We start from the raw sequence: 72,089 nt of genomic DNA, 5'->3' as shown, positions 1-72,089 counted from the left end.
CAAATCCAGTCAACTTGTGCAAATAATTATTAGCCCAAAAGTACCCCGGCCCAGCATATAAACAGTCCACTTAGCAGATACGTAAACAAGTCCAGCTACCCGGCCCAGACAATTGGGCCCGTGACAGTACAAGGCCCAATTCCGTGTGCATGTGTAACTGGTCTCGAGTCGCAACAAGAAGGTCCCGAGTCGCAACGGGACTCGCAACCCTGGTCTCGGCTTGTCATGGTCCGGTTTCGAGTCGCAATGGGACTCGCAACCGTGGTTCCGGCTCGTGCTGCTGTGTGTCGGTGTGAGGTCTCGAGTCGCAACGGGACTCGCAACCATGGTTTCGGTTTATGCTGCTTGTGGTCTCGAGTCGAGATTGTGAGGTCTCGACTCACAATCTATGTCGCAACTAGGTGTGAAACTGGTTTCCATAATTCATGCAACAATCATTCCGTGATTCTAGCAAACATCTTTGGCAGTTTCGAAAATCAGATCAAATCAACTATCATTCCATATTCAAACATGTTCATGATCATCATCAATCAACAATTAAAAGTTTCATAGCATGCTAATACCCGATCAAATAATCAATGATATTACTAACTCGTATGAACCCTAATCCAATCATGTGAACAATTTAACAAGCATGAAACCGATTCGTGAACATTAACAATTACACATAAGAACCGATTACATAACAATTATATCATCATTCATCAAATCACAGCCGATTAACACCTAGTATCATTCAATTCGATTCATAGCATGTTATCATATAACCATAATCGTTTATCATACCATCCCAACCATCATACCGATCATGAGAATTACAATATCATGCAACACACAAAAACGCAACAGAAATCATGAAACAATTAGCAATACACTAACCGATTGAGTGTAGAAAAGGGTGACCCGAACTAGAAGATGATCGCCGATTGCCTTGTGCCTTGTGCCGTCGGGTTTCAAGCAAAACGAGAGAGAGAGAAAGTTGTCTAGGGTTTTGTGTGTGTTAGTGTGTTTTGTAAAAGTGAGAGGATTACAAACACACCTAGTGTTATGCGTGTGAGGAGGGTGGGCCGAACCCAATCATGGGCTGCCCTTTTGGTCCGTGTGCAAACAATGCGGCCCAATGGCCTTGTGCGATTGGTTCGTGTTGTGTGGTTCGAGTTGTGTGTTTATCATACATGCACGTAACACATAAAGCACATAACATTTCATAAAATCATTAAATAGTAAACTTTCACATAAGCACGTAACGTTACAAGATAAGTCTAAAGTACGAGTTGTCACACCCTGTACGGTGATAGAGCCTAAAGGAAAGTTTGGTCTGAAGAGCGTTGAGGGAATCTTTGTGGGTTATTCAAGTCCTTTGCGACGCGTTTTCATTCCAAGCGAGAAGCAGATTATTGAGGCAGCAAATGTTGAATGTCAGGGATACACTATGCCGCCACAGAATCCTGGTGATTCATGGCGTTATCATTATGACAAACTTTGGGATTCGTTTGACATGAGAGAAGAATCAGAGGAAGAAGAAGATTTCTTTAATGAGCTGGATATTTTGCGAGAGTATGAGTCGCAGCTCAGGTTCCCAGCAGAGTATTTTAGAAGACCTCGGGAAACTTCAAATGACGATGAAGTAGGTCCTAGTAATGCTGGTGAACATGATGATGAAGTTGCTCCTGGTAATCAGTCGAAGGTGAATGATGATCAAGAAGCTGAAAATATGCCAGTTTTTGACCATGGTGATTCAGATCTTGAGGGGGAGCAGATCCAGTTGTCAAGTCAAACAAACCAAGTTGGTGAACAAGATGCAGAGCAAAATGTTACTAATCTGGAGGGAAATGTAGAAGTTCCAAGCGAAGTGATGCCGCGAACTCTTTCTTATCATCCAGAGGAGTTAATCATAGGAGAATTGCAATTGGGCGTTCGCACGAGACGTCAAATTGACCAGGGCTTAACATGTTTTTATTCTACAGTAGCACCTTTACAAACTGAATTTTCATTAAGTTGTATTTCGCAGGTCGAACCGAGAACTTACAAAGAGGCGCTTACTGAAGACTCTTGGGTCATAGCGATGCAAGAAGAGTTAAGTCAGTTTGAAAAGTTGGGGGTGTGGAAGTTAGTTGATTTGCCGGATGGTCAAAGGAAAATCAATACAAAATGGGTTTTCAAATGTAAGAGGGATGATAGAGGAGTGGTTGTAAGGAACAAAGCTCGACTCGTTGTTCAGGGCATTAGTCAACAGGAAGGGATTGATTTTACCGAAGTCTATGCTCCTGTAGCTCGACTAGAGGCTATCAGAATTTTCCTAGCATTTGCGTCTTGGAAGAATTTCAAAGTATATCAGTTAGATGTTAATTCAGCGTTTCTTTATGGGAAGGTCAAAGAGGAGGTTTATGTTGGTCAGCCGCCGGGTTTTACTGATCCAATCCACAAGAACAAAGTTTATCTGCTGGACAAAGCGTTGTATGGTTTACATCAGGCGCCGAGAGCCTGGTACGAGACTTTGTCTCAACACCTACTTGCTAACCAGTTTATACATGGAAAAGTGGATGCCACTCTCTTCACTAAAGTCGTTGATGGTCATCTTCTGATAGTACAAATTTATGTGGACGATATAATTTTTGGGTCAACGAATGAGAAATTGTGCAAAGATTTCGAACAGATGATGAAGCAGAAATTCGAAATGTCATCAATGGGGGAGATGAAATTCTTTCTGGGTCTACAAGTTGAACAACTTCCTGAGGAATTTTCATTCATCAAACGAAGTACGTGCATGATATTCTAGAGAAATTTGGAATGTCAAGTTCTACTCCAGCTGCTACCCCACTTGCGACTAATCATGGAATTCACCCAGATCTCACCGGAGACAGGGCTGATGAAACGTTTTACCGTTCCATAATAGGTTCTTTGATGTATCTGACTGCTTCACGTCCTGACATCATGTACCCAACGTGCCTCGCAGCAAGATTTCAGTCTAACCCGAGAGCATCGCACATGATTATTGTCAAAAGGATATTACGTTACCTAAAAGGTACTCCGTCATTGGGGTTATGGTATCCTAGAAAACGCGATTTTACGCTCGAAGGGTATTCCGATTCAGATTTCGGATGCTGCAAAGTCAACGCAAAATCAACAACTGCAGGATGCCAGTTCTTTGGTCCGAGAATGGTTACCTGGCAGTGTAAGAAACAAACATCTGTGGCGCTATCTACATGTGAAGCGGAGTATTTTTTGCTAGCAGTTGCTGCTCTCAGATCCTGTGGATACAGCAACAGATGCGCGACTACGGTTTGCAGTTTCTTAACACACCTCTGTTTGTTGATAATGAGGCTGCAATTAATATAACTAAAAATCCAGTACATCACGCTAAAACTAAACATATCGAGATTCGTCATCACTTTATTCGCGATTGCTTCGAGAAAAAGTTGATACGAATTGAGAAAATCCACACTGACGAACAAAAAGCTGATTTGCATACCAAAGCTTTTGATAAAAATCGGTTTCAATATTTGTTAAAACTTAATGGTATGAAATTGCTTTCGGTGTCGGATGGGGTTGTGAGCGTTGATGAGAGTACTGTTGCGGATGAAGATGAGAAACAATCTGCGATGGTTTGTCGGTTTTTTACGTGTTTTGGTATTTAGGGGGAGATGGATAGTTGTACATAGTTTATTTTCAGAAAAATTCAAAAACAGTAAAAAATGCAAAAATCCAAAAACATGATAAAATTGAAAAAGAGCTTGTGTATATAGGGAAAATGATTGTACATCGGCTAGACAATTACAGTATGCTAAAGATTTGGAAAGACAAAATGAGTTAAATAGTCTCACTAACGATGTGTCGATAGGTTTTCGTACATTTAGTAGATTTATTCGGGATATAAACCTAAAATTTCAAACTTGTGAAATTCGTGGGGAACACTACTTGGATATATAGGTAACCCCTGAAATCTCGTTTGAAAGGTCTCATATTCTGATATACTAGGTGTTTATACTCTATGATGTCTGGGGTATTATTCCGGGATTTCTACTGAACGGTGGTTCTGACCTAGTCCCTGGCTAATACTTTCACCAAAATGCTTGAAACATAGCATAAAGCCCTCAGCTGATTAGACAATAAAATTGATAATCATCTGTTGTAGCTGAAAAGATCCTCTAAAGGGGACACACTGCTAAGTCGAAGCTGATATCTCTCTGCTGAACGGAAGTTCTGACCTGAGATCCCTCAGTTCTCGCATTTAACCCCTAATTTATGTACAGACATCATTGTAGTGTGGATACCTGTAAGACTGAATATTGGGATTCTGGATACGGGAGTATATTCAAGAGGTGGGACACATGAATTGATCTAAGTTCTGAAAACACTTAAACGGTATCCTGAATAGATTGAAGTTTGTATGAGAATTTAAGATGGATTAGTATATCGACTATCGAGGTGAATTGTTTAAATCTGTGTATGTAATGTAGCTTAACGGTACTTGTAATCTGTCTGAAAAGCTGATATGATTCCCTGACACGCTCGCCAAAAATAAAACTTGTAAATAGTTTACTTTCTGCATTTTAATTTTTCTGTATTTCATTTCTTAGTTTAGATCACATTAAAAATCCAAAAAGATTTTACATTTCTGCTTTATTTTAGACAAACCAGAGTGGAAAGTTGATTGTCGGATTCTAGAAAGATGAAGTAGATGCAGGAGATTCTGAGCTGAAGAATGAGGAGAGCTTACATTGTTGGAAGTTTGATTGTTTTTTTGTGTCAAAGACAAGTTCATTAACTTGATACTTGTTATTTTCAGAAAAAAATTGAAAATGATTTTACTAAATCAGTTTGATACGTCAAAAAGATCAACCAGGGTCATTAAATTGAACTTGGTAGATTAATCAAGTGATCAGGGTCATTAATTTGAACTTGAATACTTGAGTGGATGTTTATAACTGATTGAGTGTGAGTGTTATTGTTAGAAAAGATAGATTGTAACGATTATTGGTTGAGTAACAGGTTTGGAGACTTCATTATTCCCACGGAGGCAAACTGTCAAAGTTTGAGCCAGATACCTCAGATCCCAGCATACTGAGAGGGGGAGTCTGTGAAAGGGGGAGTCTGGATCAACAACTACTGGGAAGTTGAAGTTAGAGCCAGGTGTTAATTCTGAAACCTGTAAGGAATGCTTGTGAAAAGAAGACAGAGTTGGAGAAAAGACCAAGACTGAAGACTACGGATCTAAAGACTGATAAAGACTACGTCAACATCCAAGGGGGAGTCTATTGATGCACGGAATGTCTGTTGACTACGTCTACAAAAAGTCTGAAGTCATGATTGGTCAACAGAGGGTCAAACTGTAAATATTATGTAAAATATGAGTAGGTTCGCTTTTATGTCATTGTATATAGTGGTCCGCTCATAGGTACTTAATGTGGTCCGCTTATAGTGCAGTGATGTAGGTCCGCTCATATGGCATGTCATATGAGCGAACCCACATGTCTATATATAGGAGAGTCGTCTGAGCGGACCAGATATGCGTGTTTGTATGCTGGAGCGAAACTCTGTCAAAATTTCAGTAGAAAAGCAATAAAAGCAAAGGAAATTAATAGGACAAGCTGTTGTAACCTTGCATATTCTGATTCCGCCTTTATATGTGAGGATGAGCTACTCTGACTGACTTTTCGGGTCAAAGAACGGTCCAACAGTTTTGTGTAAGGCTTGTGATTAGAACTTGCAAAAAATTCAAGGTTTTAGCATCCCCCCACACTTATATTACACATTGTCCTCAATGTGTCCCAAAAATAAGTTTTTAGGTTGATTGAATATGTAAAAAGGTGTGAAAAAACATAAATTTATGTTATTGGGCATCTAGACACGGCCCCGTGGTGTCCGGGCACAGCCCCGTGTTCAGATCACCAGTAACAAAAATTAGTAAAAAGAAACAGAAGCCTGGGCACGGTGGCGTGTTCAGTGAGCACCCTCCCTTGTCCAGTTACCTGAACTGGGCATTTCTTGCCGATTGTGCAGCACGGGGCCATGTTGGGTGGGCACGGCCCGTGCTGAACTTGCTATAACAAAGAAAAATTTTCGGGAAGTTCTGTTTTTGTGCATGGGGTGCTGGTGCAAGTTTTCCTTAGTATCCTTCACCATCTTGAGTGTGTTTTATCCATTACATCATCATCCAAACATCAATTTAATTAAAACCATCCTTTATTAAAATAACACATTACATAAAGTTCTAGAAAATTAAAAACAAAGAAGAAAAATAAAAGTTAAAGGTCCTAAATGAGATAGGTCAAGTGATACATAAAATCATCCCAAGGAGTTCTACTTTTTTCATCAAAATTTCGGAAATAGCTTTCCGATTTAGTAGAACTCCAAGCCGAGATGTGTTCCCTAGATGTTGTTTAAAGCCATTCTTCTATTTCTCTAGGGAGGAAGAAGGCGGCTTCATTCTCCTCAACCTCTTGAAGAGGGGGAGTAGCACCAACTAGGACCCCTTGTAGTATGTCGCGAGGAGGCCCCGGGTGTATGGTGTGCCACTCGGCAGGTATGATGACTTCAGGCACCACGTTCCATGCCTTTTGGGTGATGATTGGTACCAAAGGAGGACATGCGAGAATGTTCAACCTTTGGTGCAAAAGGTTGACCTCTCGAAGACATCCTTCTAGTCCCACCGTTAAGTGATTGATACGGTCGACCAATGCTTCTTCCACCCCCGTCATTTCATCAATAGCCTCTCTTAAAGTGTAGACATAGTTTACAAGAGAGTCCTCTACCGTTGATGACCTCCACCCCTGTCGGTTGTTCCTTGATTGCGACGAAGATGTTCCGCTAGCTCTGCTCGCCATTCTGAGAAAACAGACTGAAAAGGTTTCAATTTTTATTTGGACAGTACCTCGGACACGGCCCCGTGTTCAATGAACACGGCCTTGTGTTCAGCTGTCTGCAGGTTTTTCAAGCAAGGAATCTTGGAGTTTTAAATTATTTTTCCAATTTATAAGGTACTTTTAAGCATAAATAATTTAAAACACAGTTGTATAACTTGTTTTAAACAAGATTCCTTGAATAATAACCTTACAAACATTTCAATAAAGCTTGGAATCATGGTGATTTCAAGCTCTAATGGAGGTATTGAGTGCAAATTGAAAAAGAAGGCAATGAACAAAAGTGGAAAAGACAAGATGGTTGTTGAGAACCTTCTTTAGAATATACCTAGGATGGTATGTGTGAAGATCTCACCAGATCTTTGTCTTTGGGTGGTCCAAATGTGCAGGAATCTTGCTGTATTTATAGAAAATGACAGAACGCTGCACACGGCCCCGTGTCGGCTGGACACGGCCCCGTGTGCAGACAAAATCCTGACACATTTTGTCCGTATTCTGACCATAGATCAGATGGGAATCTTTTGGTGGACACGGGGGTGTGCTGACCTGGACACGGCCCCGTGTCTAGAGGCTATCTATAGAGTCTGTCTATTTTTAAGTAATTTACCCAGATCAGGTGGTTCCTTATTAGACGGAACAACACCGAAGTGCCTGAGATACCATAATTGCTCTAAATTTAGACGAGAACGCAAGAGGTTATCGGTGAGGGTGATTCCTATGCTAAATGTAGGTGGACAAGTCCAACCCTTTCCCAGGCTCTCGTTAAAGAAGGTGTATGTCGAATCGCTCGGTTCTATGTATGCATCGAACGAAGTCGATGGGGAGTCCTTCACGGCACAATCGACACAGGGACGACTATCGCTCAAGTCTTTTCTAGAGTTAGAGGTGATGTCGGGAACAACAAAGTTGTTTTTATCCGAATGCGATCTCAATAATTCTAATTGGGTATCGTCTTGAGATTAATTGAAATCTATCTCAAGTTCTTTTAATCAATTAAGAATTAGATCTTCTAATTGAAATAGTTCATCAAGAAGCATTTCTCCTAGAAAGTCTGGTTGAGAGCATTCGAGGGAGAGATATGGATTATTTTTACTTTCGCCCCTCTTAAGGCTACAGGAAAACAATGAGTCTATATAGTGGGGCTTGTAATTTAGAAAATAACATTCTAATTCTTTATGGGGTCACCACATATTTGACACCGCGTACCATAAGAGTGCCGAAAGTAAAAAATATCAGTATCACTCATGTTTGTGTCAGAAATTACCAACCGTCGGGATCTTACAGTTCTGTTTTCAGTAACTGAAACTTGGGCACGGGGCGTGTTGAGTGGGCACAGCCCCATGTTCCGCTACTGTCTGACTTAAAACAGGATTGCCAGTACCAAAGATTGGGCACGGGGCGTGTTCAGCGGGCACGACCCGTGCTAAGTTCTGTAGAAACTGAAAAATTAAGAAAAATCCTAAAAAAGTAGAAAAATAAGAAAAAAAATGATTAGGCCGTTGATTTTAAGCTTTCTTAAAATCCTTGTGTCCCCAGCAACGACGCCAAAAACTTGATGCGTAGTTGGTGTGATATATTTTTATGTATATTTTTAGCCCTTTTTAACCACTTTAGTCAAGTTTTAAATTTATAAAACACGATATTTACTAACACCAAACACACATGTGGGCAAGTGCACCCATCGTGAGCGTAGTATAGTGTTGGTAAGATACCGTGGTCGTCCAAGGACACAAGAGCTTTTAATACCGGTTTATCCTCAACGTCTAATCAAATCAAAAATTTAGGAAAAGGTTTTGAACTAGAAAATAAAAACTAAAATGCTGAAAATAAAAATAAAAATAAAAACAGATAGACAAGATGAATGACTTGGATCTGACTCGCCTTTAGTGTAACCTTTGATTATTTCCGCACTTTTGCACTTTTTAAGAGATTATCTTAGTTATTGTAGCAGGCCCCTCTTTTGAAGGTGACGTTACCCTCAACCCAGTAGTTTGAGTCAGCAAGGATACAATCCTAAAGGGTCGGATTATTGATAGATAATTAATTAAGTTATTAATGCATAATGTGGTAGGCCCCTCTTTTGAAGGTGACGTTACCCTCGGCTAAGTAGTCTGAGTCAGCAGGGATACAGTCCTAAGTAGCCGGGTTAAAGTTTTTGTAGGATCGTTTTCATACCCAAACGAGTCATTTAGAAGAGAACTTTGTTGGACCCAGTATGGCCTTAACAACTTCTTTTTACGTAATATGGCAAGTGATTTCAGTATATGTGAAAAAGATGTGCGGAAATGAGTCGTTTAGAAGAGAACTTTGTTGGACCCAGTATGGCCTTAACAACTTCTTTTTACGTAATATGGCAAGTGATTTCAGTATATGTGAAAAAGATGTGCGGAAATTGAAATCAGACTTTCAAGAAACTAGACCTACAGAATTATCAAGTTTATATCACTTTGAAACAAATTAGTTTAACAAGGTGATTGTAAGATTATTATCTAATACAAATGAATCTTGAATTATGTGGGTGAGAAGAGCAGTGGAGTTTGGGTGTTTGTATATGAATGCTAAGCTTCAAACTCAAGTATCTTCTGCCTCTCGAGCCTTCTATTTATAGTCGGCTGTATACATGAATAAACAATTGTTTATTCATGCAATAAGTCCTGCGTAAAGTAGCAATTTGACATATTCATTAAATCCATCGTTCAAGTTGCATTTGTAATCATGATAACCAATAATGTCATGCTTCGGTCATTGGTGGCAGGATAGAGTTGTGATTTTTAGACAAGTGGGGCTTTCATCAGAATTTCTGATAAACCACTTCATCAGAAATTCTGGTGAACAAATCATCAGAAAGTCTGATGATCAGAATCGTCAGAAACTGATGATATTTCATCAGAAATATCATCAGATCCATCAGAAATGACCTTCTCTGATAATCCAAATCAACTCTTGATCAACTTGTGATTCTTTGAAGTAGATACTTTGCATTTCAGTTGTCCTATCTGATCTTCTTCTTCTTGCTGTGATCTTCAGGACTGTTATCTCTTCAGAGATCCAGTTGATTGAGATTTTCTTCAATACTTACAAATAAAGTTTCCTAACAGTTTCCCCCTAAGTATTGTAAGAAAATGAACTATCTCTATATCCAAATGTAAACAACTTTTAACTAATTTTTGAAGATAAAAATCAAGCAACTAAGTTTCAAAGACATAAAAATAAACCGACCATTGTTCAAAGACAGAAAAAAAAAACTTTAAATTTTGTTCACAAACAGCAATATCTCATAAATTCATTAGTTGATCTTCACTCCACCTCTGTATTTGTCTCCTGGTTTCAGCTTTTTCTTGTGATCAACCGCCTTTTGAGTTGACTTGTGCATTGTCTTGTACCACTCTCTTGATTACATCCAGTTTTCAATACAATCTTCAATTGTTTTTCTCAGCTGTTCATTGTTCTTTCCCTTTCTCTTGAGCTGCTCTTGTTTCTCATTTATGCAGTTTCTTATATATTTTAAAGTTTGGTTTGAATACCTGCAAATTTCACTGAGTTTGAATAGAGCTTTCTCTTCATTAGCATCTTTGAAGACTGCACATATTTCTGGTGTGTCAAAGATTGCTCCATTTCTTGCCAATTTCAAAGGAATTTCAGATGGAATTGATGTGTTGGGACGAGGTATTAACACTTTGGTACTATATTCAAAATTGATACATAGATCAAAGTCTGCCAGTGCTGCTCTTTTGTATAATTTTGCTCCTACACTCTTAAGACTGTTAAGGGCTCTTCTGATCACTACTGAACTACCTTTCCATTCATCAATGATGTTCTTCATCTTGACTATATCCATTGGGTGAACATCATCTGCCAGATCTGCATCAGTAACCTTTTGAACATCTATGTCTTTTCTGATCAGGGTATACTTGTTTTGACTTTCATTCCCTAATATGCCTCCTCCAGTGGTCAAAGTATCAATTCTTTCAATAGATACTATTGGATTGGTCAAGTGTTTGTGCAATGTTACCCAGCTGCCATTGTTTCTTTCTTCAATAATACCTTTACTCATTGGTGAGAGTGGCCTTGTTGGGTTGTCTTCTGGACTTTTCCAATAGTAGTGCTTTAGATGTTCTTCTGGATACATGATTGTGTGTAGATCACCTTCAAGCACCATTGATTCTTTGATATTGCCTTCTGAATCTTCTCTCATTATTTTTGTATCCATCCTTATGCTTAATTCTGTTTCTCCAGTGATGGTTGTAGAAGATGGTTGAACAGGAACACGTTCTTTCTGTTGGATCTTTGAAGTGTCTGGCTTTGGTATATTTGGTGGAGACCCATGGGTAACTTTTGTTTATCTGGAGGTGGACCCATGGTCTGCTTCTGTTTTTGAGCTGTTGAAGTTTCTATTTGCTTGGTTTGTTCTTGTTGAATGGTTTCTGGTTCATGTTGAGGTGTTTCTATGTTGCTTGTCTTTCTTGTGGAATTGGAGCTTTTAGTTTATGAAGATCAATTTTTGCCAGTGTGGCAACATTATACTGCAATCTTTTTACTAACAAGTGGATGTTAGTAATAGCTTGAGTATTCGTTTCTTCTTGCTTGTTTATCTTCTGAAACTTCTCACTTTCCTTATTTCTTTGTGCGGTCAATTCCATTAACAATTTCTCAAAAGCCTCAGTCATGCTGCTACTGTTGGCTCTGAGAAGTTGTATTTCTTAAAGAATTTTTCCTGAACTTGAACTTTCTCCTACAGTTGCAACCTCAGTCATCTTTTTCTTGATATCACGTAGTTCTTTAAGAGCTTTCTCCATTTCTGATGAACTTTCTTTGTTTTCTGACGACTTTTGTATTTCTTTGAGAGCTGCATTATTTTCTTCTGTTTGTTCCTGCACAATTTTGACAGTTTCTAATAAAACTTTGATTTATGATTTCTTTCAGTATCAGATCAAGTTTTTCCTCCGTGGCTGTTTTCACAGTAGCAGCTTTGTCTTCAAGTTCTTTGTGAAGTTGTTTAGGGGACATAGATTGATGTTCTTGGGAAATAGGAGAAACAACAGATGTTTCTCTTCTAACACCAGCAGAAAACACATTTTCTTATGTTCTGAGGTTAAGAGGATTGGAAGTATCCAATTTCTCTGTTCCCTCACCAGAAAATTGAAACAAATTCAAGTCCTGGATTTCCTCATATCCTTGAACCCTTTCAGGTTCTCCATGAGTTGTTGAGAAACTTTTATTTTTCTCATCCAGGTTTCCTTGATCAGTAGACTGATCTCCACCTGTTGTCACCACATTTTCCTCCTCAGAATCTGATTCAGAAAATGGGTCTTTTGTTTCACTCACATTTTTTTTGTAAAAACAGTGCTTCTTTGTAAAATTTCATATTTTCCTTGAATTGATTCTTCAGAATCACTCTCAGAATTATAAAATATATTGAGTTTAGATTGTGCTGCACCTGTTTCTCCCATATGTGAGCCTTCAGCATGATGTTCTTCTAATACAGGAGTCATATGCACATCTTCATCAGCTGGATGAGGATCAGATTCATCCTGCTGCTCTATTCTTGGTGTGCTTGATTCTTCTGCATCGTGTTTCATGGGTGACACATTTTCAACTCCTTCTTTCGTTTCTGCCTGTTTCCTTAACATCCTCAGATATTGTGTTCTGTATGATGAATCTTCTGGTATCAGACACATCATACTTTCTGACAAAACAGGTAAATCAAAATCTGACTTCCATGACCCTGCAGCACTCTAAGGTCTCATAATTTCTGTTTTTCACATATTTTTTGATTTTGGAGTTTGTAGATTCCTTTCAGAAAAAGTATCAGAAATTATGATGGACAGAAATCTGGGGAATGGTAGATGTGAATCTATCTTTCGAGTTTTGATCAGAATTGATCTTTTGATCAGATTAAATATTTCTGTTCCAAAATCAATATTCAACCCAGTTATGAGGCTGAACATGATTGTTAGGATATTCATATTTATCTGATCTGTACCTGCGATCTTTGATGATAAACACTTATTCAGTATCTCCATTAACACTTGCTAGAAGGCAGGTAGCTTGTTCCTCTTGAATTCATTGATTTTTGAAATCTTTGCCTTGCAGCCCATTACAGCATCAAGTTGTTCAAACATGTCTTCTTTTTGTGGTGCTTCTTCATAGTCTTGATTTAGGGGTAGTTCCAAACATTCTTTTATTTTCTCCAGTGAGATTGTGATGAAGATATTTTCCCATACATGTGCTGTTAGCTCCATGCTTGTGCTGTGAGGTTCGAGAGTTTTTACAACTTGTTGTAGCAGTCTTTCTGGTACCTCTCTGGTTTTTGTAAGAGCATGAGCTATTGGGCTTCTGATCAGAAATTCAATGAGAATTTGACACTTCACATCATATTGTTCAGTGTTAGTATTCATTGCTTCATTGTTGATATTCAATGGAAGATATTCAGCTTCAGTGATTAAAGGAACAGAGTGTTCAATTTGAGGTGAACTGGTGTTGGTAGCAGCCATTTAGGATTTGATTTTTTTGCTTTGAAAAGGGTTTTTAGGGTTTGAGAATGAAGGTTGAAGATGGACGTCTCTGTTTTTTAATGGGATATTTATAGTGAGTTGAGACAGAGATTTTTGAGTGTTTTTTGTGGGTTGTTTGAATTCAAGGTGTTTTATGACACCTTAATGATGTTTTAATCTCTTAAAGAAGCAACCGTTTTTGAAAAACCTTTGGTTTATCTCTAATTTAATATATATCTCATTTAAGGATAATTAGAGATTCCAACGATTTTAAAAGGATAAACACTAGTATCCAACTTGCACCTTTTCTTCATGTGGGACCCGTTTTGATTTCAGACATGGTCCAATCAAAACCTTTTCTTCGATTATGTGCTTTCCCATGTTGTCCTTTTAATGATATATATTAGAAAGTCTCTAAATAATTTCTTTTGGAGAGTTGAATTTTTCATATATATCATCAGAAAACATTTGAATTTTTTTTTTGAGATGAGAGGGAATGAGTAGAGTTTGAAGAAATTTTTTTTACTTACATTGATTTTGTGAACTCCACTCCTTTTTTCTGAGGTATCAGGAAGTCTTTGTCATATAGCTTGTTCCAATCCTCAGAAAAAAATAAATATGAAAGAAACTTATCTAAAAATAATCTAGATGTTTTGTAAGTTCCTTTGTATTTGAGCAAAGTCATGTTTCTTTTCTGTTTAAACAATCGAACCTTCCCGTTTGTCAAGAAAAATTTTCTTTTGATGTTTTCATCAACTTTTCGGTTTTATCTGGTGATTTGAATCAGATTCTGATGGTTTAATGAGGTTTCTGATAGATTTTATCCGATTCTGGTAATTTACTAAATCCTATCAGATTTCATTTGATTTTTTTTCAGGAGTAAATTACAAGTTTTGTCCTTTATGTATGTCCCAAATTACAGGCGCTGTCCTTTGTCTTTAAAATTGATGAGTTTTGTCCTTAATGTTTGCAAATCTTGCAAGTTATGTCCTTTAGACCAAACCCAGTTAGATTTTTGGTTAATTCTGGTCATGTGCAATGCACATCAGGGTATTCTTGTCATTTCAACTATACAGGGGTTATTTTGTAAAAAACTTGTATTCAGGGGCCATTTTGTACAAACTTACAAGTAAAACACTATATATACAAACTCTCTCTCCCCTCTCTCTGATAAACATTCTCTCTCTCTCTTCTCTCTCTCTCTAACATCTGATAAACTCTCTCTCTCCTCTCTCTCTCTCTCTCTTCTCTCTCTAACAACAGATTGAAGTGGTGTGTGGCGGTGGTGAGTCAACAGATTAAATATGGGTTTCTTGAAATCTTGAATTTTAATGTCTTTGATTTTACAGAAATCAATGTGCAGGTGTTTTGTGAATAAATATTTGTGTGCTCAATTGGGTATTTTGTAGGTTACTTGAAATCTTGAATTTTGTATTGGGTGTTGTGTGGGTTACTTGAAATCTTGAATTTTGTATTGAAATCTTGAATTTTGGTGTGTTTTTAATCTTTTCTAAAGTCGATGTGCAAGTGTTGTGGATAAAGATTTGTGTGCTCAGCTGGGTATTTTGTGGGTTTCTTGAAATCTTGAATTTTGTATTGGGTATTTTGTGGGTTTCTTGAAATCTTGAATTTTGGTGTTTTTAACCTTTCTGAAATCAATGTGCAAGTGTTGTGTGGATAAAGATTTGTGGTCAGTTGGGTATTTTGGGGGTTTCTTGAAATTTTGATGAAATCTATTTGCAGGTGGTGTTTGGATAAAGGTTTGGTGATGACGATCATAGGGAAACATGGTGGGGATTTTTTTGGTTGCCGGATTTGGTGGTCAGCGGTGGTCTTTTGGTGGTGGTGGTGTTGGTGGTGGGTGGTGGGGGTTGAATGAATCTACTGAATTGGTGTTTGGATATATTGTATATAAAACTATAAATATATATTAAGTTTTTTATTTTGTTTTGTTTTATTTAATAAATATTTTTAAATAAATTTATAAAAAGACTAAAATACCCTTATGTAATCTGATTTAACCAAAAAAATCTAACTGGGTTTGGTCTAAAGGACATAACTTGCAAGATTTGCAAACATTAAGGACAAAACTCATCAATTTTAAAGACAAAGGACAGCGCCTGCAATTTGGGACATACATAAAGGACAAAACTTGTAATTTACTCTTTTTTCAGATTTTCTTTGTTTTTATCAGACAAGATTTCTTAGTTCCCCCTAGACCTATTGACATATATAACTATCATGTATTTAGGACAAACTTAATATATTACTAAACAAAAGATAGTTAAACACACAACAAAAACAAAAACAAGTAAACCTAACTACTCATCCTCCTCATCCAATACGTTTTACATGCACTTCACATATAACCAGAGACTGGTTATCCTTCCTGTGTGATTGGTTGATGGAACCAGGGAAGCAACTCTTAAGTTTTCTTGAAGTGCCAGCTCAGTTCTTGTATAACAACTTCTCACACCTCCAAAGTCCAGTTGACTTGTGATTACTTTGGTTACAAAACGAGGGTAGATCAGAAAAGGATTACGGTCATGGACATTTGCTTCTAAGTCTCTCATGAGAAACTTAGCATAGTTGTAAGGTTTTTCCTGTACAATAGCGTGAACCACTTCCATCATCCTATGAGACAGCTCATTAAAGTGTCCATTCTTTTTAGAAAAGCAAACACTTAGCTGTGTTACCAGATACTAGAAAGGTGGTATAAACCCAGATTTGCAAACTTGCCTTTACACGTTGTTTGAATGGTAACCCATTTCTATCAAGGTTCGTTGCACCTCTTCCTTATCCAGTATGGTGACTTTTTGATCATCACCCAATTGGAGGACATCTCTGAGTGTTTCCTCTTTTAGGGTGATTTTTACCCCTATAACCTCACTATTTATCCACATGGAAGTGCCACTCATAACGACTTAAGCATTCCACCAGAACTCTTGAAGAAGTTCTGGATATATAGTGACATGTGTTGATATAGCAAAGCCCAAAGGACTACACATGATCATATTGTATACAAACCTGCAGTCCTCCAATGCAGGTCCTTCCAAGTTAGATCTTAGCCTGAGATTATGATTTTCGTAAAGGTTGAGAGGGAATTGGTTGGATTCCATTGATTTTGGGTGACCCATTTGAAATAAGAAGTTTTCTGATGATAGGATTTTGAAGAGAGATTTTGTTGTGAAGAATGTCTTTTTCAGATTGTTAATATTTATAGATGAAAGTGATAGTTCCATATTAACATTAAAAAGTTTTTTTTTTCATCTCTTCATTTAAGACGATATCTATTGCAGTGAATATGACAGTCTACTAAGCCCTTTATGTGAGTAAGCATTCAATAGCTGGGCGGCTACTTTCATAGCTCCTAATGATATTGGTGCTTACGTGTTTCTCTTAAACACCTTATAACAGAATGACGTTGCATGAGTAAAAATGATTTTCTTTAGAAACAAAAATTGTGACGATTGAATTTCCTGGATTTAATTTTATCTTCATGCATGTCATGTTTCCCCCTTTTTGTTTTTTTTTAATAAAAAAAAACAACAAAAATTAAACTAAGTAAAACTCTGAATTTGTAAAATGGAATATGTATGAAGATATGGACCCTTGATGATTAATGATCGTTCTGCAGTTTAAACAAAATTTCTGATGAGTTATCAGAATTTCTGATGTTTTCATCAAATTTTCTGATATTTCTTCAGAATTTCTGATAAATCATCACATTTATTGATGATCTATTAGACCTTCTGATGTTCCACCAGTTAGATGGTTTTCTCCATCAGAATTTTGTTTAACTGTTCTTTCATTATCAGTCTTTTGGTGATCATCAATTTGGTTTTCATTTTGCGTTGCTTTTATTTCTGAAACATTCTCATCTTTTAAGTTAACCATGCCTAGTTTGCTGATCAAAAAGTTATGTCTCTTTTCATCAAGAGGTTTTGTAAAGATATCAACAATTTGGTTTTCAGTTGGAACAAAATACATTTCAATGTTACCTTTCTCCACATGATCTTTTATGAAGTGATATCTGACATCTATGTGTTTGGTTCTTGAGTGATGAACAGGATTTTCTGTTATTCAATTGCACTCTTTGAATCACATAAAATTGGTATTTTTGTCAGATTTACTCCATAATCCTTCAGTTGAGTTTGCATCCACAACACTTGTGAGCAGCAGCTTGCTGCTGCAACATATTCTGACTCTGTTGTTGATGTGGCAACATAGTTTTGCTTCTTGCTTGCCCAACATACCAATTTTCCCCCCAAGATTTGACAAGCACCAGATGTGCTTTTTCTGTCAATCTTACACCCTGCATAATCTGCATCTGTGTATGCAATTAATTCAAGGTTTGTACCCTTTGGATACTAGAGACCAAGTTCTGAAGTGCCTTTTAGATATTTGAAAACCCTTTTTAAAGCTTTTAAGTGGGATTCTTTAGGATCACATTGATATCTGGCCAGAAAGCATGTAGCAAACATGATATCTGGTCTACTTGCAGTCAAATATAGCAATGACCCTATCATCCCTCTATAGGTTTTAATATCTACACTTATTCCATCTTTATCAGAATCTAATTTGTTCCCTGTTGCCATGGGAGTTTTTGAAACAGAGCAGTTTTCAAGTGAATATTTTTGTAGAATTGTTTTCACATATTTTGATTGACTCAAAAATATTCCATCAATTCTTTGTTTGACTTGTAACCCTAAGAAAAAGGTTAATTCACCCATCATACTCATTTCAAAGTGGCTGGTCATTAACTTTTGAAAATTTTTGCAAAATTTTTCATTTGTTGATCCAAATATAATGTCATCAACATATATCTGAACCAACAAGGTATGACCTTTGTGTGTTTTGAGAAAAGTGTGGTGTCAATAGTACCTTTGGTAAACCCAGAATTGATTAAGAAGTTTGATAATGTTTCATACCAGGCTCTAGGAGCTTGCTTCAACCCATATAAGGCTTTGTTTAATCTATAAACATGATTTTGAAATTTTGGATCAACAAAGCCTTCTGGTTGTTGCACATAAACTTCCTCTTCAATTTTACCATTTAGGAAAGCTGATTTTACATCCATTTGATAAACTTTGAAATCCTTGGATGCAGCATAAGCAAGAAAAATTCTTACAGCTTCCAATCTAGCTACTGGTGCAAAAGTTTCATCATAATCAATACCTTCTTGTTGACAGTAACCTTTGACCACTAACCTTGCTTTGTTCCTTGTGATTATGCCATTCTCATCAGATTTATTCCTATATACCCATTTTGAGCCTATGACAGATTTGTCTTTAGGCTTAGGTACCAGATCCCATACCTTGCTCTTTTCGAATTGATCCAGCTCTTCTTGCATAGCTTGTATCCAGTCTGGGTCATTCAGAGCTTCTTTGGCAGATTTGGGTTCTATTTTGCTTAAGAACCTAACATATGCACATTCATGTGCAGTTGTAGATCTTGTTCTCACACCATCAGTTGGATTGCCAATGATATCAGAATGAGCATGCCCTTTGATCCATCTTAACCTGTTGTGGACAACTGTTGGTTCTGATGGATTTGAAGTTTCCCCCTGTTCAGTTGCCTCTGTTTGGTGTAAAGCACCAGAATTTTGATTTTCTGATGTGCTATTTACTTGTTCTTCAGGGTTAGTACATGATATTTCTGATAATTTAAATGTATAAGATTTATCATGTTCTAGAAAATCTTCTGATATCATTTCAAAGAGATGCTCATAATTTTCTTGTTTGTCAGAAAAATTTATTTCTTTCATGTATTCATCAGAAACTTCAGTTTCTGATGAGTCATCAAATGAGATATATAAACTTTCTCTGATTGTCCTTGTGTTAAGAATAAAGATTCTATAAGCTTTTGAGGACAAAGAATATCTAAGAAAAATACTTTTTTCTGCTTTTCTGTCAAATTTTTCAAGGCTTTCAAAATCATTGAAAACAAAACATCTGTAGGATCGTGTACGGACCCGAACGAGTCTATCAGAGGAGTTTTAATCAGTTTCAGGTGCGGAAAACAAGAAACTGACTTTGAAACAACAATCACTTCACTTTAAACACCTTTTGTATTAATATAATAGCTTGTACAATCAACAGGAAAACCGGCAGCACCTCGGTATCCAAAATCCGAATCGTTACAAATGATCTCGCTTCAAACCTATTTATACTAGCTTTGATTCCGCTTGAAGTGGACCGAAACAATTGGAGCGGAATAACAAAGATGTGATTCCGCTTGAAAATGACAAGTGTCATTTCAAGCGGAATAAGGTCCTTCAAGCGAAATCAGCACTAACACAACCTTAAAGTTCCTATTTTCTTGATCTACGAGCCCTGATCTATTCTATCTATTGTAAGACACGATACAAGACGAAGTCGATAGATGCATGCACTAACAGACTCCCCCTCAGATGTTGACGAGTCTCACGTGTTGAGTCTTTGCAACTTCGGTCTTGATCCGTCTCTGGGCTTCACTCTTTCGATCTTCACCAACAGACTTCCCCTAACGATGAGCTGGCATTCCTTCAGTTCATCAGCATCATCTACTTCAGGATCGTAGTCTGGCACACACTTGTATTCACAAAATCCTCAGGTATCGTAACCTGGCTCAAACTTCCCAGGATCGATCAACCTGGCTCTTCAAAAAATTGTTCCAAGATCGTGACCTGTCTCTCATCCAGCTCAGGTTATCTGCACAATCTCTACCTCAAAGTAAATTTCATGACAATTTAATATCAAAAGATATGCACCAACACAACTCTCCCTCAAATCAACCAGAAAGATTTATCAATTAAAATCCTGATGAACCACTTGAAGATTTGATTAAACCACATTTGTTTAAGAACAAACTCCCCCTTACAAAATGGTCATCATGTTTAGCATTCGGAATTTTGAAAATCAGCTCTCCAACACCAGTTGTCGAAAACCTTTTTGTATTTTTCAAAATTTATGCTAAAACACACAAAAAATCTTTCTGGTTTTTGGAATAAGAGACGCAGTAAAGAAATATTTACAGACAATATTTTTGTGAGTTTGTGTAAGAGGATCATATCAGTTTATGAGACATATCACCAACACCGTTAAGCTTCATTTCATTTTAAGTTCTAAGCAATTCACCTAGATTGTCAGTATACTGGTTCATTTAAATTTTCACACAAAGTTTAACTGTTTCTAGATACGATATAAATATCTTAAGAACTTAAACTTATTCGCGTGTCCCACTACTTGAATATACTCCCGTATCCAGATCCCAATATTCAGCCTTACAGGTGAGTATACCACAGATGATATCTGTAAAGGGGTTAATTGCGAGGGTCGTGAGAGCTCAGGTCGATACTTCCGTATACGCAGAGAGATGACGACTTCGACTTTTGGTATGTCCCCTTTAGAGGATCTTTTCTTCAACAGCAATGATTATCAATTTTATTGTTTAATCATTTTTGCTGAGGGCGAGCTTATTTTTCAAAGCATTTGCAGAAAGTATTATACGGGGACTAGGTCAGAATTTCCATTCAGCAAAAGTCCCGGGATAATACCCCAGATATCACTAAGTATAAAGACCTAGTATCTTAGAAAGAGGGACCTTTCAAACAAGATTTCGGGGGTTACCCATATATCCAAGAAATGTTCCCCACAAAATAAGCAAGTTTGAATTTTTTGGTTTATATCTCGTCACAATTTACTAAATGTGTAAAAACCTACTAACATATCCACAGTGAGATTGTTTATCACATATATACTTTCCATTTCTTTAGCATGTTGTGACGGTCCACTGATGTACTATCATTTCCTCTTTTTACAACAAAACCCATTTTTGATTTTATCATCTTTTTGGCTTTTTCAAATTTTCTAATGTTTTTGGATTTTCTGAAATTTTTCTTACTCCCCCTAAAATGCAAACACATTTAAAGAGAATTTGAAAAACAAACTAAGCTCTTAATCCACTTAAAAATTTTGAAAAACAAACTATACAAAAAAATGACAACAGATATCGAATTACTTCAATTCGCCATCCACTTGGCATAAACAATCAGAACTCCCCCTTTCAACAAAGTATTTTCTCATTATGATTTCAAAACACTTAAATTTGTTTTAATCAAAATGATTTTTCCGGAAAATAAGTTTGTTTGATTTTATCACTTATAGGGATTGGTTCATCATCTTGTTCAATTTTAGCCACTTGTAGGAAATCGAGTACAACTTAATGTCCCTGATTTAGCACTTTGCAAAATATGCATCACCAAACCTCTGTATCACTTGTAAAACTTATCATCTTTACCATATGTAGGAATAACACATCTACACAAATCATTTTACCAATCAAGATGCCGATTCCTGCTTCACACATACCAACCTGGAAGCTCCGGCAATTCCTGCATAACCTGTAAAATATAAAAATTTTAAATTCTTTCATACAAACAGATTTTAAGAAAGATGCCGATTCCTGATCCACGATTACAAACTTGGGATCTCCGGCAAGTCAGGTTTTTCAAGCAAAGAAAATGTCCACCCAAGCCTGACCAGCCTTGGGTGTTTTCAATTCTTCTGCAGTTGGGGTGTATGTTGATTTCTTTGTAGCGTAAAAATCTTGTACCCCTTTCACCTTCCCATCAATCATTTTCCCAAAAATCTTCTTAACATTTCCATTAAATGCTTTCTCAACATCAAATTCATCTTTTCCAGAATAAAATTGATTCGAGATCTCAACTTTTTCAGTTTTCTTTTTAAAATTCTCAGTTCTCAACGGTGGAAAATTCTCATCATCCATTGAAGATACTGAGTTTTCACTCTTTTTAACAACATGTGGCTCCTCTGATTTTGTGGAATCAGATTCATCACCAGATTTTGCATCAGATTTCTTAACAACCCACTTTTGGTTGTCAAGCTTCACACTTCTTCTGTAAAACCTTTTTGAACATTCACCAACTTCATATGTAGAATTTTTAAACACTTTAAATTTCTCAGTTGTTGGTTCGGTTTTATCAATAACTACTTCTTTCAGTTTTTCTGAGAATCCCTGTTTTGTCTTAGTAGCTCTGGGACAGTTCCATGCAATGTGACCAACTTCATTGCATCTAAAACAGGTTCTAGTCTCTCTTCTTTGATGAGCTTCAATCTTCTTTTCAGCAAAAAATTCTTGATTTGATTGTCTCCAAAATGAGCTCTTCTTCTCTTCTTCAACAGACGGTCCTGAAACAACTTTTGTATTTTTAGAAATTTTTTCATTTTTATAATTTTCAGGTGGGATAAAACCAAGACCTTTCTTTTTGTAGTTACCATTTTGGTTTGATTTCTTTTGAAATCCAGAACCAAAATTGCAACCCTTTTTCTTGTTTAAACGCTGTTAAACTCTTGAAGTGCATTTTTTAGGTTTTGCACTAAGATTTAAATCTTTTATTTCAGAAATATTAATTTCTGTCATTTTGAAAACCTTTTTGATCATGTCAAAACGAACACTTCTTATTGGAAACTCTTTATTAAAATATAATTTTTCAGAATCATTTAAAGTATAAGCAACCTCGAATGTTTCATCATTCAAATTAGATTTTGACAACAAAAATTCTTTACTATACACCCGTTTTCCCGATGATTTTGAACTTTTTCCAGACGAACTCAAACTCCCGACTGATAAACACGAACTTTCGGACTCGGACTTTGACTCTGACTCCTCATCCTTATCCAACACCTGATCGACCATTCTTTTAATTAATTCGGACTCATGATCTGTGTCGGACGCTGTGAATGTGATGTCGATGTTGTCTGGTAATACATCAGTTAACTCGGACTCTAACTGTATATTGACTGCCTTTTTTAAATGTTCCTCATTCGGTTTTCTAGGCGAGTACCCTTCCCAAATTGGAGGCGGACACCTATTATAACAGACACTCTGTTTCTTACCAGCATACTTCTTCTCCTTTGGCTTCTTTTCTTCATCTTTAAACGCCTCAAAACCTGCAACAGTAGGATAAATTCTGGCAATTAAGTAATCAGAACTTGTGTAACTTCTAAGTAAACGTCTGATTCTTTCATTTTCAACTTTTTCACCATCTAACTCTTGCTTCCATTTCGCACATTCTTAAATGTTAAAATTTATCTCTTTCTGCTTCGACATCATTGTTGCGTTCATCATCTTCATAGCAGCTTCTCTTTCTGAGTTTGTCTTTTGCAAACTATTCACTGTTCTATTCAACACATCATATGATCCTTCAAATTCTTGACATCGAACAGCAACTTTTCTTTCAGCTTTTCTGATTCACTAAATCTCTCGTCTTTTTCTTCACATTGTTTGCAAGATTCTGAACATGTAAGACAAGGTTTTGTGACTTCAACTATCTTTTCGACCTCCACAATCTTCTCAATCACCTTTTCTACTTCAACTATCTTCTCAACAATCTTGATTTCTTTCCGTTCTTTTGCAGCTTTTCTCTCTTTGAGTTTCTTTAGTTTATCTGCAAAATAAAATTCAAAACTGTCAGAAGATAGATGAGTTTTTCCAACATTTATCTGTTCAATATCTTCATCATCATCACTTGTCTCTGATGAACTATTTTCAGATGAAACAGATCTTTCATCTTCATTTTTCTCTTCGTTCGATAACACTGCCATCCATTCCTTTATCAACTCTGGCTTTTAAACAATCTGAGCAATAAAAGCTTTAACATTTGGATCAGCTGGAATGTACTTGTCCCAGTTAAATCCTGCAGCCACTTTCTCATCATCTTGATCAATAATGCCATAATAAGCTTTCTTATTTGCATCTTCGATCATTTTTCCATGAGCAGTTTGAGAATCCTTCTGTTGATGTGGTTGATGAGTGATTTGCTGATATATTGCCTTCCGATAGTAATCATCTTTTCCAAAGGGACTCTTTGTTCCACTAGGCTCCTGATTTTTGCACTCTCTTTTGAAATGGCCTCTTTCCCTACATTTAAAACAAGTAACTTTAGATTTATCAAAACCTAAAGCTCAAAGGTGAGCATCCAAAAAATCATTTCGTCCTGTAATCATTTTGAACTTTTCAGCTCTTCTTAGAACACTCGCTAAAGCCCACTTTATATCCATAAGCTCTAATTCTTCTGCATCAACCTGGTCGTAATCTTCCTTTGTTAGCATCGGATTGCCAATTTTCCCAGCAATCAAACCTTCATAAGATTCCAACGCAGTAACCAGTAATCCCATATGACTCTTTACAACTTCTTAAGAAAAATTCTATCCATTTTGAAGATGTAAAGCCACATTGCATTGAATCATATGCCCATTACCAACATTCGCACTTTGAACACTTGGAGGATTCACATTTGAAAATCCACTAGTGTTAATTGAACTTTGACTGCTTGTTCCGGATGAGTTTCCTGCACTAAACGATGTTTGGATCTTTGGACTCGCTTCAACTGTTTGAACATTTCCTTTATAATACAGTTTAATGTCTTGTTGATGACTTGAACTGTTCGTTCTTGCAATTTTCTGCTGTTCAAGATCTTGTGCCTCCAGATTTTCAATAAACTGACCAATCGACAATCTGCTAAACTGTCCCGAATTTTTCAGAATCATGAGATATGTACCCCATTCCTTTTGTGGTAACGCGTCAGCAAGTTTTTCAACCCATTCTGCTGGAGTTTTAGTAATCTTTAACTGAGACATGGTGCGCACAAGATGACAGTATCTCTCAATGAGAGTCTTTGTAGTCTCACCAGGCATGTTCGTAAACAATTCAAACTCCTTTTTCAGTAATGCTGCTTTACTCTATAGCATCTCTGTACTTCCTTCAAATTTCTTCTCAAGAGCTTTCCAAATCGAAAACGCATTTCCGTCATGCTGAAGCAAAACAAATATATCCTCTTTAATAGCTTGCTGCAACAGACTTATCATCATTTTCTCTCCTTTATAACTTTCTCTCTCTAAGTCTGAAAACTCCGAGATAATTTTATCAACATTCATAGCAGTCTGTGGTCTAATGTATGCTATTTCAATGCTCTCCCAAGCTCTTAGATGGTTTGGCTGAACCCAATTCTCAAAACGATTCTTCCATACATGGTATTCTTCCATTCCCGTAAGTTTCGGGGGTTTTTGCAAAGTTCCGGTTTCGTTTTCCATGTTCATATTTTTAGCAATGTCAGCTGGAGTAGTCGGGGTTATAGCAAATGCATTGTAAAATTGAGAATCCATGTTTCGGTAACAAGTTTTTCAAACACAACACTTTTCAAGCGGAATAATCAATTCGAGCGGAATCACCAAACAACAGATTCAAGCGAAATCCCTGAAGTAATCTTTTCAAGCAGAATCTCAAATTACTGTTTCAAGCGAAATCTCCAGTTAACTTTCAAGCGGAATACCCAGATGTCAGTTTGGAGCGGAATCCCAACCATATTTCAAGCGGTATAACGAAATAAACAATTTGAAGCGGAATAAGTAGAATTTTGAAGTGGAATCAGGGGTTTTTCAAGCGGACCCTCAGATTTCAAGCGGAATAGACAAACTTGAAGCGGAATCAGTGCAACAATATTTCAGATTCGAGCGAAATCAAACAAAGTCCGTTCAAGCGGAATCTGATCAGAGGTCCATTTCTGTTACTTTTAAGCCGAATTTTAATGTGAAACTTTCCAGGGTTTGTTAACTTGTAGTTTTGTACAATCTGTGAAAAATTGAACCGATTTTGACCGTGAAATTTTGTAAATCCTGAAAAGAAGGTGTAGAAACAGAAAATTTCAAGCTAAATCACAAAGAACTCCTCCTCCTGAGCTCTGATACCACTTGTAGGATCGTGTATGGACCTGAACGAGTCTATCAGAGGAGTTTTAATCAGTTTCAGGTGCGGAAAACAAGAAACTGACTTTGAAACAACAATCACTTCACTTTAAACACCTTTTGTATTAATATAACAGCTTGTACAATCAACAGGAAAATCGGCAGCACCTCGGTATCCAAAATCCGAATCGTTACAAATGATCTCACTTCAAACCTATTTATACTAGTTTTGATTCCGCTTGAAGAGGACAAAAACAATTGGAGCGGAATAAGGTCCTTCAAGCGAAATCAGCATTAACACAACCTTAAACTTCCTATTTTCTTGATCTACGAGCCCTGATCTATTCTATCTAGTGTAAGACTCGATACAAGACAAAGTCGACAGATGCATGCACTAACAACATCTACAACCAAATGTGTGTAAAAATTTTACACTTGGAATCCTATCATTTATCATGTTGTATGGTGTTTTGTTTAGCCTTTTGTTGATAAGGGTTCTGTTTTGAGTAAAACATGCATTTGCAATTGCTTCTGCCCAAAAGTGAGTGGGTATTTTGGCATAGGCAAGCATTGTTCTGGCAGCTTCAACTAAGGTTCTATTTTTTCTTTCAACAACCCCATTTTGTTGAGGGGTTCTGGGAGCTGAAAAATCATGAGAGATTCCTTTGCTCACTAGAAAACTCTCAATTTTTGAATTTTTGAATTCTGTGCCATTATCTGATCTGATCCTTTTTACTGTTAGTTTTAACAGATTTTCAATTTTCTTGATAAAATTAATGATCAGATCAGATGTTTCACTTTTCTTTCTCAAAAATTCAACCCATGTATATCTGGAAAAATCATCAACTATTACTAGTATATATTTCTTTCCAGAAAAACTTTCTGTACCTATGGGTCCACACAAATCCATGTGTAAAAGTTCCAAATTTTGTGTAATGGAAGATTCAGAAATTGACTTGTGAGAGCTTCTTTTTGATTTTCCCATCTCACAGGCATCACAAATTTTATCCTTTTTAGAGGATATGAAAGGTAATCCTTTTACCAGACCTTTACTTGCTAATTTGCTTAGGTTTTTGAAATTTAAGTGAGCTAATCTTTTATGCCACAACCAGCTACTTCCTTTGTCGATTTTTGAAAATAAACATAGTTTAGGATGTTTATTTTCTTCCTTGAAGTCAAAGTAGTATATTGATTGTCTTATTCTTTTCCCACTTAAATATATTTTATTATCATCCATACCTATTAGCAAGCATTTTTCTGGTAAAAATGTTACCTGAAAACCTTTGTCAAAAAATTGACCACAGCTCAGCAAATTATACTTTAAGCCTTCAACATAGGCTACTCTTTCAATGGTCAAACATCCATATCTGATACATCCGTATCCCATTATCCTTCCTTTCACTCCATTTCCAAAGTTCACCATTTTACCCAGCTTTGAGACAAAGTTGCTGAGTAAGCTCCTATCCCCAGTCATGTGCTTGGAGCTTCCTGAGTCGTAGTACCAGATCTGCTGCACATGATGGTCCTAAAATGAAATGGCTAGAGGGTTTTAGGTACCCAGGCATGCTTGGGTACTCTTTCTGATGATATTGGTTTTATTATTATTTCTAAATGACCTTTCATCGGAATTTTTGTTAAATGCTGAGCCATTATCAGAATTTTTCTTTTTCTTTTGGAGATGGTGTTGAACAAGCTTCAGTATTTCAACACACATACAAGAATCATCAGAAATTTCTGATGTTCCTTCTTGTGATGGAATGAAGGGATAATTTTGAAAAAATGAGTGAACTGCTTCTGGAGTTTTTACAAACTCTTGATTGCATTCACTTCTTTTTGGTTCCATGTTTGGCTTATTAAAGGAGTATTCAGAACATGTTGATTTGCAAGTTTCAGAATCAGATTCTGATATAAATTTATCAGAAATCTGTTGAGTTGTTTTTACAAAGACAGTGGGTTTGTTATTATTTGTTCTTACATAACCTAAACCCTCTCCTTTGTTCTTTGGAGTGGACTCTATGAAATTTATGAATTCTTTTGCTTCTTGAAAACCTCTTACATTAATTTCTTTATCATTGATTTTCTTGTAAAGATCTCTTCTTTCATTTTCATAGAACTCAATTTTAGCTCTTTGATCTAAACTTTGTTCTATAAGTAATTAATTTTCAAGAATAATTTTATTCAAGGTCCTCTGCAACTCATCAGATTTTTTACCATCTGATTGATGTTTAACTTGCAAGTTTAAAAAATCTGACATGAGCTAATTTAGCTTGTGTTCAAGATCAAGATTGTCTAAACTTACCTGTTGTCCTGAAGTCTCTGGTATGTCATCAGAAAGTGCCATGAGACAGAAGTTGGCCATTTCTTCTTCTTCTTCATCAGAAGAGTCATCATATAGCCATGTATCTGTCCCAGCAATTAAGCTGACTTGTTGTTGTTGCTTCTTAGCTTCCTCAAGCTTCTTTTCATAGTAAGCAACATCTTTCAGCTTCTTGGTCTTGTACTCAGATGCATAATGACCTTTTTGCTTGCACTTGTAACACACCACCTCAGCCTTTCCTTTATCCTTAGATCTAACTTCTTCTTTAGATCTACCATCCATCCTCCATCTATCACTCCTCTGGTATCTCTGGCCTCCTCCCCTCATCCTCTTCTCAAATGTTTTGGTGAGCAGTGCTATTGCTTCAGCAAAAGCTGAAAAATTTGATGATGTATCAGAAGTTTCATGACTCTAGCTGTTTGATGGTTGTGGATCATTAGAAATTGTTTGTCTTTGTGGGTTTGAGATAAGAGCTAAAGATCCCCCTCTTTGAGTGTTTTCTTCAAATATTTCTTCCTCTCTAGGGATCAAGATACTGTATAAGTCATGAAGACTCATTTTTCCTAGTTCTAAGGTTGAGGACAAAGTCATTGTGAGACTCCTCCATTCTCTAGGCAAAGCATCAAGAAATTTTATGTTTCTTTCATCATTTGATTTAGTTATTCCAAATTTCTTTAGCTCGTTTAAAAGTTTTGTGAACCTTTGAAATGTGTCATTTAATTTTTCATTAGGTAAACTTTTAAACCTTTCATAAGATGAGATGTTGTTTGTTCTCCTGTTTCCCTTCATCCTTTCTCCTCCTTCACAAAGATTTTCCAACTGATCCCATATTTCCTTGGCTGATGCACAAGCATCAACTTGTGAAAATATGTCATTGGGGATGGCCATAATTAAGAGTGATTTTACTCTTTCATCCCCAGCTACCAGTTCCTTGTCTTCCTCACTCCAAAGTATTTCACTTTTGGGAGCTCGGGAGGCAGGGATAGCAGGTAGTTGGTCAGTTGTTAGAATTGCTGGTATTTCAGTCACTGGTATATGTGGACCCCTTCAATGGATTGAAATAGAGCTCGGTCATGACCATTAAGGAAATTGACCATCCTGATTTTCCATTGGGGGTATTCCTCTCTGACCAGAGTCGGAGGTTTGGACATAGAACAAATATTGAAAGCATTATTCCAGGATTGAAAGCTGGCCATATTTAGAAAAAAGAAGAAGAACGATTGATCGTTTGAAAATAACTTTATTCAATCTGCTCTGATACCAATTGTTAGACCTAGTATGGCCTTAACAACTTCTTTTTACGTAATATGGCAAGTGATTTCAGTATATGTGAAAAAGATGTGCGGAAATGGAAATCAGACTTTCAAGAAACAAGACCTACAGAATTATCAAGTTTATATCACTTTGAAACAAATTAGTTTAACAAGGTGATTGTAAGATTATTATCTAATACAAATGAATCTTGAATTCTGTGGGTGAGATGAGCAGTGGAGTTTGGGTGTTTGTATACGAATGCTAAGCTTCAAACTCAAGTATCTTCTGCCTCTCGAGCCTTCTATTTATAGACGGTTGTGTACATGAATAAACAATTGTTTATTCATGCAATAAGTCCTGCATAAAGTAGCAATTTGACATATTTATTGAATCCATCGTTCAAGTCGCATTTGTAATCATGATAACCAATAATGTAATGCTTCGGTCATTGGTGGCAGGATAGAGTTGTGATTTTTAGACAAGTGGGGCTTTCATCAGAATTTCTGATAAACCACTTCATCAGAAATTCTGGTGAACAAATCATCAGAAAGTCTGATGATTAGAATCGTCAGAAACTGATGATATTTCATCAGAAATGTCATCAGATCCATCAGAAATGACCTTCTCTGATAATCCAAATCAACTCTTGATCAACTTGTGATTCTTTGAAGTAGATACTTTGCATTTCAGTTGTCCTATCTGATCTTCTTCTTCTTGCTGTGATCTTCAGGACTGTTATCTCTTCAGAGATCTAGTTGATTGAGATTTTCTTCAATACTCACAAATAAAGTTTCCTAACAAACTTGACCAATACAAAAGGCGGAAACAGATGATTTGGTGTTATTTCAGCTGGATTGCACAAGAAATCACTTTAAACTGTCTCTGTATTGATATCAGATCGTATTACAAAGCTGGAGACACTTCGGCAGAGCTTTGCTACCGGAATCACAATCGTCACAAATGACTTGGCACGATCGAGTATTTATAGGCATGGTGATTTCGCACGAAACATCATAAACGAAATGACTTGCTCATTTCGTATGAAATGACTATGTCATTTCATGCGAAATAGCTCACACCTCATTTCGTGCGAAATGCCCACAACCGTACTTTTCTCGTATTTCATGCCCTGATCTATCTAATCTAATACAAGACTTGATACAAGATGAAGTCGACAGACATATGCACCAACAGACTCCCCCTGGATGTTGACGAAGTCTTCGGTGTCGAGTCTTCGATTGTCAAACCTTCAGTCTTTATCAGTTTTCTTGCTCTCTTCAAAGATTCTCCATTGTAAGCATCCTCAATCAATCTCTTTCTCTTCTTTCCTTCTAATCTCTCCTTGAATGTTGATCTGGCTCTTGAGATTTCTAATTCTCTTGATCAGATCTCTTGATTCTTCTTCCCAGAATCTTAACCCTGACTCTTATCATGTTTCAGCATCAGCAACTTGCATGAACACAGTTCCAGGATTAGACACTGGCTCTAACCACTTCCTCTTGATTGTCTTCAGACTCCCCCTATCGATAAGTTGGGATCGCAGTCTGGAATTCTCGTTAAAAAACGTGACCTGGCTCACACTCTGCTCAGGTTTTCTCAGGAATTAGGACCTAGCTCTTTTCAAATCTTCATTTGCACAACCTCTACCTTATAATGAATTTTACAATTTTAAACTTTTTACAAATTTAGAAATCTCATACAAGTATTGTTCAAAACTGTTTTAAACTTTGATGAACACTTGTAAGAATAACATTCTTTTCAAATTCTCCCAAACCCTTTCATCATGTTCAGCACTTGGAATTTTGAAAATCAGCTCTTCACTATCAGTTGTCGAAAATCTTTTTGTAGTTTCAAAAATTTATGCTAAAACACACTAAAAATCTTTTTGGATTTTTGTTTTAAAATTTGAAAGCATTAAAGAAATATTTACAGACACTATTTTTGTGAGTTTGTGTAAGAGGAACATATCAGTTTATGAGACACATCACCAACACCATTAAGCTTTAAACATTTTAAGTTCTAAAAGATTCACCTAGATTGTCAGTATACTGGTCCACTTAAATTTTCACGCAAAGTTCAACTGTTTCAAGATACGAGATTAGTGTTTTAAGCACTTAAACTTATTCGCGTGTCCCATCTCAGAATATACTCCTGTATCCATATTTCTATATTTAGTCTTACAGGTGAATGTACACTAATGATATCTGTAAACGGGTAAATGCGAAACCATGAGAGCTCAGGTTAGAACTTCCGTTCAGACAAAGAGATGATGGCTCGACTTTAGGTGTGTCCCGTTTGGGGATCTTTTCTTCAACAGCACATGATTAGCATTTTTCAATGTTTCATCCTTTTTTTGTACTGAGGGCTGGCTTTAAGATTAAAGCTTATGCAAAGTATTATACGAGGACTAGGCTATTGCTCCCGCAAAATCAGAAGTCCTGGTATAATACCCCAGATATCACCACGCACAAAGACCTAGTATGTCAGAAATAGAAAGTCTTTCAAACAAGATTTCGGGGGTTACCCATATATCCGAGAGATGTTCCCCACGAGATAAGCAAGTTTGATTTTTAAGTTTATATCTCGAAAACAATCTACTGAATGCATAAAAACCTACTGGCACATCGACAGTGAGATCGTTTATCACATTTGACTTTCTAAATCTTTAGCATGTTGTGATAGTCCACTGATGTACTATCATTTCCTCTTTTTCACACTAAAACTCTTTTTCATTTTTCGATGTTTTTGGTTTTTTGGATTTTTATCATGTTTTTGGATTTTTTCAAATTTTTTCTAAATTTCTAAATTTTTACTCCCCCTAAAATCAAAATATGTTTCAATTTTGATTTTCTGTGAAAATTTGAAAACAAATTGTACAAATAAAGTGACAACTGTTGTGAATTGCTTCAATTCACCATTCTCTTGGCATAAACAATCAGAACTCCCCCTTACAACAAACTATTTTCCCATTATGATTTCAAAACACTTAAGTTTGTTTTAATCAAAATGATTTTTCCGGAAAACAAGTTTTGTTGATTTTCTCAAACCATTTGTAGGTTAGGGGATAAACTCATCACTTTGTTTTTCAAACACTTTTTATGAAAGTTAAATCAAGTTCAATTTAGTGACCTTGATTAACCACTTGTAGGTGACAACCCACTTTTCTACCACTTTTAGGTTTATTCAAACAAACATTCAAGAATGATGCCGATTCATGCTCCATGATTACCAACTTGGGAGCTCCGGCAAGTCAGGATGTTAAGCAAAGAATACAGACACCCAAGCCTGACCAGCTTTGGGTGTGACCTTCTCAACTTCTCCTGGGGTTTGAACATTTCTTTTTGTTTCATAAAATTCTTTTACCCCTTTGGCCTTCCCATCGACCATCTAACCAAAAATATTTTTAACAGTGGGATTAAAAGCCTTTTCAACATCAAATTCTTTCTTTTCGGGAAAGAATTGTTTTGAAATTTCAATTTTGCCAATTTTTTATTTCAAATTCTCAGCCCGCAATGGTGGAAAATTTGCATCATCCAATGGCGGAACTGGTTTCTCTTCTTTCATAACAACTTGTGGCTCCTCTGATTTTGTGGAATCAGATACATCGCCAGAACTATCACTTGAATTCTTAACAACCCACTTTTGGTTGTTAAATTTCTCCTTTCTTTTGCAAACACTTTTCGAACATTCACCAACCTCAAAAGTTGAATTTTCAAAAACTTTAAATCTTTTGGTTGGTAGTTTTTCTCAACCACTTTCTTTTTGAGTTTTTCAGAGACTCCCTGTTTTGATTGAATTGCTTTAGGACAATTCCTGGCAATATGCCCAACTTCATGACAGTTGAAACAAGTTCTCGTCTCCTTTTTCTTTTGATCAAATACATTCTTCAACTCTTCTTGCTTCTTTGCAAGGAATTCTTTGTTTGTCTGCTTCCAGAATGAACTCTTTTCTTCTTCCTTCGAACTTGATCCTGAAACAAAAACAGCTTTTGGTTTATATGTTTTATCATTTTTATGATTTTTCGGTGGAATAAAACCCAATCCTTTCTTTTTGAAATAACCGTTATGGTTTGGTATCTTTCGATAACCTGAACCAGAATTGTAACCTCTTTTCTTGTTTAATCTTTGTTGATCTCTTGAGGTGTAAGATTTAGGTTTTCCAGAAAGATTTACATCTTTTATTTCAGAAATGTTAATTTCTGTTAGTTTGAAAACCTTTTTGATCATTTCTGTTTTAACGCCTCTGATTGGAAATTCTTCATCAGAATATAATTTGTCAGAATCATTCAAAGTATATGCCACTTTGATTGATTCGTTTTTCAAATTAGATTTTGATAACAGAAATTCTTTATTGTAAACTCTTTTGCCCTGTTTGACTTTTTGACTTGGCATGTCGGACTCAGACTTTGACTCTGATTTTGACTCCGACTTTGACTCCTCTGTTTCATCTTTATCCAACACTTGATCGACCACTTTCTTTATTAACTCGGACTCATGATCAATGTCAGATGATGTGAACATGACATCAATGTTTTCTGGCAAATTATCTGAAGACTCAGACTCCCACTGTAAGTTTGTTGCCTTTTTGACTCTTTCTGAATTTGGATTTCGAGGAGAATATCCATTTTCAAGCGGGGGTGGACACTTGTTATAACCAACACTGGGTTTCTTACCAGAATTCTTCACTTCAGTTTCTTCTTTTGTTTCAGACTTCTTTTCTTCAGATGTCTTCTCTTTAAACACCTTCATGCCTTCAACTGTGGGGTAAATCCTGTCAATAACATAAGAAGCACATGAGTAACTTTTCAATAATCTTTCAACCCTTTCAGTCTCTATTCTCTGGGTTTCCAACTTTTGTTCAAGTTCTGCACATTTATTAATGTAATGATTGATGCCTGGTTGCTTCGTCATGAACGCTCCTTGAAGTGTCTTCAAAGCAGTTGCTTGTTTACTACTTGATTCATTATATTGATTCATAGCTTTGTTCAAAACATCATATGATTCTTTCAGCCTGTTCATGTTGTGAATCAGTTCACTGTTTTGCTTCTTTATAGTCTCACAGTTTTCACAATTTTCAGATACTTTTTCTGCAACAGCTTCCTTTTTAACCTCAAACACTAGAATCTCTTTGTCCTGCTTCTTTATCACACAAACCTCTTCTACAACTTCTTCATCTTTCTTAGCTAAACGCTTTCTTATTTTTTCTGCCTAGTAATCATCAGTAGTATATTTTTCACCATTTTCTTTAACAATTTGAGCAACAAAAGTTTTAGCCTTTAAGATTTCTTTATCTGGACAATAATTGTCCCAACTAAAATTTTCCCAGCTAAAACCTTCTGGTAATCTTTAATCATCTTGATCTATCAGACATGCTTTACTATCTGTTGAAATATACTGATCCCAGTTGAATCCTTTTGATGAACTTCCATCATCTTGATTAACGAGACAAGCTTTCTTTGAATCTTCTATGGCCTTTTTAGCATGTGCAGTTTGTGGTTCTTGTTGTTGATACGGCTGTTGAGCAACTTGATGATAAATCGCTTTTCGATAGTAGTCATTGTTTCCAAAGGGATTTTGAGCTCCACTTGCTTCACGATTTGTGCATTCTCTCTTAAAATGCCCTTTTTCCCTGCAACGAAAACAAGTAACTTTAGATTTATCAAATCCTAAAGTAGAAACATTTGCATCACGGAAATCATCTCTTCCCGTAATTTGTTTAAACTTTTCAGCTCTTCTCAACACGCTTGCTAAACACCACTTTATATCCATCAATTCCATCTCCTCCGCATCAACTTGATCGTAATCCTCTTTTGTCAACATTGGATTTCCGATCCTTCCCGCAACCAAACTTCCATACGACTCTAACACAGTCACCAACAGAGACATATGACTTTTTGCAACTTCTTCCGAGTAGTTTTGATCATTTTCAAGATTTAAAGCAATGTTACATTGAAGAACTTTCCCACTCTTTGTTGTTGAGAAATTTGGATCAAACGATGGATATGACGAAAATCCCATTTTGCTACTTGATCCTTGAGATGAACTTTCAGAAGAACTTTTCGCATTGAAAGCAGTTTCAACCTTTGGTGAAAAGTTGTTCTTATCACTAAACACCACTTTTATAATACTAACCAATGTCTTGTTCTCCATCATAGTTCTTCATTCTCGTTATCTTTCTTTGTTCCATCTCTTGTGCTTCAAGTTGTTTAATAAATTCGCTCAGAGTTATCTTGTTAAAATCTGGTTTATTCTTCAACATCATAAGATACGTGCCCCAAACATCATGTGGCAACGCATCAGCCAACTTATCAACCAATTCATCTTTGTCTTTATTGATGCTCAATCTGTTCATATTCTTCACCAAATTGCAATATCTTTCAATAATCTGTTTGGTGTTTTCATTTCTCAATCCACGGAATAAATCAAATTCCTTTTTCAAAAGTGACTTTTTATTCTTGATCATCTCATCACTTCCAAGGAACTTCGATTCTAATTCTTCCCATATTGAATGTGCACTTCCATTATGTTGAAGTAGAATCAAGATGTCTTCTTTAATAGCTTGCTGCAAAAGACTAACCATCATTTTTTCATCTTTGTATTTCTTTTTCTCTTCAGCACCCAGATTTCTAATTTCAATTTTCACTCCATTGTCCCAAACCGGTCTACTATATTGAAATTCAGTATGTTCCCAGGCATCTATGTGATATGCCTGAACCCAGTTTGTAAAACGTTCAGCCCATCCACTGTACTCCTCGATACTCATGAGCTTAGGCGGTTTTTGCGTTGTCCCCGTTTCATTTTCAAGCAAAGTACTCTGAGAAATAGTCATCGGACTAGCAAAGGCATTATAGAACTCGTTTTCCATGATTCGGTTTACAAAGTTTCACAAACTCAGCTTTTCAAACGAAATGAATATGCTTCAGAACGAAATGCTTTTCACACGGAATGAACTTTCACGCGGAATGACCCTCTTCAAACGAAAACAACCTGCGTGCGAAATGAAATGTTGATTTTGTATGAAACGAAAAGTAATTTCGTACGAAATGAAATCTGATATCGTGCGAAATGAAACTTTGTTTCATGCGAAATGAAATGATATTTCGTACGGAATGACAATCTGATGTTCACTCTCAAGCGAAATGACTCCTGGAGCGAAATAAGATCTGATTTCGTACGAAATGACAGCCGAGCTTCGCGCGAAATGATTGCCAAGTTCACACGAAATGATATCAATGTCGTGCGAAATGAACCTTTCGGACAGTTTTTCACAAAATTGATCAGTTTATACTTCGAATTAAGATCTAATTCTTTCTAGGGTTTGTTAAAACAGTTTTTCGCACATTATATTTGAAATCAAGTCATTTTATCCGTAAAAACTTGTTTAATTTTGAAAAGAAGGTGTAGAAATCAGAATTTGCAGATGAAATGGTAAGAACTCTTCCTCCTGAGCTCTGATACCACTTGTAGAATCGTTTTCAGACCCAAACGATTCATTCAGAAGAGAACTCGACCAATACAAAAGGCGGAAACAGATGTATTGGTGTCATTTCAGCTAGATTGCACAAGAAATCACTTTAAACTGTCTCTGTATTGATATCAAATCGTATTACAAAGCTGGAGACACTTCGGCAGAGCTTCGCTACCAGAATCACAATTGTCACAAATGACTTGGCACGATCTAGTATTTATAGGCATGGTGATTTCGCACGAAACAGCATAAACGAAATGACTTGCTCGTTTCGTACAAAATGACTATGTCATTTCGTGCGAAATAGCTCATGAAATGTGAGAGAGGTGGTGTGCCAAGGGATGATTTGCAAATGAGCCAAGCACCCCTATTTGTTGGTGCAGTCATCTGTCGACTACGTCTAATGTCGAGTCTCGTTCTCGTTGCGGATCCAATCAGATATGACATCACGAGTGACATCACCCAAGTGACATCACAAGTGATGTCATGAATCTACAATATGATATTGGCCATTTATAATTTACATCAAGAATTGAAAGTACACAAACGACAAAGATCATATGTTCCTTGGTTGTGATTGGACCTTTGGATGGTCCAATGAAACATCACCTCTCAAAGATTCAATGACAAGAATTCATGTGAAGACAAAAGACAAGATGTTGGATCGCTTTTTCAACATTATGGAGGATTGCTTATTTGAATGGTCAACTGTTGGAATCGCTTTTACGGCTTCACATGGATCGCTTATATGAACATTTTGTCAGGTCGCTTTTATGAACATGTGTGAACCGCCTTTATGGTTATGTCATATGAGCGGTTCTAGTTTACTATAAAAAGGATCATTTGTCATTTCATTGGTAACATAGTTCAGAATTGATACCGAGGTATTGCCGGTTTTTCCTTGTAATCTAAACGTTGTGAAATCAATCTACAAGAGGTTTAAAGTGTGAATCTAGCTGTGTACGCATCCGTTTCTTTGTTTCCGCCTCTGAAACGGAGTTGAGCTCTTCCAAACGACTCGTTTAGGTCAGAAATCGATCCTACAATTGGTATCAGAGCCAAGGAGGAGGAGATCTCGCATATACAGCTCGTTTTTCATCATTTTTCTGCTTCTACATCTTTCTTTTTCGAAAAACGCAACTTTTTACGGTCAAAATCGCTTCAAATTTTCACAGGGTGTGCGTAATCATGAATTAACAAAACCTGGAAGTTTTCAGAACTAAATTCGGCTTAAAATTGATTAAAATTGAAATTTTGTTCAAAAGCGGTTCGTGTTTTGCTGACATCACATTTAGAACCGCTCCAAATTTTCATTTGTGAATCGCTCTTTGTAACATCATGTCAGGACCGCTCAAAATTAAACTCTGATTCGCTTATTTGGTAGAGTCGTGGGTTCGCTCTTTGTGACATTTTAGGCTCGCTTATGAGACATCATATGGACCGCTTATAAGTCAACCATCTGAATCGCTTTTATGACAATAGTGTGCACCGCTTAAAAATAATGCATTGTAAATTGTGCATTGTTTGAAAAAGTTTATCGTGTTGTGTGATACGTTTAATGAGGTGATCTGACTGCATGTGAAACTATAAATGTGTTGATCAGATTAAAAATAGTGTATGTTTGTCAGCTATCGGCCCAATCAAAGGCTTTGTGAATATTCACATCCACCGCCCACTTGCATACATGTGACCCAATCAAACAATCCACCGCACAAACAAAACTTTGATATCAGCCAAATACACTTGATAGTGGCCCAATTCCATGTGTGTTAATCAATTTTTAAAAAAAAAAATATATGTTAGTTAGTGGTTAATTTTTTTATATTGGTTCATTACATATGTTAGTTGTACATTGTGAGAAAGGTTTTAGGATCGTTTGATAGTGTTGATTCAGTTCGCATAGGGTGATTTCGAGGAGGGCACACGAAGTGAATACAGGTCGTGTGAGTTTTCGGTTTGTAGTAAGGTCAAATTCGCTGGAAAGTCAGTTCAAGTTCGTACAGTTTGGAGTTCACAGTTCTCAAAGGCTCAGTTCATGTGAAAGTTCGTCAGCTTGTATTTCAAGATCGTCAGTACCTCGATCAACTCTATTCAAACCACAATGCTAGAAAATGAAACTGGAACGATGCAAAAACCTCCCAAGTTGATGAACATCGAAGAATACAAAGGTTGGGAAGGTCGGTTCGAGAATTGGGTACAAGCAAATTATCTTGATGCTTGGGAATGCGTGGAAACAAAGTATGTTCGACCAATGAACGATGATGAAGAACCTGTTCCGATCAAAGATCTAACTGCTGATGCTAGGAAAAAATACAAAGACGAGAAGATGATGCTTAGTCTTCTTCAACAAGCAGTGAAAGAAGATATAATGGTTCTTCTACAACACAACGGAACATCGTACTCGATTTGGAAAGCTTTACGTTCGAAGTTTAGAGGAAGTGAGGAGATGGTTAAAAGCAAGAAATCACTTCTGAAGTTGGTGGCTGAGAGTGATAGCGAAGATGAAAAAGTCAAGAAAGAGAAGAAAAAGAAGAAGATCAAAACGCCGGTGAGTAGTGATGATGATGAAGAAGTGCCAGTGATGAAAAGGCAAACTGTGAAAGAAGTGCCTAAGTTCAAAGTTGATGGAAGTGTTGATGCGAAAGAGATTCCGGTAAAGTGTGAAAACTGTGAGATTGTGAAAAAGCAAAACAACGAGTTGATGCACAACTTAAACCGTCTGAAGGAGTCATATGATGTGCTGAACAAGACAATGAATCAGTACAATCAAACGAGTGAAGAACAAGCTGTTGCTATGAAGACTCTTCAGGGAGCGTTTATGACAAAACAAAAAATTGTAAACAATTACATTGAAAAATGTGCTGCTTTAGAACAGAAGCTTGAGCTACAACGAATAGAAACTGAAAGAGTAAATCAAATCGTTTATTGAAAAGTTACTCATGTACTTCCTATGTGATTGACAGGATTTATCCGACTGTTGAGAGCATGAAGGTCTGGGAAGAGGATGAGGTAACTGAAGGAAAATCAGCTGGAGTCAGTATTGAAGAAAAGATTGCTGACAAGAAGAAGAGTGACAGGAAGAAAGACACTGAAATGAGTTCATCTGGTAAGAAGAAAAGTGTCAGTTATAACAGATGTCCACCTCCACTGGAAAACGGATATTTGCCTAGACATCCTAACGATGAAAGAGTCAAAAAGGCTACAAATTTACAGTGGGAGTCAGAGTCGTCTGTCAATCTTCCTGAAAATATTGATGTTGTGTTTACATCATCTGACACTGATCAACAGTCTCAATTGATGAAGATAGTCGTGGATCAAAGTCGGAGTCCGCGTCAGAATCAAAATCTGAGTCAAAAGCTCCGAGTCAAACAGAAAAACAGGGAAAATTGGTTTATGATAGAAAATTCCTGTTATCAAAATCTAATTTGGATGATGGATTGTTTAAAGTTGATTATACTTTGAATAATTCGGACAAATTATATTCTGATGAGGAATTTCCCATAAGAGGTGTTAAAACTGAACTGATTAAAAAGGTTTTTATACTCTCGGAAATCAATATTTCTGAATTCAAAGGCTTATGTTTTAATGAAAAACCTAAAAAATACACCTCTAGAGTACAACAGAGATTAAACAAGAAAAAGAATTACAGTTCTGGTTCTGGTTTCCAAAAGAGATCAAACCATAGCGGTAATTTTAAAAAGAAAGGATTAGGTTTTACTCTTACAGAAAAACAGAAAAATGAAAAATATGTTCGAGATTTTAAATCCAAAATGTCGTTTGTTTCAGGTACATCAACTGATGAAGAAGAAAAGACATGTTTCTGGAGGGAAAAGAACAGTGAATTTCTGAAAAAGAAACAAGCTGAACTAAAGAAAGACTCGAGAACTTGTTTCAAGTGCAACAACATTGGACATATCGCCAAAGATTGTTCTCAGGCGATACAATCAAAACAGGGAGTTTTTCGCAAAATCTCAGAAAAGGTGTTTGCGTTCGAATCACCACTTGATAGAACAAAACTGTTTAAAGATTCTATTTTTGAAATTGGTGAGAGTTCAAACAGGTTTTACAAGAAGAGAGCCAAATCTAAAAACCAGAAATGGGTTGTGAAGAAGGGTAGTGAAAGCTCTAGCGATGATTCTGATAGGTCGAAATCAGAGGAGCTATCTTCAGGCGATGAAACTGATTCCACAAAGTCAGTGGAGCCACAGGTTGTATCAAAATGTGAAGCTGATGTAAAAGTTGAAAACTCAGTTCCGAGTGTTAGTGATGATGAGTTTCCATCACTTAGTGCTGAGAATTATAAAAAGAAAATTGGTAAAGTTGAAATTTCTAACCAATTTTATCATGATGAACAGGAATTTGATGCTGAGAAGGTCTTTAACCCCAGGGTAAAACATATCTTTGGCAAAATGATTGATCGAAAAGTCAAAGGGGTTAAGGAATTTTATGAGAAGAAGACAAAGAAGGAAAAAGTTGAACCATCCCTGGTTTGTGACTGGGATGGTACATATTTCGAACAGTCAGTCTCAGGACTTGCCGGAGCTCCCAGGTTGGTAAGAGTGGAGCATGAATCGGCATCTTTCTTAGAGTTGTATTCGGTAACGTCATTCAAACGGTAAAGAGGTTTGTTTGTGTATTTCTTACAATTGGTACAGAGGTTTCTGAAATGCAAATGGTAAATCAAGGACATTAAGTTGTACTTGTATTTTCCTACATTGGTCGAAAGACAAGATGATGAACCACAACCCCGAACATTTGTTGGATATTTCTACAAATGATAATCTACAATTGGTAAAATCAATCAAACTTATTTTCCGGAAAAACCATTTTGATTAAAACAAACTTAAGTGCTTTGAAATCTAAATGGGAAAATAGTTTGTTGATAGGGGAAGTTCTGATTGTTTATGCCTAGTGAATGGCGAATTGAGGAGATTCGATATCAGTTGTCACGTTCTGTATAGTTTGTTTTCAATTTTCATTAGATGTATTTGAATTTTAGGGGGAGTAAGAATTTTTAGAGAAAATCCAAAAACATCAGAAAATTTGAAAAAGTCAAAAACATGATAAAATAAAAAATGAGTTTTTGTTGCATAAAAGAGGAAATGATAGTACATCAGTGGACTATCACAACACGCTAAAGAATTGGAAAGTCAAAATGTGATAAACGATCTTACTGCGGATGTGTCAGTAGATTTTTGCACATTTAGTAAATTGAAACGAGATATAAACCTAAATCAAACTTGCTTAATTCGTGGGTAACTATTCTTGGATATATGGGTAACCCCCGAAATCTTGTTTGAAAGGTCCCGTATTCTGAGATACTAGGTCTTTATATTCAGTGATATCTGGGGTATTATCCCGGGACTTCTGCTGTATGGAAGTACTGACCTAGTCCTCGGATAATACTTTCTGCAAATGCTTGAAAAAGCGCCGCCCTCAGCATGCTGATGAAACAATAAAATTGATAGTTGCTGCTGTTGAAATGCAAAAAGATCCTCTAAAGGGGACCCACCAAAAGTCGAGCCGTCATCTCTCTGCTGAACGGAAGTTCTGACCTGAGCTCTCACGGTTTCGCATTTAACCCCTTTACAGATATCATCTGTGGTATACTCACCTGTAAGACTGAATATTTGGGATCTGGATACGGGAGTATATTCAAGTGGAGTGATACTCAATTAAGTTTAAGTCTCTAAAACATTAATATCGTATCTCGAATCGATTGAAATTTGTGTTGAAAATTTAAGTGGACAAACATACTAACAATCTAGGTAAATTTTTTAGAACTGAAAATGTTTAAAGCTTAATGGTGTTGGTGATTTGTCTCATAACTGATATGATCCTCTTGCACGAGCTCACAAAAAATATTGTTTGTAAATAGTTTATCTCTGCATTTTAGTTTCTTTATTTCAAAATACAAAAAGATTTTTGGTGTGTTTTAGCATAAATTTTGAAAAGTCAAAAAGATTTTTGACAACTGATGTTGAATAGCTGATTTTCAAAATTCCGAGTGCTAAACATGATGAGCAATACTTGAGGGGGAGTGTGTGTGTGAAATTAAATGTTTTCATAATCTAACCTGTCAAGTGGTTCATCAAAATATCTGTGTTTGTTTTGAATGAGAATCTGGATTGGTGCAAGTTCATATGTTTAAAATATGTATGTGAAAGAAATTTACTCTGAGGTAGAGTTTATGCAGGAGAGCTAGACGTCGATCCTGAAGATGTTGCTGAAGATCAAAGGAATGCCAGCAAATCGAGAAGGGGAGTCTGAAGATAGAGAGAGAGAAGCCTGAAGACTGATAAAGACTGAAGTCGTTGAAGACTCGACACTTAAGACTCGTCAACATCTGAGGGGGAGTCTGTTGGTGCAGTCATCTGTCGACTACGTCTAATGTCGAGTCTCGTTCTCGTTGCGGATCCAATCAGATATGACATCACGAGTGACATCACCCAAGTGACATCACAAGTGATGTCATGAATCTACAATATGATATTGGCCATTTATAATTTACATCAAGAATTGAAAGTACACAAACGACAAAGATCATATGTTCCTTGGTTGTGATTGGACCTTTGGATGGTCCAATGAAACATCACCTCTCAAAGATTCAATGACAAGAATTCATGTGAAGACAAAAGACAAGATGTTGGATCGCTTTTTCAACATTATGGAGGATTGCTTATTTGAATGGTCAACTGTTGGAATCGCTTTTACGGCTTCACATGGATCGCTTATATGAACATTTTGTCAGGTCGCTTTTATGAACATGTGTGAACCGCCTTTATGGTTATGTCATATGAGCGGTTCTAGTTTACTATAAATAGGATCATTTGTCATTTCATTGGTAACATGGTTCAGAATTGATACCGAGGTATTGCCGGTTTTTCCTTGTAATCTAAACGTTGTGAAATCAATCTACAAGAGGTTTAAAGTGTGAATCTAGCTGTGTACGCATCTGTTTCTTTGTTTCCGCCTCTGAAACGGAGTTGAGCTCTTCCAAACGACTCGTTTAGGTCGGAAATCGATCCTACACTATTTATAGCCTGAACAGAAGCTCGGGCACCGCCCATGTCCATTGGGCATGGCCCCGTGTCTATCCCTCTTCTCTTTCTTCATTAATTGCAGTTTCTCTGCATTAGTTGACCGCGCCCCGTGTCCGCTGAGCACGACCCCGTGTGCAGAAGCGTATCTGTACTATCAAGATTTCCTCAGATTCTGCGAATCTTAGAGTTGACCACGCCCTCGTGTCCGCTGGGCACGCCCCCGTGGTGGGTGATAGAAGCTTCTACAACTTTGTCTTTTCTACTGACACTTGGGCACGCCCCCGTGCTCATTGAGCACGGGGCGTGTTCAGCCTTCTGTTCTCTTGTTTTTGCTTGGGGAGATCCTGTCGGGGGGTCGGGCATGCCATGTTTGGTCCTTTTCTTGTATTTATGTTAGATTTAGCTGCCTTTTTGCTTCTTTTGTTCATTTGAGCTCATTTAATCCTGAAAATACAAAAGGAAGACAAAAAGACACTTTTTCCAACATTAGTACTAAAAAATGGTTAGTTTTATGCCACAATTGATGTAATTTATATGTTGCATTTTGTACACATCACCACTCTTTAGTTCTCTCTCTCCCTACTAGATTTATGTATCTCTCTCTCTCTCTCTTTTTACTCAGCATCTTCATCTTCTCCCTTAACACCTCAACCTTAAATCACTGTGACAACTCGAACTTTAGACTTACTTTGATGTAACGTTACGTGTCTATGTGATACCTTGATTAATGAATGTTACGTGAACTTTGTGATTTGGTTGTTACGTGTGTTGTGTATATATGTATGTATGAAAATGGCTGAACGCACAAGACTACACAACTTGAATCGCACAACAACACACCCACACTTGACCGCACAAGCCTTTTGGGCTCTACACTTTACATACGGATCCATGGGCATCGAGTTGGGCTCGGCCCACTTCCCTTTCACGTGAACAAACAACCTTGGGAGGGGTTTTGTTTCTCATTGTTACTAAAACACACAATACACACAACAACCCTAGACTCTCTCTCTCTTTCGGCTTGCTTGGAACCCGACGGCGAACAACCATTCTCGGCTCATCCTCTCTTTGTTTCAATTCAATCGGTTAGTATTTGTATTGTTTTGTTTATCGAATGATTACATGATTTCATTGCTTAGACTAGAATGATCTTGTATTGTATGATGAACATGATATTTAACCACAAGAGATGTTAATCGGCCAACATGTTATATACTCGGATTATTGTATGATAATGTTAGATTGGATGTTGCTAATTGATGAGGTATAAGTGTTCATGTAATCGGCTGATGTTGAACCCGAATGTTATGCTAGATGATAAGGTTGATCCGTATGAATGTTATAATGATGTTCTTGTTGATTGTTGAATCAAGATTAGGGTTCATGAGAGTTAGAAGGTTAAAACTCTCATTTGATCGTGTATAAGCATGATTTGGAATTGATTAACTGTTAATTGATTTGATTATGGAAACTAGTGATTTGGTCAAAAGGAATTCATTTAAAGTTGTAACTGATTGCATAATTCATGGAAAGATTGTTAACTCGATCGCACAAGACCAAACACATAGGTCCACTCGCACAACTGGACCTAAACGCACAAGGGTCACTCGCACAAGGTGTTTTAAACCGCACAAGTGCAGCCTAGTCGCACAAGTGCAGCCTGGTCGCACAAGGCTGTATGTTGGGCCGGACAGCCCAAGACTTCTATCGCACAAGCTGTATGTTGTTAAGTTGTTTGGGCCAGATGATATGTTGGGCTGGACTACCTTAGATCGCATAACCCATTTCCTGATCGCACAACCCAGCTGGATCGTACAAGATCAGCTGGATCGCACAACGTCATTTGTGTGTTTGTTTTGGGCCGTATGTTATAATTGGGCTGGGTATTATTGTTGGGCTGATTTAAGCAGATCGCACAAGCCGAGCCGGATCGCACAAGGCCCTTATGTGCGATCGGTTTGGGCCGAGATTTGTTATTGGTTTTGTTTAGGTTAGTGGGCCCAATTGTTAAATCGCACAATGTATGATTCTATTATACTAATTGACTGATGCCGTGCAATAAGTGTTGCCATGACCTACACGTGCTTTTAACATGTTAACTTATGTGATTCATGCGTGCAATACTTGAACACAAAACCTGACTAGTGTGATAACCCTGTTAGGACGTGATTGATCACTGTTAGTTCAAGAACCCTCTCTTATGTATCTGCCGAGCAAACCAAGGTGAGTTCACACAGCCAAGGCATGGGATTCCCGGGTTGGGAATTGGGTTGGAATGTTTGTTATGGAATGATTACTCGTACTTATGCAATCACTAGACTATAGACCATCGTCCTCAGGATAGTCAGGACACTTACGTAAATCCTGCGTAAACTAGTATCTGCCATTGTCTCCCGGGTCGGGAGGACACTTACGTAAATCCTGCGTAACCTAATACCCACTACTGTCTTCCGGGTCGGAAGGACACTTACGTAAATCCTGCGTAAACCCCACACGTACCACTGTCCTCGGGGAAGGGCACTCACGTAAATCCTGCGTGACCTTGTACGTATTCCTGTTCTCGGTGTAAGAAGAACACATGGTTGCAAATAGTCTAGTAAGTACCATAATGGGAAGTCCCCGTTAGTAAAGATAAATGTGGGAATCCCCCACTAGTAATATATATACGAGGCTTGGGAAGCCCCATTAGATGAACTTACGCATTACTGTTATGAACTTACTTTCTGTGAACTCGCTCAACTAGTTGTTGATTATCTGCTGCATGCCTTGCAGGACCTTAGGTACATTCTGGGAGCTTGCACAGGGAGGAGCAGGTCGTTGTGGGCAAAGGATCGTGAATGCTATTTGAACATTTATGATATTTCATACATTAAAACTTATGATTGGGTTTTTACATTTATGCTTCCGCTATACTTAACTATGTTGGTTTTGATAAACACCTTTCGTATTGAAGGACATTTATTACTATTTATTACATGTTCAATATGATTGGTGGCTTGATCCTGGTCAGTCACGCTCCCAAGCGGTGATACTCCGCGTGTGGATTTTGGGGGTGTGACAGATTGGTATCAGAGCCATTGGTTATAGAGAACTTGGTTTTAATATGGGAAAACGTTTTTATTAAAACCAGACTATAACCAGAACAGTGCTCTCAACGATCCACAACGACTCTTCGCTCCACGTGCAAGACTCGACATCCTAGGTAATAAGGTTTATGATTATTGCCTGCTTGCTAGAACTATATAGAACTTTGCTCGCATTACACTTAGATACACATGATACTATTACATGAGAATACCTACGTGCTTACACTTTTCTGTCACCGCCCTACTCGCGAACCATACTCACTTACGCTACTTTTACAATGAAGATCATGTCTGGACAAATTAACATGACTCAAGCCCAGCTAGAGGCTCTAGTTCAAGCTCAAGTTGCTGCGGCACTTGCAGCCGCACAAGCAGGAGGTCAACTAGCACAGCAACCAGCCTGCAATTTCAAGCATTTCATGGACTGTCGTTCCAGCACCTTCAACGGCACGGAGGGAGCGGTTGGACTCCTCCATTGGTTCGAAAGGCTCGAAACTGACTTCGAGGTGCATGATTGCCCTGAGTCTCGTAGAGTAAAGTTTGCTACTAGGACACTCGAAGGTGCTGCATTAACCTGGTGGGAAGCTCAGGTTTAGATGTTAGGGCTGGCAGCGGCTAATGCCACTCCCTGGAATGAGTTTAAGGATTTAATTAAGGAAGAGTTTTGCAGTCAAGAGGACATCCACAAACTAGAGGTAGAGTTCCTCAACCTACAGATGGTGGGGTCTGAAATTGAAGTTTATACGAGGAGATCAAACGAGTTAGCCACATTTTGTCCTACTATGGTAGACCCTCCCACCAAACGCATCGAACTGTATCTCAAGGGTCTAGTGCCCGAAATTCAGAGTCATATGACCACAGTTAACCTTGGTACTATCCAGCAAGTCACTCGACTGGCTCATCGTCTCACAGACCAGGCTGTAGAACAGAACAAACTACCGAAACGTGCTAAGACTGACATTGCATATGCTTCTAGAGATAACAAACGCAAGTGGGATGAAAACCTGAGCACGGGATTAATTTTGGTCCAGCCTCTGACGCAGAAGCAAGAGATAGATGACTACCATTGGCCCAGACATCAGTTTTCTAGTAATCATGGGCAGAAAAGATATCGAGGAATTCATCCATGGTGCAACATCTGTAACAGACACCACAGCGGACGGTGTCGCAAGGAACGATGTCAGAGATGTCTCAAGATTGGACATGAAGCTAAGGATTGTCGAAACTCACGCCCTGTAAGTCAGGGACAACGACAACAACAGCCTCAAGCCCCACAGGCTCAGTGGCAGCAGCAAAGTTTTAGAGAATGTTTACAGTATGGTACAAAAGGTCACTATGAGAGACACTATCCACAATTGAGCTGGAACCAGAATCAGGACCACGACCATGGAAGCAGGAATGACAATGGGGCTAGCAGCGGGGGAAACAGTGGAAACAATGACGCCCATGGCCGTGTGTTCGGGATGGGTCAGGGTGATGCAAGGGACGATCTTAACGTAATAATGGGTAAGTTTCTTCTTGTCGACTTCTATGTTACTATGTTGTTTGACTCGGGTGTGAATATCAATTATATGTCCTTGAAGTTAGTCGAATGATAAAACATACACCAACTCCCTTAAACACCCAACGTGTCGTAGTGTTAGTTAATGGTAAGGTCTAGAAGTTGTACTTAGTTCAGGATTGTAATCTTATCCACGCTGGTCAGACGTTCCCTACAGACCTCATTCCTATAGTTCTGGACAGCACCTATAGCTCACGCACCGTATCGCGTAACTTCAACTGAACTGGAAGAACTGTCAAAGCACCTACGAGAGCTCTTGGAAAAGGACTACATTCGTCCAAGCTCTTCGCCTTGGGGAGCTCCAGTATTATTCGTGAGAAAGAAGGACGGTACCTTCGGGATGTGCATAGACGACCAGGAACCCAACCAGGTGACGGTGAAGAACCGTTATCCTCTTCCACGCATAGACGACTTATTCGATCAGTTGCAAGGGTCGTGTAACTACTCCAAGATAGACCTACGGTCAGGGTATCATCAGCTGAGAGTCCGGGATGAGGACGTCTCCAAGACAGCACTTAGAACTCGTTACGGTCACTACGAGTTTCTTGTCATGCCGTTCGGGTTAACGAACGCGCCTGCCGTATTTATGGACCTTATGAACAGGGTGTGCAAACCCTATCTTGACAAGTTCGTCATTGTTTTCATCGACGACATCCTGATTTACTCCAAGAGTCAGGAGGAACACGAGCAGCATCTACGCCTTATTTTGGAACTTCTTCGAAAGGAACAGCTGTACGCTAAGTTTTCGAAATGCGACTTCTGGCTTCGTGAAGTCCACTTCTTAGGCCATGTAGTGAACAAGGATGGGATCCATGTCGATCCATCCAAGGTAGACTCGATCAGGAACTGGCCTGCACCACGAACGCCAACGGAAATACGCCAATTCTTGGGTTTGGCGGGTTACTACAGACGGTTTATCAAGGATTTCTCAAAGATTGCTCAGCCGCTTACGCTACTGACACAGAAGGGTGTCACCTACCGTTGGGGAGATCCCCAGGAGACTGCTTTTCAGCACCTAAAGGATAGGCTTTGCAGTGCACCTATCCTCTCTCTGCCAGAGGGCACAGATGACTTCGTGGTTTATTGTGATGCATCCATTCGGGGACTTGGATGTGTGTTAATGCAGCGCGACAAGGTTATTGCTTACGCTTCACGTCAACTCAAGATTCACGAACGGAACTACACGACGCACGATTTAGAGCTGGGAGCTGTTGTTTTCGCGCTTAAGATATGGCGACACTACCTGTACGGTACCAGGTGCACGATTTATACCGATCACAGGAGTCTCGAGCATATTCTTAAGCAGAAGGATTTGAACATGCGTCAACGGCGATGGGTCGAGTTACTAAACGACTACGAATGCGCTATCAAGTACCATCCAGGCAAAGCCAACGTTGTGGCTGATGCCCTCAGTCGGAAAGACACTTTACCTCGGCGCGTGCGAGCACTACAGCTTACGATTCAGTCTAGTCTTCCAGCACAGATACGAAATGCTCAGGTAGAAGCATTGAAACCTGAAAATGTCAAAGCCGAAGCCTTACGCGGCTCACGACAACGAATGGAACAGAAGGCAGACGGTGCCTACTATGTATCGGGGCGTATTTGGGTCCCACTTTATGGCGGTCTACGCGAACTCGTAATGGACGAAGCGCACAAGTCTCGCTACTCGGTACATCCAGGGTCGGACAAAATGTACCACGACATCAGCACTACATATTGGTGGCCTATCATGAAGGCCCACATCGCTACTTATGTCGGCAAGTGCTTGACCTGTGCGAGAGTCAAGGTTGAATACCAGAAACCAGCGGGTCTGCTTCAGCAACCTAAGATACCGCAATGGAAATGGGAAGAAATTTCCATGGACTTCGTTACAGGCCTACCTAGATCCCAGCGTGGGAATGATACCATATGGGTTATCGTGGATCGACTCACCAAGTCCGCACACTTCCTGGCTATAAAGGAAACGGATAAGTTCTCCACTCTCGCAGACGTCTATCTTAAAGAAGTTGTTTCGAGGCACGGGGTGCCCACGTCCATCATTTCGGATCGCGATGCACGATTCACGTCAGAACTATGGCAAGCGATGCATAAATCTTTCGGCTCACGATTAGACATGAGCACAGTATATCATCCTCAGACGGATGGGCAGTCTGAGGGAACAATTCAAACTCTTGAAGACATGCTTCGGGCATGCGTTATCGATTTCGGCAACGGCTGGGAAAAGCATCTCCCTTTGGTGGAGTTCTCGTATAATAATAGTTATCACACCAGCATTCAAGCCGCTCCATTCGAGGCATTGTACGGGCGTAAATGCCGGTCACCTCTCTGTTGGGCAGAGGTGGGGGATAGTCAGATTACGGGTCCAGAGATCGTAGTGGACGCCACAGAAAAGATTGCACAAATAAGATAATGCATGGCGGCAGCACGCGACCGTCAGAAAGCCTACGCGGACAAGCGTAGAAAGCCATTGGAATTTCAGGTCGGGGACCGGGTTTTACTAAAAGTCTCACCCTGGAAGGGTGTGGTTCGTTTTGGCAAACGGGGCAAACTAAATCCGCGGTACGTTAGACCGTTCGAAATTATAGAGAAAATCGGCAAAGTAGCCTACAAGTTGAACCTACCAGCTGAACTCGGGGCAGTTCACAATGTATTTCATGTGTCGAACCTAAAGAAGTGCCTATCAGATGAAACCCTTATCATTCCTTTCAAAGAACTCACTATCGACGAGCGGTTGCAGTTCGTCGAGGAACCAGTTGAAATCACGGACCGGGATGTGAAGGTCCTCAAAAACAAGAGAATCCCTCTTGTTCGAGTACGTTGGAACTCCAAACGTGGCCCAGAGTACACCTGGGAACGCGAAGACAGGATGACAGAAAAGTACCCCCAATTGTTCGCGAACAGTACAACCACTGCTGAGGCTGAAGCTACTACTTCGGAATTTCGGGACGAAATTCCAGATCAACGGGGGGAGGATGTGACACCCCAGGAAAATCAGTGAACAATACAGTTTACCTAGCTTCCTCAGTGAGTGCATACCAAATTTCGGGACGAAATTTCCAATTAGTTGGGGATAATGTGACAACTCGAACTTTAGACTTACTTTGATGTAACGTTACGTGTCTATGTGATACCTTGATTAATGAATGTTACGTGAACTTTGTGATTTTGTTGTTACGTGTGTTGTGTATATATGTATGTATGAAAATGGCTGAACGCACAAGACTACACAACTTGAATCGCACAACAACACACCCACACTTGACCGCACAAGCCTTTTGGGCTCTACACTTTACATACGGATCCATGGGCATCGAGTTGGGCTCGGCCCACTTCCCTTTCACGTGAACAAACAACCTTGGGAGGGGTTTTGTTTCTCATTGTTACTAAAACACACAATACACACAACAACCCTAGACTCTCTCTCTCTTTCGGCTTGCTTGGAACCCGATGGCGAACAACCATTCTCGGCTCATCCTCTCTTTGTTTCAATTCAATCGGTTAGTATTTGTATTGTTTTGTTTATCGAATGATTACATGATTTCATTGCTTAGACTAGAATGATCTTGTATTGTATGATGAACATGATATTTAACCACAAGAGATGTTAATCGGCCAACATGTTATATACTCGGATTATTGTATGATAATGTTAGATTGGATGTTGCTAATTGATGAGGTATAAGTGTTCATGTAATCGGCTGATGTTGAACCCGAATGTTATGCTAGATGATAAGGTTGATCCGTATGAATGTTATAATGATGTTCTTGTTGATTGTTGAATCAAGATTAGGGTTCATGAGAGTTAGAAGGTTAAAACTCTCATTTGATCGTGTATAAGCATGATTTGGAATTGATTAACTGTTAATTGATTTGATTATGGAAACTAGTGATTTGGTCAAAAGGAATTCATTTAAAGTTGTAACTGATTGCATAATTCATGGAAAGATTGTTAACTCGATCGCACAAGACCAAACACATAGGTCCACTCGCACAACTGGACCTAAACGCACAAGGGTCACTCGCACAAGGTATTTTAAACCGCACAAGTGCAGCCTGGTCGCACAAGTGCAGCCTGGTCGCACAAGGCTGTATGTTGGGCCGGACAGCCCAAGACTTCTATCGCACAAGCTGTATGTTGTTAAGTTGTTTGGGCCGGATGATATGTTGGGCTGGACTACCTTAGATCGCACAACCCATTTCCTGATCGCACAACCCAGCTGGATCGCACAAGATCAACTGGATCGCACAACGTCATTTGTGTGTTTGTTTTGGGCCGTATGTTATAATTGGGCTGGGTATTATTGTTGGGCTGATTTAAGCAGATCGCACAAGCCGAGCCGGATCGCACAAGGCCCTTATGTGCGATCGGTTTGGGCCGAGATTTGTTATTGGTTTTGTTTAGGTTAGTGGGCCCAATTGTTAAATCGCACAATGTATGATTCTATTATACTAATTGACTGATGTCGGGCAATAAGTGTTGCCATGACCTACACGTGCTTTTAACATGTTAACTTATGTGATTCATACGTGCAATACTTGAACACAAAACCTGACTAGTGTGATAACCCTGTTAGGACGTGATTGATCACTGTTAGTTCAAGAACCCTCTCTTGTGTATCTGCCGAGCAAACCAAGGTGAGTTCACACAGCCAAGGCATGGGATTCCCGGGTTGGGAATTGGGTTGGAATGTTTGTTATGGAATGATTACTCGTACTTATGCAATCACTAGACTATAGACCATCGTCCTCAGGATAGTCAGGACACTTACGTAAATCCTGCGTAAACTAGTATCTGCCATTGTCTCCCGGGTCGGGAGGACACTTACGTAAATCCTGCGTAACCTAATACCCACTACTGTCTTCCGGGTCGGAAGGACACTTACGTAAATCCTGCGTAAACCCCACACGTACCACTGTCCTCGGGGAAGGGCACTCACGTAAATCCTGCGTGACCTTGTACGTATTCCTGTTCTCGGTGTAAGAAGAACACATGGTTGCAAATAGTCTAGTAAGTACCATAATGGGAAGTCCCCGTTAGTAAAGATAAATGTGGGAATCCCCCACTAGTAATATATATACGAGGCTTGGGAAGCCCCATTAGATGAACTTACGCATTACTGTTATGAACTTACTTTCTATGAACTCGCTCAACTAGTTGTTGATTATCTGCTGCATGCCTTGCAGGACCTTAGGTACATTCTAGGAGCTTGCACAGGGAGGAGCAGGTCGTTGTGGGCAAAGGATCGTGAATGCTATTTGAACATTTATGATATTTCATACATTAAAACTTATGATTGGGTTTTTACATTTATGCTTCCGCTATACTTAACTATGTTGGTTTTGATAAACACCTTTCGTATTGAAGGACATTTATTACTATTTATTACATGTTCAATATGATTGGTGGCTTGATCCTGGTCAGTCACGCTCCCAAGCGGTGATACTCCGCGTGTGGATTTTGGGGGTGTGACAATCACCATAGCCCCAACCCAACCAACCTCATGTTTGTCTGATGTATAAAGGACTACGACGACATCGTGACTAGGGTCCCGCCACAAACGATGGCTAGATGATGATGATAACAAGAATCCGGCTGCAAGCAGTTCCTGGTCAAGTTCGACGGCGACAATGGCTAGATGATGATAACAAGAATCCGGGCACCATCATCGCCCTTTTTTAGAGACCAGGTTCAATAAATTTGGGGGTCCTTGTTTTGGGGAAGAAAGATGGGGATCTTTGATTTGGGGAAGAAAGTGGTGGTCGTTCCATTGATGGTTCTCATTGACATGTGTTTTTCCAATTTTAGATTTTGATCAAGATATGAAAAAAATAGTCCAAATTTTTAGATAAAATTTGAGTTTTTGATTTCAAGATTAGTCTAATGGAGCCATGGAGAGGTTAAGCAGGTGTGTTGCCTTTATGAATTATTTCAATTTTGAAAAGTAATGCGTTCGATTTTTTGTGAATCAGTGTTATTTTGAAATGTGGAGTTAGGGTTTGATCTTTTACGGTTATTTCTCAAAAAACAATTTTAGGATTTTATGTTGGAGTTTATATACTATTCTTTCAGGCGTTGGATGCGCCGGAAAAGACGAAGTGGGTGGTGGTTTTCAAAGATGGTGGTGGTTGCTCCTGAAGGTTGCGTTGGGAGAATGCGGGAGTGGTGGTGGTTGTTGGCAGAGGTTGAAGTGGGGGGAGTACGGCGGGTGTGGATGTTTCATCTCTTGGTGGTGATTGACGACGACATTGATCCAATGGTGGAGGGTGGTGGTTGGTGGCGGTGGTGAACACCTAGAGAGAGGGAGAGAGAGGGGGTAGAGAGAACGGGTAAGAGATAAGAGTATGTGTGTATATATTGTTTTATGTATTAATTTAAAAAGATGAGTAAAAAGACTAATTTGCCCTTATATGGGGTTCATTTAGTCAGATTTAACCATGAAAAATATCTGAGTTAGGACCAAAGGATAAAATGTGCAATGGTTTGCAAACATCGAGTACGTTTTTTGTACTTTTTGAAGTAAAAGGACACACTTTGCAATCTGGTGTCAACATAAAGGACGTGTTTTGTAATTTACTCTTGTAATATATTGAAACAGTAGAGGGGCAAACTACAATAGAAAAGGGGTAGTTTAGTATTTTCACCCGAAGTCAGATGATCAAACAAATGGTCAACTGATGGAGGGAGGCAAGGTGGGATGAAATGCAGCCACGAGGAGGCAAAGTGCAAAAAAATGGAAGATAGGGAGGCAAAGTGCAAGCGCCGCCAAAACACATGGACGGAAATTGTAGTTTACTCTTTTTTATTACTGTTGTACACTTTTGTAGATGACTAACTTTCATATCAATACTGTCATTATTACTAAAATGATTAAAGTTTGTTTATCTAATGTAACACCCCAAAAACAGGTTTGGTAAATTAAACCAAGTTAATTGGGATGAGCAGGTAAATTACCGTTAGTGGTAAAAGTTAACCAGATAAATATTAGGAATTAATTAAATAAACCTCATGTTAAATAAAAGATAAATGAATGTCCTTCTTTGAGAATAAATGTTTTTATAAGATAAGTTGTAAAAATGCCCGGGTTACCGATACTTAATCTAAGTCGGGTTGTAACATCCCCGAACTTAGTAAATTGAAATACCGTGTTTACTTGACAATTGGAATGAGGTGTGTACAACTAGGAATATTAACCTAGTTAAAATCGTTATTCATAATGAAGGTTAAGTGGGATATAAACAAACAAAACATGGAGGGGCTGAATTGCACCTTCTTGAAAATGAGAAATATATAAGAGTTAGAAAAAAAAACACATACATACATAAGGGTGTGTGTGTGGTGTGTTCTAGAGAGAAAGACGGGAAATTCCTCTTTAGAATTCAATCATAAGTCAACAAATTCAAGGTGAAATTCATGTAAGTTCCTTGCATGTTGAAGATTTCAACCCTCCATCACCATCTAAATCTTAGGTATGTGGTGGATTTGAATATGATAAGTTTTGGTGTAAATGGGTTTTTGTGATAGGATGAAATTGAAGTTGTTTTGATGTTTACACGCTAGTATTTGTGAAATATTTAAACAATTTAGAGGTTTAAGTATGTGTTCATATATGTCATAAAGTGGCTCTTGATAATACGTTGATTTCGTTTAGAAACATGATATGAATAGGAATATAAGTAGAAATCATGTGCATTGTTGTACTAGAGCAAAACCCTCATAAGAGGTGAAATGGGTTTTTGACATGAAGATGAACCCATGACTAATTGGTAAAAAGATTTAATTAGCATGTGATAATTAGAAGTTTATGTTGACTTGATATTCATAAGTATATAAACTTGTTGAATTGTAAGAAATGTGGTGATATTGGTTGAGAAATTTAGTTAAAAAGATGACATAAAAATAATTCCCACCAAGTATTTGATAAAATGACAAATGGGTTTTATTCAACTTGTTAGTGCATATAAATATCAATTGACAGCTTGACTTTTTAAAAGTCAATCTAACCTATATAAAGGATTGGATAAGAAAAATGTCATAAAGGTCCATCAGGGGGATAGTCATAAGTATATGATGACTAATTTAACCATCTTGTGGATATTGTATTATAGTTTGACTATTGACAAGCTAGGTGAAAGCTTGGAAATGAGTGGGTTAAGACGCGAGAAAGCATGATCGGAAGCAATGTAAGTAAAACTTACACCTCCTATAATAGAATAACCAATTAAGAAATTTGAAGTAAACGGAAATAAAATGACTTGTTAAAGTCGAGACCTATGTTAAAGGCCAAATTGGTGATTGAATAAAGAATTTTAGAACTAGTCAAATGAGTAAATATAAGTTTTTGATATAAAACACTTGTTGACGCGAACAAAAATGGGTCAAACGAGTAAAAATATAGTTTTTGGTATAAACACTTGTTGACACGAACCAAAACGGGTTAAATGAGTAAAATAAGTTTTTGACATAAAACACTTGTTGACGAGAATCGAAATGGTCGAGCGAGTAAAAATATAGTTTTTTGTATAAACACTTGCTGATGGGAACCAAAACGGGTCAAATGAGTAAAAATAGGTTTTTGACATAAAACACTTGCTGACAAGAATAGAAATGGGTCGAGCGAGTAAAAATATAGCTTTTGGTATAAATACTTGCTGACAAGAACCAAAATGGGTCAAGCGAGTAAAGATATAGTTTTTGGTATAAACAATTGCTGATGCGAACCAAAATGGGTCAAACGAGTAAAAATAAGTTTTTAACATAAAACACTTGCTGACGCGAACCAAAATTGGTCGAGCAAGTAAAAATATAGTATTTGGTATAAACACTTGTTTATGCTGACGCGAACCAAAATGGGTCAAATGAGTAAAAAAACTTTTTGATATAAAACAATTGTTGACGCGAACCGAAATGGGTCGATCGAGTAAAAATAAGTTTTGGTATAAACACTTGCTGACGCGAACCAAAATGGGTCGAGCGAGTAAAAAGACAAGTAAATCATAAGTTAATGATTATAATGATTGTAAAAAAAAAAAAGTAGACCCGATGGCGTAAGTCATAATGGGTCAAATAAGTGAGATCAAAAGTAAATCACATGTAAGTGATTTAAACGATATAAGGACTTGTGTAGTTGTCTAAAGAATAAACCAATAATGGTTTAAAAGACCGAATGGGTCATACGAGTCAAATGGTGATAATATCACCGTTTGAGCGTAGTATTTAACGCGTGTTATTTTTAATTGTCATACTTATAGGTAAGCTTATTATACGGGCAAGTATTGTCATGACTAGTGAAAAGAATTTGCAAAGTATTGAAAATGGGTCATTGCCTTGAACCGCGCTAGGTATGGGTAATGGGTCAAACTCTTGGTGAGGGCTTATGGTTCGACTAGAGTTGGTTGAGTCAAGTGTGGAGTCTAGATAATCTCAAGTGAGGTATATCTAGTTTTTGGGTAAAATGGCCATTAGAGCCGAAAACATATCCTTGACGCAACATATGACTAATTGAGTTTTAAATCACTAAACGAAGGGAAACTTCTATGTTCTTAGGGACATAACTAATGTAGAAGGGGTGACGAGTTTAAAATGCTCGCTAGTTTTAATATAAACTTTAAAAGTTTTTCGGTTGCAAAAAAGAACCAAAAATGACTAAAATGCCTCTGGATGAAATTAATGAAAAAGATAAGGTTTGTCTAATGTATGCGACCATAATCGAGTTGTGGTTGATGTAAATAATTAGAATGTTGATAAGAAAGTAGGAGGCATGATTTAGATGTGAAATGTCTCCTAACGGGTCGGTTGGGTAATTAATTTCGAACCGAAAAAATGGTTTATAAGCTAGAGGATCCAGGCTTGGATCAAGGTTCTGAAACATACAAATGTGGAGGAAGGTTCTCAAAATGATAAACTTGAAGTTGGGTTAAGTTTGCTGCAAAAACTGCGAAATTTTGGCTAGGTTCTGCGCAGGGTTAAAAACTGCCAGTTCTGGAAACATGTTGGAAACAGGTTTTTCATTGTTGTTTTAAATCGTGTTGTCCGTTTAACTTAAACACTAATGGTTTTTCGTATTTATGATAGGTTTTCTCTAAGACGGGAACCAGACAGAAGGTGACCAAGCACGTGAAGAACCGAACACTCTTAAATCGCCATTTACACTGAAGCATACTTTTGGAAAGTTTAAGCATGAATATGCAAGACAAAGTTTGTGTGTAAAACCTTATTATTTTCGTATGTAAATTATTTGTGTAATTACATGTTATGTTGGTTCGTCTGGGATGTCAGTCATCCCAGACATGTTTGATATTCTAAAAAAATTTGGGATCTAAATATCCAAAACTTTATTATATTATTGTATTCGGGTTAGAGTGTTACAAGTGGTATTAAGAGCTCAAGGTTTAAAGATTAAAGTGTTCGGTTCAAGACTTGGTCACATGGTCCAGCAAGTTATTATGAATATTAACGGCCTGGCATGGTTAAAAGTGTTTAATCAACACATAGAGCTATCGTGTGAACACACGTTACCCCTAAATGAATGGAAAAAGACCAGTATGGTTAGAGAATTACTTGTGTTAACAAGTATGGTCACTTATTAATTTTAAACGTTACTAATCTTTTGTGAACGTTTCAATAGAATGACGCTCGCATCTGAAGATGGCGGGAGTCTAATGATCTACGATGTGATGATGGAATTGTCTGAAGTATGACATGTAGAGCATGCTCACCAAGGACCTAAATCAAATAACGATACCGAATAAATGTCAAACGGCAATGAAAGCCCATTAGGGTGAGTATTTCCCAGGTGCACGCTTTAAATTATTGTATAAATGGTAGTATGCAACAGATACGTAGTGAATAACGGTTACATACGAGATTAAGGCAGGGAAAACCGAATGGGATAACCAACCATGATGATGTTCCCAAGAGAAATTGGGCGGGTAATACGCATCATTCACAATCATGAATAATAATAATAATAATAACATAAAGGAGTTCAGATTTAAAAACTTGGATGGGGTGACGTTCCAAGTAGACATTCTCAATAAGATCCTATTGTGGAAAAGTAATGATCACATGGATAAATTTGGTTGCATAAATATTTTATACAATGAAAACATTCTGTATGTTTTGAGACGAAAATGGGTGAAACTAATAATTGTTAAATAACAATAAAAAGAGGTTTTACCAAATAAAATCGGAGATACGGACATGAACCGATAATTTACTTACATGGGATGTAATGTGTTAGTTATAATAAGGTTATACGTACCATGTGTTGACTGCTTACTTTGGCCAAGTAACTAATAAACACATGATACCTTGAACTTCTTATAATAATTGCATATATGTCTGATGTAGTAAACTTGTACAAGGTTAATGGAAAGGGAATAATCCCATGAAAAGAATGTGGATGGTTTAAGCTTTAGTGCTTAAACAATATAATGGGTCAAATAAAAGTAAACGAAAATCATGTAATGGGGGAATGAAACGCAAGATTAGAAATCCCGGTTAAAGTAATGGTTTGCTCATAAGTGATGGTTTCGCAAGAGCAAATCAAACGGGTCAAATAACGTAAGCGCAAACCGGGTAACAGGAGTGTGAATTACAAAATAATAAGCCTGGGGTAATGGGTTGTAATGAAATGTAAGCGCAAACCGGGTAACGGGAGTGTGAAACACAAGGATAACGAGTCAAGTTAATGGGTTATAGTTAGAAAGGAAATCCCTGGATTAAGTCATTATGGACTAAAGAGCCATGGTTGACAAAAATGGGCAAGTAAAACCGACACATAAACGACCCGCAGAGTCATAGAAGCGAATGTATTGCCTGGATGGAAAACGATTGTAGTCATGAACTACAGTTGGTGTAAAAAAAGAAAGAAGAAAGAAAATGAAAGGAAGAAAATGTGAACTAAAACTTTGTTTTAGTTAATAACGACATTTTAACGAATGTAAAGAATTAGCGAAGAATTGGAAAATGGTTATTAGTTAAAGCAAACATGTTTTGACACTAATAGGTGCAAGACGATGTTTTAAAAAGGTAAATATTGAAAATGAGATATGGATATAAATCTAAGCATGCCGTGAGACGATCACGGTAAAAAAATATGTGGGTGTACCCGATTAACGGGGTATAAAAAGGATTGGATAAGAAAAATATTATAGCCTATAAAAAGGATTGGATAAGAAATTATTATAGAGGTCCATAAGGGGATGGTCATGGTATATAATGACTAATCTAACCATCTTGTGGATATTGTATTATAGTTTGACTCTTGACAAGCTAGGTGGAAGCTTGGAAATGATCGGACACAAGGTAAGTAAAACTTACACCTCCTATAATAGAATTACTAATTAAGAAATATGAAGTAGACGAAAATAAACATGACTTGTTAAAGTTGAGACCAATGGTGAAGGCCAAACGGGTCAAAATGATTAAGATTATGTTAGATCACATTTGGTGATTGAATAAAGAATTTTAAAATTTGGAACCTAAGGTGTACACTAAATATAACAACCCTCATAGAACCCTTAAACGCGAACCTAAACGTTCCTAATATACCCCGTATGCGAGAAACGGACCCAGAATACCCTTATATTTATAAAAATCAACAAAAACAAAATTTGGGAGCAGCTCGCGGGGCGCGACTCCCTTAGATCTATGTGTCGCGGGCCGCGACTGGCCTTGCTTGTTCGACACTGCATAGAGCCACGTGTCCGGTGACTTGGCAAGGCTAGGTTCGCTGACTAGCCAAGCCTAAGACCTAGTCTACTCTCTCGCGGGTCGCGAGAGAGTTAAAAGAAGTTTACGCGGGTCGCGAGCCGCCATACTTCAGGCCTATAAATAGAGGTCGACGAGCTCATTTGAAATTCGTTCAAAATCTGAATTCTCTCTCTACTTTCTGATAGTTATTATTATACTCGGGATATTATACCCCTATAAAGCAAAGCTCTGCCTCGTTATAAGTATTATAACCCTGCTATTACCCTACATGATCGATCTAGGGCTCCGTAACGCATGCCAAGGCTCTGTCTGACTCAGTCGTTGGAGTTATGTCTCGTGTTACACCCGATTGATCTAGGACTCCGTAATGCATGTCAAGGCTCTGCCTGACTCAGTCATTGGAGTTTTGTCTCGAGTTGTACGGTTAATGTGATTTGGGTTATCTTACTAACACGTGTGCATTGTTTAATTTTATTAGATAATAACCAGGAGATACACCGGGAAGCTTTAGTATCACCTAAGTCAACAATGTGAGTACATTCTTCTTTTATAAACATTTTTTATGAGTCAAATTGGTTTACCAAAACCTCAAATGTTTTCAAATACAATTACAGTGATTAAGTCTTTGTAATTCTACAATTGCTGCCAATATTACGGGGTTTGTATACAGTACTTGATAACCTTCACAATTGGGCACGGGTATCCAATGTGTGATATAACCATAGTCACAGATCCGTCGAGTGACACGTACTGAAAGAGTAATTGTGTAGATATAAACTTTGTAATCGCCCATAATATTGTAATGTTTAACAACTGTTTCTTTACAAAATGGAATGTACTTGCCAGTATTTCTTGCTGATAAAATGTTTTTAAAACGTGTTTCAGGTAACAAAATGTGAAAGCCAATAGAAGCCAGCTGGAGAGCACTAAAGGCTTGGAAAAGTGGCTATAAAAGTTACCTAAATATAAAGGAGTTTTTGTTTTCAATAATTAGGGTGCATCCCTACAAATGTATTGTCAAATGAACTTGGGTTTTATCACAATGATTTGTTATAAAAAGTTTGGTGTTTAACTCTGATAAAAATATTTCCTAACGTCGGTCCTGATGTCTCATTTCCGCTGCCAAATTAATAAACACCGATACCACCAGCTCTGAGTCTCGCGGCACCCGCTCCCGGGCAGGGGTCGGGTTTGCGACACTAAAATGGGTCAAACGAGTAAAAATAATTTTATGACATAAAACACTTGTTGACGTGAATCGAAATGGGTCGAGCGGGTAAATATATAGTTTTTTTGTATAAACACTTGCTGACGCGAAACAAAATGGGTCAAACAAGTAAACATAAGTTTTTGACATAAAACACTTGCTGACGCGAACCAAAACCGGTCAAGCAAGTTAAAATAAGTTTTTGACAAAAAACACTTGCTGACGCGAACAAAGATGGGTCCATCCAGTAAAGATATAGTTTTTGGTATAAACACTTGCTGACAAGAACCAAAACAGGTCAAACGAGTAAAAATAAATTTTTGACATAAACAGTTGCTGACGCGAACCGAAATGGGTCGAGCGAGTAAAAATATAGTTTTTGGTATGAACACTTGCTGGCGTGAACCAAAACGGGTTAAACAAGTAAAACTAAGTTTTTGATATAAAACCCTTGCTGACATGAACGAAATGGGTCGAGCGACTAAAAATAAGTTTTTGGTATAAACACTTGCTGACGCGAAAAAAAATGGGTCGAGCGAGTAAAAAGACAAGTAAATCATATGTTAATGATTAAACTAATGATTGTAAAAAAAGTAGACCCAATGACGTAAGTCATAATGGGTCAAATAAGTGATATCGTAAGAAAATCACAACTTAGTGATTTAAATGATATAAGGACTATTGTAGTTGTCTAAAGAATAAACTAATAATAGTTAAAAGACCGAACGGGTCATACGGGTTAAATGGTGATGATATCACCATTTGAGCATAGTATTTAACGCGTGTTATTGTTAAGTGTCATACGTACATCTAAGCTTATTATACGGGCAGGTATTGCCATGACTAGTGAAAAGAACTGGTAAGGTATTGAAAACGGGTCATTGCTTTGAACCACGCCAGGTATGGGTAATGGGTCAAACTCTTGGTGAAGGCTTACGGTTCGACTAGATTTGGTTGAGTCAAGGGTGGACTCTAGATAATCTCAAGTATTTTCTAGGTAAAACTGCCATTAGAGCCGAAAACATGTACTTGACGCAAAATATGACTAATTGAATTTTAATCACTAAACGAATGGAAACATCTATGTTCTTAGGGACATAATAAATCTAGAAGGGATGACGAGTTAAAAAGGCTCGCTAGTTTTAATCTAAACTTTAAAAGTTTTCCGGTTGGAAAAAGAACCAAAATTGACTAAAATGCCCCCGGATGAAATTAATGAAAAAGATAAGGTTTGTCTTAGGTAAGCAACCACAATCGAGTTGTGGTTGAATGAAATAATTAGAATGTTGATAAGAAAGTAGGAGGCATGATTTGGATGCGAAATGCCTCCTAACAGGTCAGTTCGGTAATTAATATCGAACCGAAAAAGTGATTTAAAAGCTAGAGGATCCGGGCTCGGATCAAGGTTTTGAAACCTACAAATGTGGGGGAAGGTTCTAAAATGATAAACATGAAGTTGGGTCAAGTTCACTGCAAAAAAATGTGAAACTTTGGCTAGCTTCTACGTAGGGGTAAAAACTGCCAGTTCTGGAAATATGCTGGAAATAGGTCATCTTCACGCCATGCGAAGGGACAAGAGTGTCACACCTCAACCGATGACGGAAACATTGGAGTGAGACGACAACGAGATTGCAAGAGACTACATAACACTATTTGTGACAATATTTAAATAAATTCAAATTTTCATTTCATTGCTAAATTCAACTGCATCGTTTTAAAGCAAATTACAACGACTTAATCAAGGAAACAAAATACAACTTCAGTACTAAATTAAAAGTGGGTTTCTAGTTCATCCTACTAGATTCCGTTCATAATCATCATCATCAATTTCCTGCAATGCGTATTAAAATACATGTCAACACAAAAGTATTGGCGAGCATACAAGTTTAATTACTAGCATAAGTATATAAAAGGTTAAATGAATCCGCATGGCATAAACGAAATCTAGAACATATCATGGAAATACTAGTATCCAACTCATACTTGTCAACCCAAAGTTTCTCGTTAGCGAAATCTCGTCATAGCAACGACGAGGCCGTTTTTTAACTTAACATGACCTCAAGAATACGGGCGATGCGTTAATCCTATAGCGCTATACATGTTAAGGGAGGATTGATCGAAGTTAATGACAAAGTATATTGCAAATAAGTTTCTAGCATGTATGAAGTCTTAGCATAACGTATTAAGTATGTATAACGGATTGTTTGTTTTGTGATTAAGCATAAAGTATGTGACTGTGTGAGTTTGATAACAAATACGTATTGCACCCAAAGTTACGAAATGTAAAAGGGGTCATGTACACTCACGGTTTTGCAAAGCTTTCCTAGTAACTAAGAGTTTGACAAGCGTTGGGTGTTTGGAACACCGAAGTTACCCTGCATTGGGGAAACGAAGGTGTGAGTATTCGGATTTGGCGAAGGATTCGGATTCGGAATTTAAGTATATAAAAAGTATGTGTACGAAAGTATATCTTGTCTTAAACACTCGTTTTGACACTAAGATTTTATATGATTTCATGGGTCCAAACTTGCCCATTAGAACCATAAACGAGGAACTTAAAACAAAGATAAGTTAACCTATGTTCATGACATATAACCATCCGGTTATCATCAAGAATTCGGTTATGTATTATATAGTATATGGATTATATTATAGGTCCATCATGTATTATCATGCAGTGTCATATAAGTCAAGCATGGAGGTATGAATAACCGAATTGTATGATTTACCAAAGCATAAAATCATCAACTTAGTTGATGACCTCTTTGGTCATTAATGAAAAGTAAAATGCAACTAACTACCTAGTTCATCAAGTACCCAAGTAAGATCAACCGGGGGTTTCATACCCATCATGGAAAATGTTGGAGTTGCGGCGGGGTTGTGTTACTTTAGGTCTAGGAAACTACTTGGAATAATAGGATAAAACATCAAGTGAGATGGTGGAACAAGTTTGGAAAGCCAAGGCTTCCTTGGTTCACACCTTTACCAAAACACAAGTCTTGCCATATGAACAATGGTAAACTTGGATGGTCTCAACACTTGTAGGTTGTCTAAACTTGTCAAAATAGAAAGTTTAGAGGGTGTTTGCACCTCTGAACTCATAAGAGTCAACCTCAAACAAGTCCCATAACCATTGATGAGCTTAGAAGCATGTTAGGCATAAGATTCATGAAAGAAAGTTAAGTTTATAAAAAATTTACAACATATAACTTTCGAAACAGAAAGTTTGGACCTTAAAATGTTGATGTTCCACCTTAGTTTACCATGGTAAACTTGTGGAAACACTCCTAGAGGTGTTCCAAGCTTTCATGAGGAAGAGGAAGTAAAGAAAAGATGAAGAAAGGTGAATTTGAACTCACTTTAGGACTTAGAGTTTTCTGCCCTTTTCTTTTGTCTGCAGCTGATTGAGAGTGTTTTTGAGAGTGTAAGAGAGTTGGGAAAGTGAAAATGGGATGATGGAGGTTTGGATTTATAATGGGGAGGTACGGTTTCGTGTTAAAGAAGGTTTAAAGATGATTGGGGAAGGAGAAGGTGACCAATCTTGGAGCTGAAAACTTATTTTTATTCTATAAAGGAGTATAAAAATAAGAAGTGTAAGAAGCCACTATAGAGTGACAAGTGTCTCAAAAGAAATCAAGTGGGAATAGTAATTTTGTCAAAGAGAAGAAAAAGATAATGACATGCAAGTCACATGCTATTTCCCCCATACTTTTTAAACATCCATAACTTTTCTATACGTCATTTGTTTTTAAAAAAATATACCATAAATCGAGCGTTTTTTATCTTTAATATGAGTATCATATTGTTATATTTAGAAAAAAATCGAAAACCCAGTTGCGTATTACACGATGGACATAACATAAAACACAATGAGAAAACCCAGTTGCGTATTACACAATGGACATAACATAAAACACAATGAGTATCAAACTAAAAACACAATGGAAAGTAGACAAAAAACACAATTGATGACAACAGAAAAAAGACATAATGGACATAACTTAGAACACAATGAGTATCAAACTAAAAATACAATGGAAAGTAGACCAAAAACACAATTAATGACAACAGATAAAAGACACAATGGACATAACGTAAAATACAATGAATATCAAATTAAAGAACACAATGGAAAGTAGACTAAAACACAATTGATGACGACAGATAAAAGAAACAATTAGTGAGAGCAAATAAAAGACACAATGGACAACAGGCTAAAACACAATGGACAACAAACTAATACACAATGAAAAACAGATAAAAACACAACGGATAGCAGAACAACATAATGAACAGAACTTGTAACACAATGTATAGAGTAACCAAATATAACATCATCTTTATTGTTTCATACATTGTGTTATAGGTTCTGATAAAAATGTAATGAACAGAACCCAGATTAACACTGTGTTATAAGTTTTGATAATAACACAATGTATAGAAACCTTAGTAAAAAACTGTAAGGGCCAAAACCCAGTTGAAAGACACAATGCTCACAACCTTTAACACAATACAAAGAAAACCCAGTAAAAGTGAAATTCTTTTATTTTATTTTTATATAGTAATATCATACTCATATTAAAGATACAAAAACGCTCGTTATTATGATGATTTAAAAAAAAAGCAAATGTTATATGAAAAAATTATGAACGTTTTAAATTTGATGGGGGAATTGTCATGTGGCTTGCATGTGGAGAGAGAAAGTTAATATATGTAGAATTCCTTTTATGCCCTTATGTTATTTTCTCTTTACTAAAACTAATCTCAACTCTTTAAATCTAAGATCAATGGACTAGAATACTTCTTACACTTCTTGTTTATGTTGTCTTTTGTATTTGATCTTAATCATTTTTTATAAATTTAAATATTTTGCTTTTTCATCTAAAATTAAAAAGCTAATATATTAAAAACACAATGTTTGCGGTGACCTTATACAATGATGACGTGAATAATCAAAACGTGTAACTTTGTGTGTTGATTTGGGCTATCTTAGTTTTTTTATACAAAATACATTTTTTTAACTGCGACTTTCTTGTATTAGACTACCGCACTCCTTAAATTGGAGTGTCCCGTTGCCCCACTCCGGCTCGTCTATATATATTTTACACAAAATACATATTAACATTTTATATAACTGAAACGATTGTCGGCGCTGCTCACATCAGCCGGCTGAAAACTTTATGAGATGAGTTTGTGCCACAATTGATTTTACGAAAAAAAAAAACAGAATTTTGGTGGAGAAAACAGTACTGCAGTAGTGGGTTTTAGGCTGGAAAAACATGAAGCCGTTGATGGACAAAACGACAAAGAGACCTCTCACAAGTCACAAAGTCGAGTGAAGATGTTCCATATGATTATTTTCTCATAATATTTTAACATTTTATTTAAAACTTTACTTTTTACAAAACCACATCAAGTCTGATTTCAATAAAAGAAAAGTTTACAAAGATAAACAAGAAGAAATGTGTGTACAATAGTATTAGGGTGGAAGGAGCACACAGGCACACACAATTTGAGGGCTTAGGTTGAGCAGGTTGGCCGGGGTTAGGGAACAGCACTACGACCCATACGGGTTCTCTTGACGGGTTGAAGTGCTGGTTCGTGAACCCATGAATTGAGAGAGTACTTATGGATGAAGCAAAGAATTTAGGGTAGTGGACTAGCGGATTTCAAGAGGGTGTCCCCTCCCTTTAGGTTGAATTGGGTTGGAGTATGTTAAAATGAGGTAAAATCATCGGTTGTGTTTAAGAAAGGAATATTGAATTTTAATAATCTCAACTATTTACTGTTGGCCGCCAACAGTTCCAACTTCAAAATAACCATTGACAGTCCCAACTATTAATATATTGGCCTCCAATGAACCCTGACAAACAGAACTCTAACCCCGTTAGTCTCCGGTCGCCGGAAAAACGTTTTTCACCAGAAAACTCATTTTTTGGCCACGAAACTCAACATTTTTGTCCCAAATCTCTTTCTAAACTTATTACGGATCTTTAGTAACCTTTTTCTAGTAAAAGCCCCAATTATTGAAGTCGCCGGAAACTCTTTTTTCGCCGGAAAAATTCTTTTTGGCAGGAAAACTCAACTTTTAAGCCGGAAAACTCAACATTTTCGTCCCAAACCTCTTTGTAACCTTAGATCGAACCTTTAGAAACCTTTTTCTGGCCAAAAATGGTTTTCCGGCGACCGGAGACTAATGGCGTTAGGATTCTGTTAGTCAGGGTCCATTGGTGGCCAATATGTCAATAGTAGGAACTGTTGGCGGCCAATAGCGAATAATTTGGATTATTAAAATTCAATATGCCTTTAAGAAAATGTAATTTATGAATAGAAGTCAGAGTAGAATAACACTTGTGGTTCAATAAACTATCATACTGGTGAAAATTATGAAATCATGACTTTCAAACATGGTTGTAAAAGTTGCTAAGCGTTTTTAGTCGGTTGATCGGGGAGTTGAGAGTACTTGGCCTAGGCGGAGGGTACTCAGACATGTTAAATTATAAAGAAATTAGTTTTCGGAAATTAAAAATATGTCAAATAACATAAATTTACTAATATTTATAACAAAATGTGTGAAATGATATTTATTCTATAATATGATATGCATATTTTCTTTTAAGTCAAACTCAGTCCGAGTTGACCTACTAAATCCGATTCTTGCCGAGTTTGAGCACATTTGATCGATTACGAGTAATTAGTCGGAGTTGAAGAAAGTCACCTCAGCATCCTACCTTGTAGCGACTACTCGGAAAGTCCTCGGCCTTAGAGACCTTAAACCATTGTAACGACTATTCGGGAAGTTCTCGGCCTTAGAGATCTTAAAAAATGCTTTCAAACCCATTTTACATGTAAAAGGTGCACGTTTTATTTGCAAGTTTTTAAAGAGAGAAAATAGTATATAGAAAGAGATTAGTACAAGGTTTATTCTTTTTATATGTTTGTTATCTTTAATTGTCTCGTTATTTGTAAAACATGATTGTAATAATTAACGATTGGACTGTGGGTAATGGGTATTATAAGGCTGTGAAAGGACTTGATAACGAGGGTAAGTAAACCCATGCAATGACTTTAGACCACCATTAAAGAAAGGACTGAAATTTAAAAAAGACCGCTAGTTTATATGTATATATATATATTTAATGGTTATGCATGCCCTTAGTAGGGGGTGCAAGCATGGTGATGAGATGGTGTCTTTTGCTCTAAACTCGGGGGACGTGGACGATTTCATTATTGGAATTAGGAAGCCATGTCAAGTGGTAGCCGACACTTTTACACTCTCCCCGGAAGGGGTGGTAACCGATGTTGCCCTTCTCGAGCGTGTTTTTTCACTTCGTTTTCAAACCGTTAAATGCATTCCCCCCAGTTGTCGACTGGCGTTCGCTCAGGTCTTAACGGGTGCCCTACGTAAAGTGATGACATCTCCAGGCTCGGTTGAAAACTGGGTTCAGTTGCTTTTGTTGCCGTGTTGTACACTGAGGGTTGTCAGGCCTTCTTCCAGGCAAGAGTGGAGATCAGGTAATAGAAAATCCCTGCAGTGCAGCAGCATCTTGCAGGCGCTTGCATTGTGGAAAGATGGGTCTGGTTTCACAGATTTGGTCTCTTCTCTCTTGAATAGTGGGGGGGATGTTGGGGTTCCTAGGAGGGATTCTGGAAGGGGCGAAGACAATAAAAAGGATCCCAATATCAAGCAATGCCTGCGGAAGGTCAGGGATGGGCATTTTACGGCGGCGGTCAAAGTTTTATGTTCCAGTGGAGTTGCCCCCTTTGGAGAATCGACCATGAAAGCTCTTATTGATAAACACCCTGTGGTGCCACCCCCATTATTGCCTTCCAACCCCATTGTCCAGCCCACTGTTATTGCGACAGAGGATTGTGTACTTAAATGTATCCAATCCTTCCCTAGAGGGACATCTTGTGGCAGAGATGGGATGCGGGCCCAACACTTGTTGGACGCTATTGGTTGTGAGGGTTCGGTAAGTTCCTCGGGCCTGCTCACAGCCATTACTGGAGTTGTCAACCTATGGCTTGAGGGGCTTTGCCCTAAGGTGTTGGCCGAGTTTGTGGCCTCAGCCCCCCTCACCCCCTTATTGAAACCTGATAATGGTATTAGGCCTATCGCCGTGGGGGGCATCTGGCGTAGGTTGGTATCTAAGGTGGCTATGAAGAAGGTTGGGAAGGACATGGCCCAGTATTTGGGGGATTTTCAATTCGGGGTTGGTACACCAAATGGGGCAGAGGCGGTGCTTCATAGTGCGAACAGGTTCCTGAACTCTTTTCATGAAAATGGGTCCATGGCCTTGCCAACGGTAGACTTCACCAATGCTTTCAACATGGTTGACCGCTCAGCGTTCCTCCAACAGGTCCACCAACGTTGTCCATCTATCTATCGGTGGGTCCAGTTCCTGTACGCCCAACCCGCTAGGTTGTATGTTGGCAGCGATTGTATTAGGGCCACCACTGGAGTGCAACAAGGAGATCCCTTGGGGCCCCTTCTCTTTGCCCTAGCCTTACACCCACTTATTCTTCGTGTCCAGGAGCACTGTAACCTCCCCTTTCATGCTTGGTATTTGGATGATGGCACGATTATTGGTAATGCAATGGAAGTTGCTAAGGCATTGGACATCATCAACACGAAGGGACCATCCCTAGGGCTCCATCTCAATATTAAGAAAACGGAAGTGTACTGGCCATCGTGTGACGGTCTCAAGGTTCAGGACGGAATTTTCCCGAGAGGGATAAGTAGACCTGAGAGGGGGGTTAAGCTCCTTGGGGGGGCGGTTAGCCGAGATTCTGCTTTTATCGGGGAATTAGCAGGGCGGCGGGCATTGAAAGCGGTTGACCTTATGAAACTCTTGCCCTGCCTTCAGGACCCCCAGTGCGAGCTTCTTCTTTTAAGGTCATGCATGGGGGTAGCTAAGTTACTATTTGGGTTGCGGACCTGCCAACCCCACTTGATGGCCAATGCAGTATCCTGTTTTGATGATGGTCTTCGAGAGGCTATCGAAGACATTGTTGTTTGCGGGGGGTCCTACTTCGGTGACCTTCAGTGGCGTTTGGCATCTTTGCAGATGCGTCTGGGGGTTTGGGCCTCCTCTCAGCTCGGGATGTTGGAGTTTATGCTTTTGTGGCGTCTAGAGCTCAGTCGTGTGTATTGCAAGACCATATCCTTCGGAACAGCGGGGTTGTTAAGCTTGACGTAGACTACCAACAGGCCCTTGAGTACTTAAGTATCTCTCTTCCAGACTTTGATATTGGCGGTTTCTATAATATGGACACCGCCCCCCAAAGCCACAAAAAACTTTGGCGAATGCCCTATTTGACAAAATCGCTCGGAGT

The sequence above is a fragment of the Helianthus annuus genome, chromosome 5 (genome assembly GCF_002127325.2).
Source record: "Helianthus annuus cultivar XRQ/B chromosome 5, HanXRQr2.0-SUNRISE, whole genome shotgun sequence".
Classification (NCBI taxonomy): Eukaryota; Viridiplantae; Streptophyta; class Magnoliopsida; order Asterales; family Asteraceae; genus Helianthus; species Helianthus annuus.
This window is presented reverse-complemented; position numbering follows the sequence as displayed.